The sequence below is a fragment of the Capricornis sumatraensis genome, chromosome 22 (genome assembly GCF_032405125.1).
Source record: "Capricornis sumatraensis isolate serow.1 chromosome 22, serow.2, whole genome shotgun sequence".
NCBI lineage: Eukaryota > Metazoa > Chordata > Mammalia > Artiodactyla > Bovidae > Capricornis > Capricornis sumatraensis.
The window spans coordinates 34,877,262-34,949,350 of record NC_091090.1 but is presented as its reverse complement, the minus strand read 5'-3'; the positions used below and the strand labels follow the sequence as shown (position 1 = coordinate 34,949,350).

Sequence of the window (72,089 nt, the reverse complement as noted above, 5' to 3'; positions counted from 1 at the left end):
CATGCTGCCCACTGCTGCCTCAACCCAAAGTGTTTAAAAGATTGGACGGGTTTCATGCTTTTACTCGCAAACACTGTTGAAGTCAGTTTTCAGTGGTCCTGGTTTAAATGTCTCTGGCTTCTCTAGTTCATCCCCAAAAATTTTTCAGGCAAAGAAGTAACACATTTTTAAACCTCCTCATTCTCATATCTCTTTTGTGTATTTTCATCCTTACCAAGAAGAGGATTTAACTGAAGCTTAAGTCCAACACAAGGACCTAGCAGTTCTTTATTCAACGTTGTGTATCCTTTTTCTCTTAAGGCACTCAGTGTTTTAGATATTTCATATCCAGCCAGAACTGGCCTGCCTTTGCTCTCATCCCTTCATTGGTGAAAGGCCTGTGCAATTCTTTCATTCAGAGACTGCTTTTCTTGTTTATCTCTTTAAGTTGTAAAATATTAAAATTCTATTTCTCTTTCTATTGGATTCATAAGAAATATGAGCATCTACTGTCTCTCATTGTGTTACTTCACCATCATTTCCATAGAAACATTGTCCCTGTTGATAACATTTATTAGAATATATTTTCAAAAGATTGTACTGGTTGTCTATCAATTTAAATACTATAACCCCAGTACAACTTTTGTAATTTTAAGTCTATGTAAATCTTAGGAGCACAAATTACTGTCTTTTTATAGAGATAGGACTGATTTTCTGCAGATCTCTGTGCTGAAGGGGTAGCTGAATTGTGAAAGCTGGTTACTTAAGTGGAGCCTGCAAATGAAAAAATTAGATGTGGACATTGTAAGTGGAGAGTTAACCATTAAGATGGACTTGCTGTATACCTAATTAAGGAGAGCTTTATGTAGGGGTGCCAACACCTGAGGAGAAGCCTTAATCTTCTGAGTCAATTTGATTGTTGTTCTAGAGAGAAGTACCAGTTTCACTTGTTTGGCTTCCAGGTATGCTGTTTGCTGCCAACTGCTCTGCATGATGAGTGAGGGTGAGGGAGAATGGTGGTGGGGTGATTGGAACATCATTCTTTAAACAGATCTTCAGTTAATGTCTTTTCACAGGGGAATCTTTGTGTGTGATTCAGGACTGCCTCAGTTTCTGGTTTATTTTGTTCATCAGATTTCCATGTGTTTTGATCCTTCCATGTATCTCTTGTAATATTTAGCTTGCTGACCATCTCTTCCCTCTTAATTATTGTCCTTGTTTATTGCTACATATACTCCTCAGTATTCTTGAGTTTGAGACCTCCTTCTATTTTCTAAACATACCTTTATACCAGCACTTATCAAATTGTATTGTTATCATTATTATATATGTACTTTTGGATACAAAGGTATATGCAATACATGTTCTCACCTCTATGAGATATAAATACATTATTACCAGCCCTTGCCCATTTCATTATTCTATCTTCTGAAAATATTTATAACCATAGTTTTCCTTAATTCTTTCATTGTCCATCTCAGTAATCATAAAACACAATTCTGGATTCTTCACTCTTTTTCATTCCCAAAGTCTAGTAGCACAGTCATACAACTTTGTCATAAAAACTTACACTGTCATTCATACAAAAGCATCAGATCTTACACCCATAACGCAAAGCCTAATTATCATACGTTGATTGTTACTATACAGGATAATTACCTTTTATTTCTGAAGATTCTTTTATTTCCAGCATATCCTGCACATATATATTACTGGCCATAATTGTATTTCACAAACTCTAGAAACTTCAACTCAAGAGTATTCAAGGATGTACTTGATTTACTAAATAAATTTTAATTTTCCATAGGAAGCTTGTACTTCACTCAAGCCAGCATATTTACTGTTTGTTATATTGAAACAGTATTGAAAACATTGAAATAAGCCAAAAAAGCAGTTGGCATTGCTTTTCATTGTCATACAAAGGCATTATTTAGCTGACTCTCTCAAGAATTACTTAATTCAGGGACTGTACCTGTGTCTGTGTAGATGTTTGTGTACGTATCAGTACATAATGGAAATATGTAGTGTTTCTTCATCTCTTACAAATGTAAGAATTTGTGATCAAAAACTAATCTTTAAAATTTGCTAGGGAGCTTTAAGAAATAACTGATTAAAACATCTCTGCATGGTCACACCTGCAAAACTAATCTTGCAGTAATATTAGTGGCCAAAGAAATTGTGGTTCAATAATTTTCAAGAACATCGTAGGCTGTCTTTAGTTATACGAATAGTAACACATATTAATATATAAAACCTAATACACTCAAAATTTTAAATTGTCTTAGTTCAGTCTTTTGTAAATTATTTTGCTTTCTTCCTCACAAAAGAAAATTCCCATCCACATGCTCACAAAATGCTTTCTTCTCCGTAATCCTGAATTAAGGGCCCACGTGTCAATGATCATCACCAACACTATCATTAAACACTACATGACTATGCATAATTACTTCATTCGAGTACAGAATTGACTGAACTTACCTATATTCCTACTTATAAGAGGAGAATGCTTTCAAAAATAAATTAAATACATATATATATAAAAGGAAGGAACAGAGAAGAGGAACAGAGAAAAACCTCTGTTGAGGAAGATGCCTGGATTAGTTTAAATTCTGAGCAAAAATCAACACTTGTGAGGAAGAAGAACAGAGGCGAGGCCACATGGAGAGCACAGATAAAAATTTAGACACAATTAGGGCATACCAAGTATGAACAGATCAATTCTTCTGTGGATGCCAGACTAACTTGTATTTTCCCTTAGTTATAACCCAGGAACACCATCCTCCAGTAGAATATAGTAATAAGCCTGCCACAGGACAGGTGGATTTTCATGGTGCATAAGCATATTGTAAAGATAGTTAGAAAGTACTCATTTAACACAGTGAATCTCACAGTGTGATCCCCTGACCAAGTACTAGCATCACTATCACCTGGGAACTTGTGGGAAATTCACATTCCCAGGTACCACTCCAGACCTACTGAATCAGAAATATGTCTCAATAAGCCTCCAGGTGATCTGGATGCTGGCTAATGTTTGAGAATCACTGCTGTAGCCTATCTTCCTGCTTCAATGATGATCTTTGTATGGTATTCAGTATACAGAAAAGCTAGTACATGGTTGGAAGACAAACTTCTATGTCTGAAAATTTTCTCTGCTTCTCCCAGAATCATTAAATTTCCAATAAAATAAATCCTTTATTTTCTATCCTGTGGATACAATATCCCTGATTTTTCTAGTACCGTTATGTCACGCTTCTCATCAGAGACTTCCACAGGTTCCAAACTATGAGAAAATCCAGTGATAATTATTTATTTTGGGGTTCAGGATACTGCAAAAGAGGTTTCCTCTCGTTTTTTAATCCCTGAGAATTCTACTCTTTCATCCTCAGACATTTCAAATGTGAGATCTTGGCTAAAGTTACTTCCCTCAAGAAGAATAAGCTTTGTTCTCCAAGGCGTTTCCAACTTTTAAAATTTATTCCTTGATTCCAACTCTAGAACAACCACATCATCCTCATTAAGTCTGCTTCATTTTAATAAATAATCTGCTCCCAACTCGCTGAACTCAGTCGTATGGTCTCTTCTACTGCTTTTAGAGCAGAGAGCTGAACTGGGACTCAGATCAGACAGAATCTTTGCTCTACTGCCAGTAGTGATATTATCAGGAATCTTCTATTTTTTTTAAAACAAAATTCTATAGTAACTAATGTCATTTCTCAGGATTGTTTCAAAGATAATAAAAGATAACATAATGCTTAATTAAAATATATGCACTCAGAAAATATAATATTTTAATCATTCAAATATCTTAATCATTGCCATTGTTATACTTTTGGTATTTAATCTCTGTATTAGTCTGTTAGACTGCCATAACAAGGTGCCAAAAACTAGGAGGACTAAACAATCAAAACTTACTGTCTCACAGTTCTGAAAGCTAGAAGGGTCAGATCAAAGAGTCTGCAAATCTGGTTCTTCTGAAGGTTGCAAGGAAGAATCAGTTCAACGCTTCTCATCCAACTTCTGGTGGTCGATGGCAATCTTCGGTATTCCCTGACTTATAAAAAATAACTCTGATGTGTCCTTCATCCTCACATGGCAATCTCACTGTGTCTGTGTCTGTGTCCAAGTTTCCTCTTTTTATAAGGACATAAATTATTTGAATTAATACTTCCCCTAGTGAACTCCTGTTAACTTGGTTACCTCTGTAAGGACCATATCTTCAAATAAGGTCACATTGTGAAGTACAGAGAGTTCAAAATATAAATTTTGAGGCACATGATTCAACCCCTAAAATATATATTAATTTCCATGTTTCATTTTATCCTATCATTTTGTATAATGATTTATTCTCTAAACTGGAGTATAGGCCACCAAAATGTATTGTCTTACATTTTAAAAATACTATTTTAATAAAACAGAATTGTGCTTTATACAGAGTTGAATATGTGCTTCTTAGAGGGGAAAAAAAGTGCTGCTTTAGTGAAATAGATACATGAAAGGATTATCTGAATGAGTTTTAACCTAGTATACATGATAGAACAGTCAAATTATAATAATGCCTTGTGTTCACCTGCTGCTGCTGCTGCTGCTGTTAAGTCGTGTCAGTTGTGTCCAACTCTGTGCGACCCCATAGATGGCAGCCCACCGAGCTCCTCCGTCCCTGGGATTCTCCAGGCAAGAACACGAGTGGGTTGCCATTTCCTTCTCCAATGCATGAAAATGAAAAGTGAAAGTGAAGTTGCTCAGTCGTGCCCAACCCTTCGCGACCCCATGGGCTGCAACCTACCAGGCTCCTCCGTCCATGTGATTCCCCAGGCAAGAGTACTGGAGTGGGTTGCCATTGCCTTCTCCTGTGTTCACCTGCTGCTGCTGCTAAGTCACTTTAGTCGTGTCTGACTCTGTGCGACCCCATAGACGGCAGCCCACCAGGCTTTCCCGTCCCTGGGATTCTCCAGGCAAGAACACTGGAGTGGGTTGCCATTTCCTTCTCCAATGCAGGAAAGTGAAAGGGAAGTCGCTCAGTCGTGTCCGACCCTTAGCAACAACCCTATGGACTGCAGCCAACCAGGCTCCTCCGTCCATGGGATTCTCCAGGCACACCCTTTAAAAAGAACCCAAGACATAGTCAAAACTAATATTACTCAAGTTTTAATACAGAATGAATTAAGGTAAGATGGAAATATATCTATTGGTTTGGAAGTATCTAACAGTATAGATTTTCATCCATTTCTGCTTCATTGAAGCCCAGAAAGTGCTAGATATTTTGTGATTTAAACTTCTTTTTTCCAACCTACCTTCTGGTTTTTCCCAGGAAAATACAAGAACACTGACTGAGTAAATAAAAAGGCTTAAATCCTAGGTTTTTTTTTTTTTTTCCAAGTTAAATTTCTTTGTCCGCAGGGACTTAGTCCCTTGTCTTTAATTACATTGATGATGTTATCTTCAATTTTTCCCGAGGTTCTCAATGTAAATTTTCTTGTTTCCAAGATAGCTTTGTTTCTTTTTATACCAGGTAGCAGGGGGTGCCCTGTTTCTTTCATCATTTTTAATGTAGATTGCTTGAAATATGCACCTGTCTAATGTCCAGTTTTTTAAATCCTAACAATTTCTCATGCCTCTATCCCAGTGGTTCTCAAATTTAGATACTTATTAGAATCTTTTGAAGAGATTTGAAAATGTTATCTAGGCCAGACTTTTCTAAACTCATTAAATTAGAATCTTTTTGGAAGAAGCCAGGCATTGTTATTTTCTGTATGTCCCCAGTTGATTCTATTGTGCAGGCTCTACCCTTTGCAAAGTTAACAATGCCATCTTGGTCCTTGGATTTCACTGTTCTCTATTCTATGGCAAAACTTGTTCAATAAACTTTTTAGTCCCTCATATTTTTTTGGTCAGTTGACACTTTCAGATTAAACTACTAATAAGCCCAAAACATGCTTGTTCTTCTTTAAACAGTTTCCATATAATGCATAGGCTTGCTGCCAGAGATATTTTACTTTATTATGGCTAAGAAAAGGAGCAGAATTATTTCTTAACTCATCAGCATAGAGCTTGAAATAATTTATGAAATAATGAAGGATTTTCCCTTTTTGTACCACTCTATCATTATTTTTTTGAGGGAATATTTCAAATGATCAAGAATGACCACTATTGTTTTAAAAGAGACATCACTAGTCACTATTGATCTCCTTTTCCTTTTGACAGTAGTTCTTATTTCTCTCTCTTTATGACTCTTCCTAAAATTTCCTGCTTGACACTAGTCTTTGAAAGCTCAAATGCCTGATACTTATCATCAATTGGACAGTTTGGGAAAATGTGTTAGTTCTTCCAGTCACTAGGAAATGTGGAGTTGTCTCATTTCTTTGAGAAGGACCCATAGAGGGAGCAGTCCAATAAACACTCAGAAGCCCAAGTAACACTATGAGTAAGGATAGTTGGAGAGCCTCTCCCTACAAGTGACAAATGAAGGATAGATGGAGGCTTACCAAAATTCCACTGACCTGATTGTATTTCCCTCCCCTCCCCAACCTGATTAAGCTACTTCATAGCTGATTCAGAGTACTGACCAAGTTGCTCTGTAACTGGGCTTTGTTACAGAGCCAATGGTGCATACAGGGTCTGTGTTAAATGGAGATGCTCTATTGAGCTTCTCTCCATTTCCAGGGAAAGAATACTTGAAAAGAAGCTCCTTACTCTTCAGTGGATTTGTAGAGACTTAATGTTGCACAATGGAATACAAAAAACATCCCTGTGACCTGAGCTACCCTTTAAGTACTGGGAATCATCTGTCCCACTATCCATAAAATCATACCTGCTCAGTAGATTCATTTGTCCATGGAACTATCTCCTACTGTTATTTCTAGTTTTCTGAGAATGGACACCAGAGAGTCTTTGAATTCATTGCAATTATTATTTATAATGACATAGAATATATAGCAACCCAAATATCCATCAATAGGAGTATGCATGAATAAATTGATGGTATATTTATTCAGTGGGATATTGTATAAGTATTTAAATATTCATATGAATAGACTCGACATTATCAAAGTAAGTTAATTTTAGAAAACAATGTGTGAAACATGCAAGTTGAAGAATTATGTGTAGAGTATAATATCTATTGTATCACATTATGTACTTTTTATGAAGACATACACATTCCACAAAATATAGTAACATTGCTGGTACATTTCATCAAAAATTCAAGTCTGTGATTATGGCAGGAAATGTAAGAGGTTCATGGTATGATGGTGAGGAATTACACAAAGACCATCAACTCTAGCTGGAATCTCATTTCATTAAAAACAGGAAAAGGAGTAAATTCATCAGGTTAAGATAAACTCTCATATGGGAATGTGCCCATACTTCTTATATCATTCATTTTGTACTATGCATCATTAAAATATTTTAAAATAATAAAGCACTTTTTAAAAATAATAAATTAATGCCCCAAATAACAATATATTTCAGTTTTATTGATATTTTCTAATTTGTTATTTAGAGAGTTAGGAAGCTTGATTAGATGATTCAGCTGGTAACTGAGAACTATATAGTTTTGCTATTATTGGCTTTTAAAAAGAGAAATATTCTAGTCTGACTCAGTGCATCCAAAGAAGTCTAGTGTAAAATAAGTTGATGAAATAAATAATCTCTTATGGTCTAGTTATTAAAATGATTATTAGATTATTTTCTATGTAAAATATTCTAGATTCACACGGAAAAAAAAGCACTTTTAATTAAAAATGTACATAAATTTGTAGTGATACGATTTTAACTTTAAACAGTGACACAGTACAGTTCAGTTCAGTCGCTCAGTCGTGTCCGACTCTGTGCGACCCCGTGAATCACAGCACGCCAGGCCTCCCTGTCCCTCACCATCTCCCGGAGTTCACTCAGACTCGCTTCCATCGAGTCAGTGATGCCATCCAGCCATCTCATCCTCTGTCATCCCCTTCTCCTCCTGCCCCCAATCCCTCCCAGCATCAGAGTCTTTTCCAATGAGTCAACTCTTCTCATGAGGTGGCCAAAGTACTGGAGTTTCAGCTTTAGCATCATTCCTTCCAAAGAAATCCCAGGGTTGATCTTCAGAATGGACTGGTTGGATCTCCTTGCAGTCCAAGGGACTCTCAAGAGTCTTCTCCAACACCACAGTTCAAAAGCATCAGTTCTTCGGCGCTCAGCCTTCTTCACAGTCCAACTCTCACATCCATACATGATCACAGGAAAAACCATAGCCTTGACTAGACGGACCTTAGTCGGCAAAGGAATGTCTCTGCTTTGGAATATGTTATCTGTGTTGGTCACAACTTTTCTTCCAAGGAGTAAGCGTCTTTTAATTTCATGGCTGCAATCACCATCTGCAGTGATTTTGGAGCCCAGAAAAATAAAGTCTGACATTGTTTCCACTGTTTCCCCATCTATTGCCCATGAAATGATGGGACTGGATGCCATGATCTTCGTTTTCTGAATGTTGAGCTTTAAGCCAACTTTTTCACTCTCCTCTTTCACTTTCATCAAGAGACTTTTTAGTTCCTCTTCACTTTCTGCCATAAGGGTGGTGTCATCTGCATATCTGAGGTTACTGATATTTCTCCCAGCAATCTTGATTTCAGCCTGTGTTTCTTCCAGTCCAGCATTTCTCATGATGTACTCTGCATAGAAGTTAAATAAGCAGGGTGACAATATACAGCCTTGACATACTCCTTTTCCTATTTGGAACCAGTCTGTTGTTCCATGTCTAGTGCTAACTGTTGCTTCTTGGCCTGCATACAGGTTTCTCAAGAGGCAGGTAAGGTGGTCTGGTATTCCCATCTCTTTCAGAATTGTCCACAGTTTATTGTGATCCACACAGTCAAAGGCTTTGGCATAGTCAATAAAGCAGAAATAGATGGTTTTCTGGAACTCTCTTGCTTTTTCCATGATCCAGCGGATGTTGGCAGTTTGATCTCTGGTTCCTCTGCCTTTTCTAAAACCTGTTTGAACATCAGGAAGTTCACAGTTCACATATTGCTGAAGTCTGGCTTGGAGAATTTTGAGCATTACTTTACTAGTGTGTGAGATGAGTGCAATTGTGCAGTAGTTTGAGCATTCTTTGGCATTGCCTTTCTTTGGGATTGGAATGAAAACTGACCTTTTCCAGTCCTGTGGCCACTGCTGAGTTTTCCAAATTTGCTGGCATAGTGAGTGCAGCACTTTCACAGCATCATCTTTCAGGATTTGAAATAGCTCTACTGGAATGCCATCAACTCCACTAGCTTTGTTTGTAGTGATGCTTTCTAAGGTGCACTTGACTTCACATTCTAAGATGTCTGGCTCTAGATTAGTGATCACACCATCGTGGTTATCAGGGTTGTGAAGATCTTTTTTGTACAGTTCTTCTGTGTATTCTTGCCACCTTTTCTTAATATCTTCTGCTTCTGTTAGGTCCATACCATTTCTTTCCTTTATCGAGCCCATCTTTTCATGAAATGTTCCCTTGGTATCTCTAATTTTCTTGAAGAGATCTCTAGTCTTTCCCATTCTGTTGTTTCCCTCTATTTCTTTGCATTGATTGCTGAAGAAGGCTTTCTTATCTCTTCTTGCTATTCTTTGGAACTCTGCATTCAGATGCTTATATCTTTCCTTTTCTCCTTTGCTTTTCACTTCTCTTCTTTTCTCAGCAATTTGCAAGGCTTCCCCAGACAGCCATTTTGCTTTTTTGCATTTCTTTTCCATGGGGATGGTCTTGATCCCTGTCTCCTGTACAATGTCACAAACCTCATTCCACTCTATCTATCAGATCTAGGTCCTTAAATCTATTTCTCACTTCCACTGCATAATCATAAGGGATTTGATTTAGGTCATACCTGAATGGTCTAGCGGTTTTCCCTACTTTCTTCAATTTCAGTCTGAATTTGGCAATAAGGAGTTCATGATCTGAGCCACAGTCAGCTCCTGGTCTTGTTTTTCTTGACTGTCTAGAGCTTCTCCATCTTTGGCTGCAGAAAATATAATCAATCTGATTTCGGTGTTGACCATCTAGTGATGTCCATCTGTCGAGGGTTCTCTTGTGTTGTTGGAAGAGGGTGTTTGCTATGACCAGTGCATTTTCTTGGCAAAACTCTATTAGTCTTTGCCCTGCTTCATTCCGCATTCCAAGGCCAAATTTGCCTATTACTCCAGGTGTTTCTCAACTTCCTACTTTTTTTTTTTTTTTACCTGAGAAACAGATAATCTTTAATTTCTGTAAACTAGGTTCATAAAAAATACCTTTTTAAGAACAAACCACCATAGGGAAGATTTATTTTTAAACAAACTATCACGGAATTTGTTCATGGATAGCATATGTATGTACATGAATGGTCTTATGTTTTTAAATTTAAACGTCTTGTGATACATAAATCTATGCAATACTATAGTTTAAAACTGACATCTCCTGGTTGTTTAAGTTTTTAGTTTAAAGATAAGACCAAAATAGAAAACCTGAAAGAATCAAAGAATATACCTATAATTGTAATGTAGCATCAACAAACCAAGTATTATTCTTTTGAGTATTAATGGACTATATTGAAACAAGGTAAAATCTAATAGTCTTGTTCTGTCCTTACTTTGAAATGTTGCCACTGAAATCAATTATAGATGTGTATTCTGAAAGATGCAACTATAAAGGTTGCAAGCTCAAAACTCAAAATTAAATTTATGGAATAACTAGAAAATAGGCTGATTTGGAATCTGTGCATAGTTTTATAATACTAATTAGTAACATTTCTTTAAAGACCTAGAAAGCTGTTGCTTTCATATAAATAAGAAGTTTTAAAACCAACTCTCTTGAGTGCTTTCAATTATCACATAAAGCCATGACCCAAATAATTTCAAATGATCACAGATGTTTAGGCAACACTTCTCATGTGTTAGTACTTTTAATGTTGTGCACATCAAATTATAGGAAAAAGACAAGTATAAACAAGACGCAGCCCCTCCACTTCCATGAACAGCACACGGCATTACAGTAAGCCAAGTTTATATTCAACCATCAAATGCGGTTCTCCCATTACTTTGTGATGGGTCATTAAGAATATCTTCAAATCCAATAGTCTCATCATTACCCCTCAAAATATCCAGTGAAAGGTTTGAGCTTGGAAGAAATGGAAGACGCTGAACCTGCTGCACTGCCTTGAATTCCATCTGCAGTTTTAGTGGTGCAAAAAGACCCTGGATGTTTCTCAATATGGAGAAGTTCATCTTATCTTGGTTGAGCTGGAAATTTTTTTCTGATAATTGAAGAGGATGACTGGGTAGAAGTTCACTTTTCACACAAGAGAAACCTTTTCGAAGAAGATCATGACTTTCAGAAGGACCACTTGCCGACAGCTCAGTAACTGGAATACTGTCCTTTAGCTGAGATCCAAGTCCTCTGGCATTCATCTTCGACTCGCTCGGCGTACAGACGCTCTCCCCTTGATGGTCAACCGGCCCCGCCCTCGACTTCCTACTTTTGCATTCCAGTCCCCTATAATGAAAAGGACATCTCTCTTGGGTGGTAGTTCTAAAAGGTCTTGTAGGTCTTCATAGAACCGTTCAACTTCAGCTTCTTCAGCGTTACTGGTTGGGGCATAGACGTGGATTACCGTGATATTGAATGGTTTGCCTTGGAAATGAGCAGAGATCATTCTGTCGTTTTTGAGACTGCATCCAAGTACTGCATTTCGGACTCTTCTGTTGACCATGATGGTTACTCCATTTCTTCTGAGGGATTCACAAGGTAACATTTATATCACAACTGTAAGGTAAGGGAGTTAGAGAAGGCAAGGTTCAGAAAAAGAAGGAGACCAGCAGTTTACAGGAACAGATCACCTTTAAAAATGAGGCGAGAAGGGGCAGCAGTCAGATTAGCGAGCTGCTGCACTTATGGCAACCCACTCCAGTGTTCTTGCCTGGAGAATCCCAGGGACGGGGGAGCCTGGTGGGCTGCCGTCTATGGGGTCGCACAGAGTCGGACATGACTGAAGCGACTTAGCAGCAGCAGCAGCAGCCCTTATCCAAGAGTAAGTATGTATAGGCATGTATGTGGAAAGTTACTGTTTTAAGGGGGCCTGTTCTCCAAGGTTGTTTGGAGTAGTTATCTCTTAAATGGCTGGGGCAAAGAATTTTGGAGCTCTACCAGAGGTTGGACCGGCTGGGAGCTGGGCGTAATCAACGTTAATGTCCATTTTTTTTTCTTTGGGTGAGAGAGTTCTTTGTTTTACATAGAAAGGTGGGGAAGACCTAGAGGGGAATTTTAATTCCAGGCTATTTTGAGCCCTGTAACTTTCCTTCAACAACAGCCCTAGCACAGGCTCTACTATTATATTAATTAGCATGCAATGTTTATATGCTAACTGGTTTCCCAAGTGTATTTATTACCCTTAGATTTATTTCTCTGTCAAATGTCACCAAAGTAACCAAACAATTCTGTCCTTTTTGAGTTCGCTAATCAGGACAGCTTCTACCTTTCACTAGTTGTCACTTTGCTCTTCAGTCCAAGAAACCATATAAAGCTTTATACTTTTCCAATTAGGTAGCTATTTAATTGGGGTCTTCAACTTTGCATGCTCATTAAAATTTGTCAGCCCCCACAAGACACCTCATTTAGCGAGTCCCTGAATAATTTCTAAGAATAGTACCTCTCTCTTGAACTTGAAGCAGAGAACTGAAGTTGCTAGTGATCACCTGTCTGAAATGGTGTTCCACTCCAAATGATATCGGAGAACATCAGAAAACTCAGAATAAATTTTAGATTATATGGAAACATCTTGAAACCTATAAGATTTGTCATATATGTTGCAAATCTGATTATGAAAGATATAGCTGGAAATGACTCTATACAACCTCATTCAATAGACAGGTAAATTTACAAGTTCAAATACGATTCTTTAAGCAATATTATATTGGATCAGAAAAAAAGTGACCCCTATAGAAACAACCGTGTTTAATTATGTTAGACTGTGTTGACGTCCTCTCTAACTTTGAATACTGGTATGGTAAGTTTCCTAAATTTTCAAGCTATCTTTGATGTTTCCTGAATTTTCAAGCTATCATCATAAATCTGTGACTTTGATAAAAACCACTTCATATCTCTGGATCTCGACAACTACACCTGATTAGCGATGGGATATAGAGGTCTTTTTCAGCTTTACTATGTCATAGTGAGGAAATAGTCACTTTAAAGTTAGCTTAATGGATTCTGAAAATTCTAAAGCTTGCATATTTGTTTAACCTCAGTGAGGAGATGACAGTATTTATGCCTACCCTCAAGATCACAGGTGAACTGTACAGGGCCTACCACCACCCACCCTCAGATCAGAGTATCCTGGAAGAAATTATTTCAGAAGCCACTGTCAAATAAATACACATTTATGACTTCCATAATATGAGCCCCCTCCATTATCTCAATTTAATTGTCATGGAGTTGGATTAAAGTGCATGCTAGGGAAAAAAACTGTCATATAACATAATAGCTGGCCAAGGTGTCTCTCTCCCCTTTCCTGATTATGTTCATGGATAACTTCAGCCCTGTACACTTACCTCTCCTGGTGAGGAACCCCTATAAGCCAGAAGGGGAGGAGAGAGAAAGCATTCCCTGAAAATTTAGAGGCACACTTGGTCTAAACCGTCCATCTAACATCCTCTCTAGAAAGAACTGTTTACTGGCAGAATCTATTGTCCCTCTCGAAAAATACTGAAAAGGAGATATTTAACCCTTTCCCCATTCACACTAGGGTTCTCTGTAGTCTCACCATAGCCCAATACATGTCCTTATTAGTAACCTACTAGTACCAGCACTCCTGCCCAGGGAGTGGAACAGACAGAAGCAGGTAAGTAGGGATTGAGCTACTCTGGGGCAAATATTCTCCCATGTTTATTCCTTTTTCTTGGAAACCTGGATATATTTCCTATCTGGGTCTGTAACTATCCAGATACTTGACTCCACATAGGTTTTCAATGAAACAGTGGTGGCCCTCAGCTTATTCATTATGGGTTCCACTGACTACACCCACCAGGGTATCCATACCTTTTGGTACAAATAAATGTTCGTTTAGAATCTGCCACGTAGGAGACATGGGTTGGATCCCTAGGCCTGGAAGATCCCCTGGAGGGATCACAAAGAGAATGTCCAAGCATGGCAACCTGCTCCAGTATACTTGATGGGAAATTCTCACGGACAGAGGAGCTTGGTGGTTATGGTCCAAGGGGTTGCAAAGAGTCAGATATAACTGAAGTGATTCAGCATGATTCATGATTAGAATCTGTAAGGTCAGCCAGAGTTTCTCTTTGATGACGGTGATGAAGCGGTATGTCCTGAAACTGATTATTGGACCAGAAACACACTTAATGAAGTCCTTCTTGGGGTCTATTGCCTTTTTTCATCGTGAAGGTGGTCAGAGAGTTTGTACAACTCAGCTCATCACTCATCATTTTAATACGTACCAGATAGTTTCACCCAATAATGTTAGCTACCATTATGTGAAATTAGATATGAAATAAATAGTGCCACCACCCTCTTCTCCATTTATTCTTCTTAAGATATGCATTCCAATAACTCTTGCAGAGTACTGAGTGCCTTTAGTATATGCAGCCAAGCCAACTTCCATTTGAATATACATAGCTGATTTAGCATCTCATTGATACATAATTTAAACCTTTGTTTACATGTATACAAGGTCCAAATATTTCTGTGGTTTTCAGAAATTAAGAGTATGATAACACTGTGCTCACATGAACAAAATTTACAGGTTGTAGTAGCCACTTCACATATAAGCAGAAATTAATTATTATGATACTTTTTCTAAGGCAAAACAAACCTCCATGAAGTCAATATAAAAAAATTAAAACTCTAGTATGTTTTTCATTAATAGTATATGATATCTCAGAAAGGTATATATAAAAAAAGAGAAACAGATGAAAGAAAGAAGAAAGTTTAAAAGACTTATTTTGATCATGTGACCTTATAGCTTCAATCAGGAAAGATCTCATGTCAAGAATTCTATTTTTGCATTGTCCTTCTTTGTATCATGGGGAAAAATTCTACAATTCCTTAAATATTAAGGAAAGAACTGTGAAATATTTCTATCTTTCAAAATTAAAAAATATTTAAAGATATTTCATGTAGGTGTCATCATTTCTGTGATACTCAATGATACTCATCACATTCTTGGAAAACTCAACAGTCCCCTTTTCCATTTATTTGTCAGTTTCAGTGTGGCACCCCACTCCAGTACTCTTGCCAGGAAAATCCCATGGACGGAGGAGCCTGGAAGGCTGCAGTCCATGGGGTCGCTGAGGGTCAGACATGACTGAGTGACTTCACTTTCACTTTCAACTTTCATGCGTTGGAGAAGGAAATGGCAACCCACTCCAGTGTTCTTGCCTGGAGAATCCCAGGGACGGGGGAGCCTGGTGGACTGCCGTCTCTGGGGTCACACAGAGTTGGACACGACTGAAGTGACTTAGCAGTTCAGTGTTTTAAAGTGGTCAATTAAGGGCTGTAATAAAAGTACATATCTAATCATAAGACTCATAACTCCACCCTCATGTAAATGAACCCATGACTTTTTCCCCCCTACTTTTTAAGTAAATTAATACCAGTGTCTTATTTTTAGATATATCTTTTTATAGCAACTCCAAATAACAGGTTTAGATTAAAGAAGTATATGCAAGTTCCATGAATGAAACCCCAATCTTTATAAGGTTTATCCAATTTCCCAGGTAGAACCAATGTCATAGAAATCTGGTCTTCTTTGGGTACAAAAGTGTTTTACTTTGAGTGCTGTTACCTGTCCCAAGATGAGATTCTACTGGATTTGAGTATATTCCTTTGGGAAGACCATGTACATTGTGCCAGAATGGGGGATGGGGTTTCCACCAAGGCTATCAGAGACCAGCCAACATTTTCATTCAGTTACCATCCATGTTCATCAGGAAAACAAAGAAAAAAGTAGGCAGCTTCTGTGACAATAATATTATTACACCTTCACTCCAATAACTACTAAATTCGTGGAAACTTTTCTACACACATTCAAAGGGTAATGTTCTGATATGAAGAATAACAATATTCCCATCATGGTTCAGTACAAAAATATGATATAGATCATAATTTCTGGGTAGGACTCACAGCTCTGGGATTTCATTATACCATAGTGGATTTTTAGGATACCAAAAAAACCCTATAAAATATAGGTTGATGATACTACATCATCTGTCAAAACTCTGGAAATAAGTGGTTCCGCGATAAGACATCTTCAGATATACAAATGCTCAGCGTATTAGAGAAGTCAAACAAAAGAAAAAAGTCTTTTTGGCCAAAATAAGTAGTATTTATTATAAAATAAGATTTTGGTAAATGAGCAAATATCCATGACTCTCTGGTTGGGCCATATTTTGAAAGAACTAATGACAAAATGAAATAGACGAGTGTGGTATTTAACTCAGTACATAAATTATTGAATAAGAATTTCAATAAGAATCTGGTTTTTGAAAATAAGGGAAAGCATTTAAAACAGTTTTATTTATTTTTAGTTCTATAAACAGGAGTATATCTGTTTATTGACTTAATTATTCACTTCTCAGGAACTTCACTGAGTATATTTAAAACCAAAATGAATATTCAATGCAAAATATATCAATAAACTAAATGTGTACCGAGTTTATTAACTGTGATGACTATTTTAGAAAAAGTGTACATTTGTACATTTGTTGCTAAATCTTATTTTTAAATAAATGAACTTGCCAGAGACAGACAGGAGTTATGGAAGAAAAAAAATCCCTGCAACCATTATCCAATTTGTTCTCTAAATTTCCCCTTCCCTAGTACCTTACTGAATGCTTTGGCCACATCTTTGTTTCGGAGGCTGTATATAAGGGGATTCAGCATGGGAGTGAGAATGGTGTAGAAGGTTGATACCATTTTATCCTGGGTTGGGGATCGATTAGAATTGGGTCTCATATATATGAACATAGCTGCTCCATAATACATCCCCACAACAATAAGATGTGAAGTACAGGTGGTGAAAGCCTTGTGCCGACCCTCCCCACAACTCATGCGAATGACAGTTATAATTACACGTGTGTAGGAGATGATGATGAGTGACAGAGGGAGGAGGAGCATTACTACACAACAGATGAAAATAAGTGTTTCAAATGTGGAAGTATCCGTGCAGGAGAGATGTAGGAGTGCTGGGACATCACAGAAGAACTGAGCTATTTCTCGGGATCCACAATAGGAGAAAGACAAAGTAGCAGCTAACTCAACAATCCCATCAAAGGCACCAAGAATCCATGTAGAGGCAGCCATGAGTCCACAAAGTTTCCAGTTCATGAGACTGGGGTACTGAAGAGGATAGCAAATGGCAACATAGCGGTCATAGGCCATGACAGCCAACAAGAAGCACTCAGCACCAAGGAGAGACACATAGAGGAATATTTGGGCTTCACATCCTGCTACAGAAATGGACTTCCTGCCAGACAGGTAGCTGTGGACCATCTTGGGTACAGTGGTGCAGATGAGCATGAGGTCCATGAGGGAGAGCTGGCTGAGGAGGAAGTACATGGGGGTGTGGAGCCGCGGGTCCAGGTAGATGAGGAGAACCATGAGAGTGTTTGCCAAGAGCGCCATTGTGAAGATGCCCAGGACCAGAGAGAAGAGAAAGATGTGAGTGGGCGTGTAACTAAAAATTCCCATCAAGATGAACTCAGGGTTGAATGTCTGATTCCCCCACTCCATAAAAAATGTCTTCTTTATCTAGAAGCACAAGAAGTCACAAACGTTAACTATCCAGGTTATTATTTATTCATCATCCACTCTACGTGTGGTACACTGGTAAACCAACTTACATGATATGGTCAGGCCTGAAAAAGAATGAGCAGAGGCTTTGCAGTCAGGTGGCATTAATCACACTCAAGCTCCACCACTGCCAACCTACATGTCCTCTGACGAGTTACTTCTCCGTGCTTTATTTTACTTCCTTTAAAAGGCAGAAATAACTTTTTAATTGAGTTGCTGGAATTATTAAATAAGATATCAGTACAAACCACAGCATCCAGACAGAGTGTATGACTCCTCAAGAAACATATAACCAATTATTAAATAGGACCATATACATAAATTTAACATGTGTCAGGATATATAAATTCTGTAACAGAGGAAAAGAGCATTTTGAATGTCATTGCCTATATAGTAAGATAACTGCTACTAATAATCTGTTACTCCTAAGAGATATGAACATTTGCATTTATGTAAGTTTATTTGTGCACCAGACTTAAAGATCAAACAGGACTAGTAGTTAAACAATTATAAAGAAGATGAACCTCCAGTGTAGAATAATTGATAAATCATTTGAAGTAACTGATGCATCATGATTAGGTGACTTAGTTGTAAATGAAGAAGTAAAAAAATCAAAATTATCATTTAGGAAAAACAATAATATAGGTAGAAAGAGGGGGAAAATTTATCATTTATGTCTCAATTTGAGAAAGGTAGCATGTTGAGATTTCCTTTCACATTTACCAAAATGAGGAAGCTTTAAGAAGGTGTATGAACATACCCAAATTCCATAACTTGCAGTTATGCTAAATTTCATTAATTAGTATCTAAAGACACAAAAGGAAGAAAGAAATGTCTTGATATATGTCTATCAGTGTGAGAGTGAGCCAAGACCAGCTTGTTGTGTTAGAGGAAAATGGAACTATTTTACATAGGATTAAACAAGGGCAAAGCAAACAGAGACAGCTTTTTATGTTGTTGAACCATCAAGGAAGAGGAGTCCAGGCAACCTTGTGACATGATTTATTTCGTCATTAAAGGAAAGGTGTTCTCTCAGGCTGTCCACCATTGACTCAACCCAACCATGTTTAAAGACTGGACGGGTTTTGTGCTTTTACTCCCAAATGTTGTTGAAGCCAAGTTTCACTGGTCCTAGTCTAAATGTCTCTGGCTTCTCTAGTGCATCTCCATCCCAAGAACTGTTTCAAGCAAAGAAGCAGGACATTTTTAAAGCCCTTTATTCTCACTGCATTTTGTTTCTTCATCCCTATCTAGAGGAGGATTTAACTGAAGCTTAGGTCCAGTTCAAGGATCTAGCCACTCTTTATTTCATCACTGTGTATCCTTTTGTTCTTAAAGCAGGCCACTCAACATTTTAGATATTTCAAGTCCAGCCAGAAATATGAGTATCTATTATGTCTCACTGTGTTACTTCACCATCCCTTCCATTGGGCAAGTATTGTCCCTGGTGCAACATTTACTGGAATATCTTTTCAAAAGATTGTACTGATTGTCTATGAATTTAAATATTATAACGCCAATATAATTTTAAGTCTATACACTACTACTCTCTTTTTGTAGAGATAGGACTGATTTCCTACAATCTTTACCCTGAAGCGGTAGCAGAATTGTGAAAGCTGGTTAGTTAAGTGGAGCCTACAAATGAGAAAACTGGATGTGGGCATTGTTAGTGGAGAGTTAACCATTAAGATGGACTTGCTGTAAATGAGGAATGCTTTATGTAGGGGTGCCAACACCCGAGGAGAAGCCTTAATCTTCTGAGTCAATTTGATTGTTGTCTTAGGGAGAAGTACCAGTTTAATTTTTGGCTTCCAGGTATGCCCTTGGCTGCCAATTGCTCTGCATGATGAGTGGGGGTGGAAGAGAATGGTGGTGGGGTTGATTAGAATGGCATTCTTTAAACAGATCTTCAGTTAATGTCATTTCACAGGGGATCTTTGTGTATGATTCAGGACTGCCTCAATTTCTGGTTTATTTTATTCATCAGATATCCATGTGTTTTGATCTTTCCGTGTATCCCTTGTAATATTTAGCTTGCTGACCATTTCTTCCTCCTTAATCATTGTCCTCACTTATTTTTTCTTTTCTTTTTAATTAGTTTTTATTGGAGTATAGTTGCTTTACAATGTGGTGATCATTTCTGCCTAACAAGAAAATGAATCAGCCTTACGTGACATATATGCCCTGCTTTTTGGACTTCCTACCGATTCAGTTCACCATAGTGCAGTTAAGTAGTGTATGTTCTCATTAGTTATCAATTTTATACATAGTACTGATAGTGTATATGTGTCAACCCCAATCTCCCAGTTCCTCTCACCCTACTTTTCCCTTTGTATCCATACATTTGTTCTCTGTAGCTGTCTTTTTATTTTTTTGCTTTGCAAATAGGATCATCTATACCATTTTTCTAGATGTTTATTGCTACATACACTCCTCAGTATTCTGAGCTGGAAAACTCCTAGCACTTTCTAAACACAGTTATACAATATCATTTATCAAATTGCATTGTTATAATTATTATATATGTACCTTTGGATACAAAGGTATGTGCACATGTAAGTTCTCATCTGTGGGAGACATAAATACATTCTTGCCAGGGTCCTTATCCATTTCCTTATTCTATTTTCTGAAAATATTTGTAACCACAGTCTTCTTTCATTCTTTAACTATATACCTAATCATAAAAATGACTTTAGATTTTTCTCTCCTTTTGATTCCCAAAGAATCAGTCACATAGTCATACAAATTTGTTATTAAACTAACTCTCTCAGTGACTTCCCTATTGGGTCAGTGATTAAGACTCCCTGCTCACAACGCAGGGGCTATGAATTCTGTCCCTTGGTCCAGGAACTAAGATCCCATCTGTCTCTGGTTGATCTGGCTACTGAATCTACGCACTCTGGAGTCCAAGGGCCACAACTAGGGAGAAGCCCGGGCATTGCAATGAAAGATCCAGAATACCACAACTAAGACCCAGTGCAGCCAAAACAATAATTAATTAACAACAAGAAAAAAGCAGCTCTCTCATTCATACAAAAGCATCTGTTCTTATATTCATAATCCAAATCCTAATTATCACATGTTAATAGCTATTATACAAGCTAATTAACCTTTAATCCTGAAGATTCTTGAGTTTCCAGCTCATCCTGCACATAGATATTAGTGGCCATTATTGTACTTCACAAACTCCAGAAACTTCAACTTAACATTCAGAATGTTTAAGGATGTACTCTACTAATTAAATAAAATTTAAATTCTCATAGAAAACTTGTACTTAGTTCAAGCCAGCATATTACTGGTAATTATATATTTTAAATAACAGTATTGAAAACATGAAATGTGGCAAAAAGGTAGTTGGCATTATTTTTCAATATTATACCAAGGCATTGTTTAAGAGACTCTCCCAAGAATTTACTTCAGAGAATGAACCTGTGTTTGTGTTAATTCAGAGAATGAACCATACCACTATTCCTAGGAACATACAGTGCTTCTTCATCCTTTACAAATAAAATAATTTGTGATCAAAAACTAATCTTTAAAATTTGTTGGGAGCTTTAAAAAAGCAGATTAAAACATACTCTTTATGGTCACACCTGCAAAACTACATCTTGCAGTGATATTAGTGACCAAAAAAACTGTTGTTCAGTAATTTTCAAGAACATATACTAGACTGTCTTTAGTTATACAAATAGTATTACAAAGTGTTTTCTATGGTGTGTGTTAACCACCATAGAAAACACCCTGTGTTAACCACCTTGTGTTAACCCCCAGGGTCATAGACCCTGTGACCCCAGGGACTGCAGCCTACCAGGCTTCTCTGTCCATGGGATTTCCCAGGCAAGAACACTGGAGGTGGTTGCCATTTCCTTCTCCAGGGATCATCCCAACCCAGGGTAGTGCACTCAATAATCTTAAATTATGTTAGTTCAATATTTTGAAAAGTATTTTTCTTTCTATCTCACAAAATAAAATCCACTTTCAGATGTTCACAAAATGCTTTCTGCTATGTAATTCTGAATTAAGGGCCCAAGTGTCATTGATCATTACAAACACTGTATCATTAAACACTACATCAGTTCAGTTCAGTTCAGTTCAGTCGCTCAGTCGTGTCCGACTCTTTGCGACCCCATGAATCGCAGCATGACAGGCCTCCTTGTCCATCACCAACTCCTGGAGTTCATTCAGACTCATGTCCATTGAGTCAGTGATGCCATCAAACCATCTCATCCTCTGTCATCCCCTTCTCTTCCTGCCCTCAATCCCTCCCAGCATCAGAGTCTTTCCAATGAGTCAACTCTTCTCATGAGGTGGCCAAAGTACTGGAGTTTCAGCTTTAGCATCATTCCTTCCAAAGAAATCCCAGGGCTGATCTCCTTCAGAATGGACTGGTTGGATCTTCTTGGAGTCCAAGGGACTTTCAATAGTCTTCTCCAATACCACAGTTCAAAAGCATCAATTCTTCGGTGCTCAGCCTTCTTCACAGTCCAACTCTCACATCCATACATGACTACTGGAAAAACCATAGCCTTGACTAGACAGACCTTAGTCGGCAAAGTAATGTCTCTGCTTTTGAATATGCTGTCTAGGTTGGTCATAACTTTTCTTCCAAGGAGTAAGAGTCTTTTAATTTCATGGCTGCAGTCACCATCTGCAGTGATTTTGGAGCCCAAAAAAATAAAGTCTGACACTGTTTCCCCATCTATTTCCCACTACATGGCTATACCTAATTACTTCATTAGAGTACAGAATTAGACTGAGCTTACCTATATTCTTACTTAAAAGAGGCGGATGCTTCCAAATATAAATTAAACACATATATATGTAAAAGGAAAACTGGAGGAGGAAGAGTGAAAAACCTCTGCTGAGGAAGATGACTAAAGTAGTTTAAATTTTGAGCAAATATGGATACTTGTGAAGAATAAGAAACAGAGGAGAGACCACATGGATAGCACAGATAAAAACTGGACATGATCAGGGCATACATAGCAAGTAAGAAGTGGTTGATTCCCCTTGGGTGCCAAGAGTAAGTTGTATTTTCCCTTAGTTATAACCCAGCAACACTATCTGGCAGAACACATAAAAAAGCCTGTCCCAGGACAGGTGGATTTTCACGGCATGTAAGCATGACTTAAGATGGTTAAAAAGTACTCACTGAGTGCAGTGATTCTCACAACTTGATCCCCCAACGAACTACTAATATCAACATCACCTAGGAACTTGCAGGAAATTTACATTTCAAGGCATCACCCCAGACCTACTGAACCAGAAATATGTTTCAATAAGCCTCCAGGTGATTTGGATGCTGGTTAATCCCTAGTGGCTCAGTCGGTAAAGAATCCGGCTGCAATGCAGGAGACCTGGGTTCGATTACCTGGGTTGGGAAGATCCCCTGGAGAAGGACATGGCAACCCACTCCAGTATTCTTGCCTGGAGAATCCCCATGGACAAAGGAGCCTGGCAGGCTATCTACAGTCCATAGGGTTGCAAAGAGTCAGACATGACTGAGCACATAATGTTTGAGAATCACTGCTGTAGTCCATTTTCCTGCCTTCAAAGATGACCTTCTCATGGTATTTCACATAGAGAAAAGATAGTACGTGTTGGAAGACAGACTGCTATATCTGAAAATTTCCTCTCCCAGTAGCAACATTAAATTTCCAAGAAAGTAAATCCTTTCATTCCCATGCTCAGTAGTGTCCAACTCTCAGTGACCTCATGGATGGTAGCCTGCCAGGGTCCTCTGTCCATGGGATTCTCCAGGCAAGAATACTGGGAGTGGGTTGCTGTGCCCTCCTCTAGGAGATCTTCCTGACCCAGGGGTCAAACCCAAGTCTCCTGGGTCTCCTGCATTGCAGGCAGATTCTTTACCCACTGAGCCATCTAGGAAGCCCACCTTTTTCAGTACCATTGAGTTATATCACTGTCCTCATCAGAGACCTCCACAGGTTCCAAACTGACAGAAAATCTAATGACAACTATTTGTTTTGGGGTTCAGGATACTGTGGAAGAGATTACTTTCACCATCTCAAGAAGTTTTTTCTCATTTTTTTTTTTTTTTAAAAACAATCCCTGAGAATTCTACTCTTTCATCCCCAAATATTTCCAATGTGAGATTTGGGCTCAGGTTACTATGCTCATGAAGAATAAGCTTTGTTCTCCAAGTTGCCCCTAAGTTTTCAGTTCATTCCTTCATTCCAGACTCTAAAACAACTACATCATCCTCATGAAATCTATTTCATTAATAGACAATATGCTCCCCACTCACTAAACTCAGTCATATGGTCTCTTCAACTGCTCTTAGAGCAGAGTGCTGAACTGGGACTTTAAGATTCGACAGACCTGTGGTTGAATCACTGCTCTACTGCCGACAGCACCGTTATCAGGAATCGTCTCTAAAAACAATTCTATCGTGAGACTAATATCATCTCTCAGGATGGTTGCAAAAACAATAAAAGATTATAACTCAACATAAAGCTTAATCTAAAATATATGAACTCAGAAAATACAAGATTCGACCATCTGAATCATTACCATTATTACACTTATGCTATTTAATCATATTGTATTTGCTTGCTACACATCCATAACAAAGTACCAAAAACCAGGAGGATTAAACAATCAAAACTTACTGTCTCACAGCTCTGAAGGCTAGAAATGTCAGATCCAGATGTCAGCGAAACTGATTTTTCTGAAGGCTGCAAGAGTCAGTTTCATGGCATTCACCTTGCTCCTGGTGGTTGCTGACAATCTCTGCTCTTCCCTGGCTTGTAGCAAATAACCCTGATGTATTCCTTCATCTTCACATGGCAGTCTCACTGTGTTTGTGTCTTTTTCCTGATTTCCTCTTTTTATAAGGATCCTAGTCATTTCCATTAACACTCATTCTAGTGAACTTATTTTAATTAACTACATTACCTTTGTTAGGACCATATTTCCAAATAAGGTCACATTCTGAGGGACTGGGACTTCAATATATAAATTTTGAGGAACACAATTCAATCATTGTGTTAATTATTTGATGTTAACACAAATTAATTTGTGTTAATCATAATGAAATTAAAATATATGAATTTCCATCTTTATTTTTATCCTATTATTTTGTATAATGACATTTTCTAAACTAGTTATAGGCCACCAAAATGTCTTAAGTTTTTAAAATACTATTTTAAAATTATTTTAAAATAATATTTTAATCAAACAGAACTGTGCTTTACACAGGGTTTAATATGTCCTTTCCTAGGGGAAAATGTCTTGAATTAATTAAATAGTTCCATGAAGAGATTCTCTGAATATTTTAAAATAGTGCTCATTCGATAGCAAATAACAAGAATGCCTATATACATCTATCCTTTAAAAAGAACCCAAGACCTAGCCAAGATTAATATTATTTAAAACTTAAATGTGGGATGAATTAAGGTAGGCCAAGTTAAGAAGAAAATATGTCTATTGATTTGAAAGCATCTAACATAGTATAGGTTTCAATCCATTTTGTAATCTAAACTTTTTCCAATCTTACCTTCTGGTGATCCCCAAAAAGATAGAATAGCTTTGACTGAATAAATAAAAAAGCTTAAACTCCTTCCCCCCCGCCCCCCCCCCCCCAGTTAAATTTCTTAGTCCACGGGGATTTTGTCCCTTGCCTTTAATTACATTGATGAAGTTATCTACATTTTTTTCCAAGGTCATCAAGGTAATTATTCCTGTTTCCAGCATAAGCATTGTTTTTTACACCAGGTAGTGGAGAATGATCTCTTTCTTGCATCAGTAACAATATAAACTGTTTGAAATATTCACCTAATGTCTGACTTTAAAAATCTTAACAATTTCTCATGCCTGTATGTCAGTGGTTCTCAACCTTAGATACTTATTACAATCTTTTGAGGAGATTCAAAAAAATGTTTTCTAGGATCAGACCCTTCTGGATTCATTGAATAAGCATATCTTTGGAAGAAGTCAGGCCTTGTTATTTACAGAATCTTCCCTGTTGATTCTACTGTGAATGCTCCATTCTTCCCATTTAATAATGCCATCTTGGTCTTCGGATTCTGTTGTTCTCTATTCCACAACAAAACCTGTTTAATAAGCTTTTTTCAAGTATCATATTTCCTTTGTCAGTTGAAACTTCTAGATTAAGCTACTAAAAACTCCCAAACATGCTCGTTTTTCATTAAACAGCTTTCATATAATGCATAGGCTTGCTGCCAGAGATAATTTACTTTACTATGGCTAAGAAAAAGAGCAGAATTATTTGCTAACTCATCAGCATAGAGCTTGAAATGATTGCTGAGATGATGAGGGATTTTCCTTTTTGTACCTCTTTTTAAATTATTATTTCTTGGGGAATATTTTGAATGTTCAAGAAGGCCACACACTGTCTTAAAATAGACATCATCAATCACTGTTTGTCTCTTTTCCCTTAATAGCAGTGATTCAGATATTAGGCCCTCACTCAACAGTCATTACATTCTTAGTTCTTTCTTTGTATGTCTCCCCCTAAAATTTCCTATCTGACCCTAATAGAAATCTTTAAAAGTTCTGATTCAAATGCCTAATATTCATCCTCAATTGTGCAGTTTGGGGAGATGTGTTAGTTCCTCTGATCACCAGGAAACATGGAGTCATATCATTTCCCTGAGAAGGACCCCAGGACCTCAGTAAGCACTCAGAACCCCAGAAACACAATGTGTAAGAATAGTTGAAGATCTCTTCCCTGCCAGTGACGAATGAGGGATACATGGAGGCTTACTAAGATTCTACCTACTTCATTTCATCTAAGTCCATGAAGTTACTTTGTAGCTGATTTAGATTATTGAGCAAGTTGCTCTGAAACTGGGCTTTGTGATACCAGATTCAATGGCACATAAAGTATCCATGTTCAGATAAAGATGCTCTATTGAGACTCTATCGATTCTCAGGGAAAGAATATTGAGAAAAACCTCCTCACTCTTAACTGGTCTGTATAAAAACTTAATGCTGCACAATGGAACACAAAGAATGGCCATTTGAAAACCGCACTTCCCTTTAAATATTGGTTATTATTTGGCCCACATTCCATAAAATTGTGCCTGCCCAGTAGAGTGCTTCATCCATGGATATTGTTCAGTCACTTCTGATCATCAGAGAATAGATACTAGGGAGGCTAGTGATAGCAAATGAATACTTAGAAACAGAGGCAGTATAGATTTTAAGCTGGTGAATTCTGGAATGGGGAAAAAAGAAGAGAAAAACTAGCAACCTAAACTTAAATAAAAGACAGGGAATGAAAGGACATCTATAGTTTTTCAAAGATGTGAGGGGAAAAATCTTACTGAAAGAAATAAGTGAAAAATCCATAGAGAGATAAACAAGAAAGGTTCCAGAGGTTGTTGGAATGAGCTTGATGTTAAATGAGCCAGGATATTTATTGCTTCAGGAGAAGAAAGGCAGGATAGAGAGATTTGAAGTGGTCAGGAGGGCTCTGACAACTGGAGGTTTTTCTCAGTGTAGTTGATGATCTTATGTGGATGATGGTGGTGGCTGAATAGGGATGGAGAATGAGGCCTGAGAGCGTGGGCTTATGACATTGACAGAGGAGCCAGGTCACAGCAGCAGTGACAGTTCCATACAACTCCCTTATCAGTCCCCTGCCCAGTCAACAACTGATCTGGTTTAAACAGCCTGTTGGCAAACCACGATATGGCCCTACTGCCCCAAACAAACTGTCCTCAAGTGTTCCAAAGCAGCACCAACTTCTCCACCTGGGAGACAGACTCCTTATTTAGAAGAGGTGTGGGAATCGATAGTGAGGAGATCCACTTGGAATTCTGTATAAAAGACTTCTCTTTCTCAGATGTATTAATGCAACTTTTTGAGCCAGGAAATTAAGACCAAGATTCCTGGGTACAAGAGTGTTGCAGAGAGTTTGAAAGTGAGTATAAAAGATAAACACCAGGAGCTACTCCACGAGTCTTCTCTTTTCTTCACTGCTGCTGCTGCTAAGTCGCTTCAGTCGTGTCCCACTCTGTGCGACCCCATAGACGGCAGCCCACCAGGCTCCCCCATCCCTGGGATTCTCCAGGCAAGAACACTGGAGTAGGTTGCCATTTCCTTCTCCAATGCATGAAAGTGAAAAGTGAAAGTGAAGTCGCTCAGTCGTGTCCGACTGTTGGTGACCCCATGGACTGCAGCCTACCAGGCTCCTCCGCCCATGGGATTTTCCAGCCAAGAGTACTGGAGTGGGGTGCCATTGCTGACTTTTCTTCACTAATTACCAGTTATTTGATGTTATCAGTCACTACTGATAGTAGGATCCCTGTATCTCTATTTTTAAAGTGTCCTCTGCCGGGTGGAAAAAGGGATTCTTTCTGCAAGTGTTAACAGCCTTCAGGTTTGCTCACTTTCAAGTTTAAGTCTCCACTTGGGTAGAGTAATGACACAAGCTAACGTTTGGGGCGTGAAACAAGAAAGCTTCAGTTACATTACAAATCCGCCCCACGCCCGTCATCCCAGAAGCAATGTGAACTATTTCAACTCCGGTGGCATGTGTGTGTCCTGGGAAGCACCTTTCCCTTCTTCTACCCTGGAAACAGTGGGCACCATCCCTCCTCTACTTACTTGTGAGGGTGAGTTTTTTCCAGAAATATTTTTCACCACAGCCCAGCATCACTTTAAGGGGGGCTGGGCGGGGGGCGGCAGATAAGCATGAAAGCCACAGGCCTTGAAATTGTACCATTGCCCCTTCCCCTTTTCACCAATCCAAATTTCAGACAACACAAACTGTCTTAACTCTTATTCTTTTCCCACAGTGGGAGCCCCTTAAAACGCTGGGACCTATTCTGTGACAGAGCAAATAGATGTAAACTGGAGCAAACTTTATAATGGGAGGTACACCAATGCCATCATTTTTACCATCTCCAACGAATGGTAAGACAAGGTGAGAGAAAGGTAGAACTGGAGTCCTATGTGGATTCTTCTTACTGGGAATTGAAAGTTCAAAAATTGTCCTTTGAGGGTGTAGCTTACTCAGTTTTTGCTGTCTTCTGAGTTTTAGCCCCACATATGGTTAGTTTAAGCTATTACTCCTCCCCACACTTGGTATGTAATGCAGTGGGGAGGCTCCAATAGGATCCAGTCTACAGCAAAGACAGTAATCCCTTCCAGGTTTCCATTCACCCTCTTTAACATCAAAAATTCCCAGGATCCTATTTTTTAAAAATTCCTGGAATTCGAGCGATGGTCCAATGGCTAGTGTTAGCAGCAGGCCTAAGGGTCACATGAATATCTACTTTATTCTTTTCCCCTAGCTTTACTGAGGTGTAACTGACAAATAAAATGTAAGGTATTTAAAGTATACATAATGATGGCTTAATATATGTACACACTGTAAGGACTCCTGAACATCTGCCTTATTGTAACACAAATGTAAGGGAAATGCTTTTTCTTAGTACAATGGAGGCAAAGATGGAGTTTTCAGAACAATGTTTTTATTTAAGAATTAAGGGAAAACAAAAACATTAAAGCATAGGAATACACTGACTGAATACAAGTGTCTTGTTTGGTCTGAAATCTTGATAAAGTTCCTCTAACTACTTACCTGAGGTAGATTTAGGTTGGCACTCTCTCAAGAGAACCTCCCTCCATTCCAGAAGTTACCTTCTAGTTTTGGTTACAGGCTCCCAAGTGGTCCTCTCCAACCTCAGGTTATTCTATATGAGTAATACCAACACCCTTTTTCCCCCATGGTTAAAAACCCTCAGACCTATTTCATACCCTCAAAGTTTTGGTTGAGGGATGGTCCATCCTTAATTTACTTAAAGACTAGAGACAATTACCAGTAAGATTAGTTGAAAGGGGCAGGTCAGTGCCCCACCAAAGTTACAACGGTGTCTTTCTCCAAGTTCTAGTGACCAACAAGTAGCCATAAGGACTAATTTTCATCACCACCAAGCCATACATCCAATACTATTTTAAGAATTACAACTGTCAAACATGTACTAGTGACAGGCATGATTTTCACCAAAAAGAAACAAATACATCTTGTGTGTTTTATCACACTGAGCAAGTCTTCATGGTGTAAGAGCTAATGAAAATTACTAAAACACATCAGATCAAATAAACTTCCAGGATGTTTTCTCAAAGAAAGAAAAAACAGCCTAGAATCCAATTCCTTATCACTATGAGTTATATCCTCTGACCCTAAGATTATCAAGGTCACCAACCTGTCATTAGGATCAAAGCTTGGAGCCATACACAAGGTGGCAGTGTAGCAGCTGGCCACCCCCATGAGTCCAAACACCAATGCTGCCTAGAGTTCAGGATCTGCTAAGATAAATCAGAGGACTGCAAATATTTATTCACCAGTCTACAGTCCCAAATACTGTAGGACTCTTAAGTATTTCTATTAAAGGTCTTTTAATCTGAGGGAAGGGGGAAAAAACCTCACAAGCATGCATTTATAGATCCCTGGATTAATTAGTGTTTCTGGAGAATGTTAAAGGTAATCATAATTTTACTAAATTGGAGATAAGTGCTTATCCTGAAACCTCTGATGAATGCCAACTTCTTTTCCCTTCTAGCATTTAGAATCCTACTTTACAAGCCAAATGTACACCTTATATTGTGGTGACTTTTCCCCAGAAAGAGTATTCTCTTTCCTTGGCAGATCAAAATAAATGAAAGGTATATCATCATGAGGCTTGGATTTGCTATAAACAGGATGATGGAGTGGGGGAAAAAAAACACTACCAGCTTTTCAGTCAGGATTCTTAAAAATCAGTCATTTCTCCATTAATAACGCATCAGTATGCGTTTTACTCTGTGCTGACTCTGACTTGAGTCTTTATGTCAGCCTTCCCTTAAACACTTTGCAGGGAGTTGACTGAGTATATCTTACCATTGAAAGAAACATGATAAATGAAGTTACAAAAATATGGCAACTAGCAAAATCATAATGATCATCCTGGAATTTGCACTTCTGGGTTGATAACAAACAAATCTCTAAAGCTGAAATTGGGAATACCAGTAATAATCCAAAAGACATTTTAGGGCGAGGACTGAAGGTATGCCGCAATTCACATCAAGTAAAATGCTGAGCATTCTGCCTTCTTAGGAGGTTGGTCCTCCAAAGGGGAAATTCTGGGGAGTGTTTTGATCTAGGATAACTATTCCCTAGTTGTTTAATTCTTTTCACAACCAGCAGAAGGTTCCCATGCTGGTTATCAACACACTAGTCCCCATTCTACCCGAGAATTAGAAAATCAACAGAGGCAAAGTCAATGTACTTCTTTCCCCAACAGTAACACATGCCACATTTTCTATCTCAATTACAGTTCTTTCTTTTATTAAAGTTCCAAATTTTAAAAACTGAAAGTAAAGCAATCATTCAGTGGTTCAGATAAAAGAAAAGCATCTTTACCTGAGTTACCCATCAGGCCTACTCTGACCTGCCCTAGCTCATCCCAGAACAAGTTTCTGGGTATCTAAACAAAATGGTTTGCATGTCGACTCCATTAAAATTCACCTCTACTACAGGGGTCAACTAACTATGAGAACAGTTCTCATACCTATTAAATGTACACAGTCCACAGTGAGACCTCTATAGAGGTCTACAAAATGCTCTCCAGAGTAGTTTCTTTGGGGCCCAATAAGGTAGAGATTTCCTGCAAGGATTTTTTTCCCCCAGACTTAGGGTTATTTATAGGGTCTTTCACTTATACAAGTTCCCTGGTGTACAAGAACTGATCATTGACAGAAGTTTTTCTCATTCAGAGAATTCATAAGGTCCTTCATCAGATTTTTTTTGGGGGGAGGGGTTTGCAAACCCAAGAAGGCTCTCCACTTAATGCTTTTGCCACATTCAAGGCAAATACACAAATTTTCACCTGTATGGCTTCTCTTATGATAGGTAATAGTCACAGTTACGTTAAGAGGCTTTTTTCACTACTGTTGGGGTTTCTTTCCAGTGGGGCTTTCTGACATCCAATGAGGCGTGCATACTGTCTGAAGCACTGTTTCACAGGGCATTAAAAAAATATCATCCTCTGATCTGAATTATCTTGGAATGAGGAGAGGTGAGCACTGCTAGAGAGCTTTCTCACATTCACCGAACTTATAAGTTTCCCACCTATATAAATCCTCTTGTGGATGATCAGACATGAGCTTGGACTGAGGTTTTCCAAAAACTCAGGGCATCTGTAAGTTTTCTCACTGGAGTGATTGATACGGTTCTGTAAAGACAGCTCTCTGGTCAAACCAATTCTCAAGTTCCTACAACTACAGATTTTCTGGTCCCCAATAAAGTCTGAGCTCTGAGGAAAGTCTGAGATTTGCTTTGAGTTCTCCATCTTAAGTGAGTTCTCTTACATTGTAAATATATCCTTTTTTTTTTATGGTATAACAACTTCTTGTCTGGTCAAGACATCTGTGAGGCTTCTGATACATGGGGAGGGCTGAGCTCAAGACCTTTCTCAGCCACATTACAGATATATGGTTTTTCACCGATGTGGATTGTCTGATGTTGAAGAAGGGCTGAGCTCTGATGAAAGCTTTTATCACAGACACTGTATTTATAATGCAGCTCCTCTGTCTGAGTTCTCATTTTCTGTTGGGCAACGAAGTCCATGCCTAAGAGGAAGCCACTCTCACACCCAGACCACTGATGTGGTTTCTCTTCCATGTGAATTCTTTGATGCACAATAAGGTCTGAGCTACAGCTGAAGCTCTTCTCATATTCAAGGCATTTAAAAGTGTGAGTGTGAGTTGCCTGGTGCCTGATGAGGTTGGCACTCCGGGTAAAACTTCTCATACATTCCAAGCATTTATACGGCTTCTCACCTGTGTGGACTCTCTGGTGTACAATAAGGTCGGATTTCTGGCCAAAGCATTTCTCACAGGCACCACACTTATAGGGCTTCTCCCCAGTATGTACTCTTTTATGAACAATGAAGGCTGACCGGTGTCGGTAACTTTTCTCACACTTATTACATTTGTAGGGTCTTTCACCAGTGTGAGTTCTCTGGTGGCTAATAAGATCGGATTTCCCACTAAAAGCTTTTTCACACTCCAGACACTTAAACGGTTTCTCACCTGTGTGAGTTCTTCTGTGCCTTATGAGGTTTGTACTTCGGCTGAAGCATTTATCACACTCACTACACAGATACGGTTTCTCGCCTGTATGGCTTCGCTGGTGGACAAGCAGATCAGAGCTCTGACCAAAATTCTTGCCACAGATATCACATGTATAGAATTTTTTACCTGCATGCGTTCTCTGGTGTCCTGAAAGGGCTAAGTGGTGCCAAAAGCTCTTCTCACATTTGCTACATTTATAAGGTTTCTCGTAACTGTGGATCCTCTGATGTGAAATAAGATCTGAGCTTTGGATGAAGGTTTTCTCACACATATCACATCTATAAGGTTTCTCCCCAGTATGGGTTCTCTCACACATAATAAGAGCTAAGTTTTCACAAAAGGTTTGTTCACATTCAAGGCACTGGTATATCTGATCATCTATTTGAGTAATCTCATGCACATGAATAAAAATCTTTTTACCCTTCTGAGGGCATACATGATATATTTTCCTTTTTTGAGTTCTCTGATTATATCTCTCTTCTGAAGTGTACATTTTCTATGGCTCTCTCCTAGGGAGTTTTCCACTGGTCTTCTTGACCCATCATTTTCTTCATAGTCATTTTCTCGATAAGAACTTGAAAGATACATCTGTCTTAGGCCTTTCAGTCATGAGCAGTTTCTCTTTACAAGTTTCCAGCATCACATGCACTCGTTCTTTATGTGGTATTTACAACCCTGTGAGACAAAGAAGAAATATTATTTATATTTCCATAACTAAAATGTTCAAAATTAAAATTGCTGTAGAAAAGACAGAATTTCTGCATCAAATTCCACAAGTGCGCTACATTTTACAGGGGTTGACAGCAGTAAGGTTTTCTCTTAACTAAAACAAATCAGCAACACATATATGGAAAGTACCAGGTGGAACTGTTTCTTTAATCAACTCAAGTGATCTCAAAACCAGGATTCCTCCTCTCCCCTTGGTTCATCTAAGTAATCAAGACACCTAATAATTAATATGCCTGCTCTTGAGGAAAACAACCCAAAAGGGACTATGACTACCTATGCAGTCCTTTCTGTAGAACGTTTGGAAGAAAATGATTAATGATTATTAGAATTCTCAGTGTAAAGAGAGAGAAAAGTTTTTCTTACTATCATCCTAGCTATGTGATGTTTGGCAAGTTTCTTAATCACTCTGTAGCTAGTTTTTTCATTTATAAAATGGATGAATGATGGGAGTTACCTCACATCATTGAGTTGAATAATAAGTTAATCAGTATTTCATGGCAAGCATTCTGTGTTAGCTCTTATAATAACTATTATGATAAAGAGATCTAAGATTCTGCTTTGATATGATCATAAGAGCACAAACCTTGCTCAAAAATAAAAATGACTGTAGCTAAAGGCCTGGGCTTCAAACCTGTCTTTAATGCCAGGCTTTTCTTTGTACAGTGAAGGGATATGGAACAGGTTTTCTTGTTTTTAGAGGGATGCACATGTATTGAAATACCCAAAGATTGAGCATCTTAAAGAAGTCCTTATACACAGAAAGATCACAATTATATAATTCTCCTTTATAACATTATTGAAAAGGGCCCTGTGCTCAGAGTCTAACCACTCTGCTCTTCCTCCCCAGTAAGACAGACAATCACATCTTCAAATGACTGGGAGATTAAAAAGGAGAGACAGACACAAGAGAGACATTGAGGTCTTTCTGTTGTTGTCATTTAGTCACTAAGTTGTGTCCAACTCTTTTGCAACCCCATGGACTGCAGCCTACCAGGCTCCTCTGTCCATGCAATTGCTCAGGCAAGAATACTGGAGTGGGTTGCTATTTACTTCTCCAGGGGAATCTTCCTGACCCAGGGATTGAACCCTTGTTTCCTGCATTGGCAGGCGGATTCTTTATCACTGAGCTGCCTGAGGTCTTTCTACTCAGGCCCTATCTTCTGTAGCGCTACACCAATAGATAAGCTAAAGATTCAAGCCCAATAGGAAATACAGGAATATAGACTAACAATAAGGAAAACAACGGGCTGATTCAAGGGAGAAAAAGATAAATGTAATAAGCTATTGTATTTATCAACTACCAATGATATACTAAAGAAGAAACAAGAGAAACAGAGGGGGAAGAAACAGGATTTTCCATATCCTTCACACTTAACTCTTTTCAATGATCATTTCATGTTTGACCTCATATATTCAAACCCCCTCCTCTGTCACCTAAGGAATAAAAACTGATGAGTGTGCTTTCTATTTTACTGAGAATATCTAAGGATGGAAAAAAACAAAAACATAAAAAATACTTGCACATGCTCCCACCACAACAACCAACCTCTTGCAAGTGTGGTCATGCACTCCATCTTTCCTTCTGTTACCATGGATGACAAACTGCCCTTGCTCAACCTAAGGACAATCTGTCGGTCGGGGTACTGGATTCCACCCCCTTTTCACCACAAGGACATCACTCCTGCAATTCTATCCTCTCTCTTCTGCAATACCAATTTGTTCTTTTCTATTAAATCATACTAATCAGCAAACTAGCTGTTACCTCTCCTAAAACAAAAGCACCAACAGGAAACTTCTCTCAACCACTTCATCCTCGAGCTACTTTCACTTCTTTGTTTCTCTTTACAGCACAACTCCTCAAAAGAAATCAATCTGTTCATTGTCTTTAATTCTTATCTTAAATCTTATCAAGGTTTCTGGAACATACTGCAAATACTCGCTTTCACTGCTCCAACAAAACTGCTCCTATTAGAACCTACAAGCTCTTAAGAAATCTGACTCCCAGCTACCCCTGACACACTTCCCTGCACTTCTCATTTGTATTGCATGCCAGTCATCCTGCTCTCCTTGCTTTTGTTCAAACAATCCAAGTTCACTTCCATTTCAAGGTCTTTATGCTTATAAGTCTCTCCCTGCTAAAGTGCTCATCCTCAAGATCTTCAAGGCTTCCTTTCTCATCTCACTCTAATCTTTGATAAATTGTCATATTCTCAATAAGGCCATAACTGACCATCCTATTTTAAATTATCACACATCTCCATCCCAGATGACCCACACATGCAACACCCTTCCTCTCGTTTCATGTCTTATTTTTCTCCATAGAACATAAGCCCCTTAAAAGACAAGGATTTTAGTTCATTTCATTTGTTGCTGTTTCTCTAGCACCTGTGACATTGTCTGGCACAGAGCAAGTATGTTCACATATAATGAGGTACTCTGTAGCTGTGAAACAGGATGAAGGTAACTTTTCTGAACTGATGTGGAGCAGTTTTCAGGATAAATTGTAAATTTTAGAAAGCCCTGGTGTAAAAAAGTATGCTATATTTTCTGTAAGAATGAAGTAGAACTTAAAAAAACTACACATGGATCTATTCATTTGGTCAAAAAGAAATTTAGAAAAGACAGAACTAATAAGTTTGGTTATTACAAGGCAGAAGAAAAGGGGTCAAAAGGACAGGAAAGTGAAACTGGTACCAAACGGTGAAGGAAAGAGAGTCATACTCTTCTTTAGTATATATTTTTGTAAAAACACACATTTTAACTTTTTAAACTGTTATATTTCACATATTCAATAAATAAACAGAAAAGCTAGGGGAGAAAATAATTAAAATAGAATTCAAATAAAAACGAAGTCTGTATTTCAAATTAATAGTAAAATCACCCAGGAGGAAAATAACTCAAAAAATTCTGTAATACAGTATTAGAATTATATAAACTCAAACTAAAGATAAAAAGAACTATAAACAATTACGGAACTGTAATTAGCAGGAGTTTTCCCCCATGTTGGTAAAGGTTCACTACTTAATGCACAGACTAGGAATGACAAAATAAGTAAATATAAAGGCAACCAGATGTCTCACTGTCAGATAAGGGAGTCAGAAACATAGAAAAGAGAAAGGCTAGAATGAACTCTGTATCTACAGTGTTTAACTGGAATTAGAAGTATCAGTAGGAAGTCAAGGTTTGAAGTATACACAGAAAAAATAGAAATGTTATTATTTTTTTTAAGACTCCTAATGTCTGCTGAGAGATCACAGAAACAATGAAATCCCAGTAGTAAACGAGCATACCAAGCACTCAGATTTTGGTTTCTAAACACCATTTCCCACGGAAAGGAACCAGGGCTCACTGGAGAAATGGCTAATTTCAGGGTTTAGAAAGTACACAATCAACCCGGAACATCTTGTTGTTCCAGAAAACAAGGAAGTGCTCAAAAAGTGGTGATAATATGCTAAGAGGACCAGAAGCCTCACTGAAGGGGCGGCCACTACACAAATCTGGAACAAACAACATCAAAATAAATACAGACAGTAATAAATTAGTAATACAGTAAGAATCGATGAATCCATATTCATTTAAAAAGTGAATAAATAGTAAAGGAGAAAAGAAAGTTTTCTCCTTTATTAAAAAAGAAGCCAACAATTAAATGTAGATGAAATGATGGAATTAAAAACATCACGTCTCATCAAAAGAAGAGCAATAATTGTTTCAGGCAAAAATACAGTGGATGAAAAGTTTTATGAGAATCAGGATATTTACACAATCAGAATATATCTCCCCACTGCTGCTGCTGCGAAGTTGCTTTAGTCATGTCCGACTCTGTGCGACCCCATAGACGGCAGACCACCAGGCTCTGCTGTCCCTGGGATTCTCCAGGCAAGAATACTGGAGTGGGTTGCCATTTCCTTCTCCAATGCATGAAAGTGAAAAGTGAAAGAGAAGTCGCTCAGTCGTGTCCGACTAGACATTTAATAATTACAAAGACAAAAAAATGTAATTTCACAGAAACCTGGAAGATGCTGTCTTAACTAATGATCAGTTAACATCAGCAATAACAAGATATAAAATTGTCTCCTAATATGACACAAAGAGAGGAACAGAACATTAAACATTGTAACCTGAATCTCATCAGGAGGAAACTCTAGACAAAGCCAAATTGAAGGAAATTCTGCCAAAGAAATGGCTTAAACTTTAAAAAAAAAAAAAAGTCAAAGTTATGGAAGGCAAAATCTGAGGATATGTTCCACAATAAAGACATGACAAATGAAATGGGTGATGGTGGATTGGATCTTGGACAACAAAAATAACTTGTTTTTCTTTTCCTAAAATGACATTAGTGGAACAACTGGCTAAACTCTAATAAGGTCTCAAGATCAGATAATAGTATTATATGAAAGTTAATTTCCTTACTTTGATAACTGTCATGATAATAAAAGAGAATAGACTTGTTTTAAGGAAATAAAAAATTAAGTATTTAGGACAGGCTTTTTCAACTAGCATTCTGGGAAAGAATGAAGATCTATGGAAAATGATTTGAGTAACTATTTTTTTAAATTCTCCCAAAGATGCATATAGCTAGTAGCACTACATGGGAGAGAAGTTAATTCATTAAATACCTATGACTTTAGGACTTAATTCTCTCATCATTTGAGATGAGGCATTATGTCTGTAACTTACTCTCAAAATGTTCAGGAAAAAAAAGGTACACAAAGGTACATGTATGTACAGAGAAGTAAGTAGACAGACTCATAAAACAAATACAGTAAATGTTAACATTTAGGGACTGTGGGTGAAGGGTGTATGAGCATTCTTATATTATTTTACAACTTTTTGTAAATATGAAATTATTTCAAAATTTAAATGTATCTTATCTTGTGTTTTAAAAACATGGGAGCTGAGAGTTGGTATACTACGCCAGCTGAATTTGAATGTTCAAACCCTGGAATCAGATTTTGCTTCGAATTCCCACTATGTTCTTTTGTAGCTATGAGAACTTGGGTAAGTTACTTCCTTTACCTTTTATTTCCCTTTTGATAAAATGAGGAGGATACTATTACATGTCTTAAGGAGTTGCCATGAGAACTAGGATACTGTCAATAAAGGACCTGGCTCAGGATCTGGGTACTCAATTAACAGATGCTCAGTAAATGGCAGGTTCTATTATTTTCTTAATTCCATCTTCAGGGTCACAAAAACCCTAACATTTCTTGAGGTCATCCCCTGTGCCTGTCTCTTATGCACAGTCTTGTTCAAAATGCATTAAGATAATTAACTAAATAATAAAAAATGAAATAATCTGCTGCTGCTGCTAAGTCGCTTCAGTTGTGTCTGACTGTGCGACCCCACAGACAGCAGCCCACCAGGCTCCGCCATCCCTGGGATTCTCCAGGCAGGAACACTGGAGTGGGTTGCCATTTCCTTCTCCACGCATGAAAGTGAAAAGTGAAAGTGAAGTCACTGAGTCGTGTCCAACTCAGCGACCCCATGGACTACAGCACACCAGGCTCCTCTGTCCATGGGGTTTTCCAGGCAAGAGTACTGGAGTGGGGTGCCATTGCCTTCTCCTATAACTCAACCAGTTAATGATTAATATGAGGATTATGCAAAAACTAGAAAAAAAACGTTTACGGAGAAATGTTAGAAGGAAAAGGAAGACTTCAGAATCACAGCTAAGTAAAACTCTGGAGTCATACAAACAGCTACTATAAGACACTGGTTTTCCAGGAGTTTTCCAAAATGTGTACTACTGTTAAGGTCAATAGGAGAGTTAAAAAGCATAAACATACAATTCTGAGCATGGTCACAGCCTGGTAAATGAATTATAATATTCCCTAATTTTATTAGTTCAGGGTGTCATATTTGCCCTAAATAGCCAATAATTTGTGGGGCACTAAGGAAAAAAATTAAAAATAAGGAAACCATTTTCTTATTCATATTTGAGTCTTTCAGATGGATGTCAGCATCTAGAAAATAATATACAGTCTGGCTGTCAAAATTTAAAGTAAATCATGATACTTCCCTAGTGAAAAATATGTAACTGTTTCTACCACACTAACAATAAAACCTAAGGTTCTCACCGCACCACCTAATGTAGTTTTTCTGCCTCCCATAACACCTTAGCATCTTTACACTTGCTCCATCTACCTAGAATGCTTTTCACCCAAGGAAAAGCTCCTTTAGTTGACTCAAGTCTCTGACTGAAAATCATTTCCTCAAAAAGAGGCACATCTTGGCAACTTTAACTAAAACAGCTATGTCCCCTTAGCATGTATTATTTCTCTCCATAGCACTTATCATCCAACTTTGTGGTATTTTATATCTGTTCATTTATTTCTCTCTGTTAGAATATAACTTTCATTATGGTTAGGACTTAAGTCTTTTGTTTACTGCAATATTCCTAGTGTGTAGAATATGTCTGTTGAATGAATGAAAAATATGAATGAATATCAGAACCAAAAGAGTCATCCATCCTCCTCTAAGCCTCAGCAGCAATCTAGGCTAGGCTAACAGCCCTACCCATTTCAAATGGCAAACCAGAATATATCCTTCAAGTCTTAGCTTCAGAGTACCTTATGCTAAGAGGTTTCTCTTATCTCATTCTAGGAAAAGACTGGTTCTCACTTCATGGCTATGGCTAGGATTGGAGTACACAGAACAGCCAGGCTGGCAATAAAAGTCCAAGCAGAAAGGCTGAGTGTAGAAGACCAAGGCCATCCTTACAGTTAAAGGATGTATGCAACAAGCAGATTAAAGTCAATAAAGCACTAACTGTCCGAGGCCAGGGGTGGCGGCCAAGAGGAGCTACCCTGCGTCCCAGGATAGAGGTGGCCAGGAGGAGCCACCCCACGCCCGAGGCCAGGGGTAGTGGCCGGGAGGAGCAACCCCACGTCCAAGGAGCGGAGCTATCCCACGTTGAAGGTCAGGAAGGGCGGCAGTGAGGAGATACCCCTCATCCAAGGTAAGGAGCAGCGGCTGCGCTTTGCTGGAGCAGCTGTAAAGAGATACCCCATGCCCAAGGTAAGAGAAACCCAAATAAGATGGTAGGTGTTGCAAGAGGGCATCAGAGGGCAGACACACTGAAACCATACTCACAGAAAACTAGTCAATCTAATCACACTAGGACCACAGCCTTGTCTAACTCAATGAAACTAAGCCATGCCCGTGGGGTTACCCAAGATGGGCGGGTCATGGTGGAGAGGTCTGATAGAATGTGGTCCACTGGAGAAGGAAATGGCAAACCACTTCAGTATTCTTGCCTTGAGAACCCCATGAACAGTATGAAAAGGCAAAATGATAAGAGTAACTCCCCAGGTCAGTAGGTGCCCAATATGCTACTGGAGATCAGTGGAGAAATAACTCCAGAAAGAATGAAGGGATGGAGCCAAAGCAAAAACAATACCCAGCTGTGGATGTGACTGGTGATAGAAGCAATATCCGATGCTGTAAAGAGCAATCTTGCATAGGAACCTGGAATGTCAGGTCCATGAATCAAGGCAAATTGGAAGTGGTCAAACAAGAGATGGCAAGAGTGAACGTCGACATTCTAGGAATCAGAGAACTAAAATGGACTGGAATGGGTGAATTTAACTCAGATGACCATTATATCTACTACTGCGGGCAGGAATCCCTCCAAAGAAATGGAGTAGCCATCATGGTCAACAAAAGAGTCCGAAATGCAGCACTTGGATGCAATCTCAAAAACGACAGAATGATCTCTGTTCATTTCCAAGGCAAACCATTCAATATCGCAGTAATCCAAGTCTATGCCCCAACCAGTAACACTGAAGAAGCTGAAGTTGAACAGTTCTATGAAGACCTACAAGACCTTTTAGAACTAACACCCAAAAAAGATGTCCTTTTCATTAGAGGGGACTGGAATGCAAAAGTAGGAAGTCGAGAAACACCTGGAGTAACAGGCAAAATTGGCCTTGGAATGCGGAATGAAGCAGGGCAAAGACTAAGAGTTTTGCCAGGAAAATGCACTGGTCATAGCAAACACCCTTTTCCAACACAAGAGAAGACTCTACTCATGGACATCACCAGATGGTTAACACCGAAATCAGATTGATTATATTCTTTGCAGCCAAAGATGGAGAGGTCTATATAGTCAACAGATCAGATGACTGCGGCTCAGATCATAAACTGCTTATTACCAAATTCAGACTGAAATTGAAGAAAGTAGGGAAAACTGCTAGACCATTCAGGTATGACCTAAATCAAATCCCTTATGATTATACAGTGGAAGTGAAAATAGATTTAAGGGCCTAGATCTGATAGATAGAGTGCCTGATGAACTATGGAATGAGGTTCGTGACATTGTACAGGAGACAGGGAGCAAGACCATCCCCCATGGAAAAAAAATGCAAAAAAGCAAAATGGCTGTCTGGGGAGGCCTTACAAATAGCTGTGAAAAGAAGCGAAGCGAAAAGCAAAGGAGAAAAGGAAAGATATAAGCATCTGAATGCAGAGTTCCAAAGAACAGCAAGAAGAGATAAGAAAGCCTTCTTCAGCGATCAATGCAAAGAAATAGAGGAAAACAAGAGAATGGGAAAGACTAGAGATCTCTTCAAGAAAATTAGAGATACCAAGGGAGCATTTCATGCAAAGATGGGCTCGATAAAGGACAGAAATGCTATGGACCTAACAGAAGTAGAAGATATTAAGAAGAGGTGGCAAGAATGCACAGAAGAACTGTACAAAAAAGACCTTCACAACCGATAATCACGATGGTGTGATCACTAATCTAGAGCCAGACATCTTGGAATGTGAAGTCAAGTGGGCCTTAGGAAGCATTATGACGAACAAAGCTAGTAGAGGTGATGGAATTCCAGTTGAGCTATTTCAAATGCTGAAAGATGATGTGAAAGTGCTGCACTCAATATGCCAGCAAATTTGGAAAACTCAGCAGTGGCCACAGGACTGGAAAAGGTCAGTTTTCATTCCAATCCCAAAGAAAGCCAATGCCAAAGAATGCTCAAACTACCGCACAATTGCACTCATCTCACATGCTAGTAAAGTAATGCTCAAAATTCTCCAAGCCAGGCTTCAGCAATACATGAACTGTGAACTTCCTGACGTTCAAGCTGGTTTTAGAAAAGGCAGAGGAACCAGAGATCAAATTGCCAACATCACATGGAAAAAGCAAGAGAGTTCCAGAAAAACATCTATTTCTGCTTTATTGACTATGCCAAAGCCTTTGACTGTGTGGATCACAATAAACTGTGGAAAATTCTGAAAGAGATGGTAAGACCAGATCACCGGACCTGCCTCTTGAGAAATCTGTATGCAGGTCAGGAAGCAACAGTTAGAACTGGACATGGAACAACAGCCTGGTTCCAAATAGGAAAAGGAGTACGTCAAGGCTGTATATTGTCACCCTGCTTCTTTAACTTCTATGCCGAGTACATCATGAGAAACGCTGGACTGGAAGAAACTCAAGCTGGAATCAAGATTGCTGGGAGAAATATCAATCACCTCAGATATGCAGATGACACCACCCTTATGGCAGAAAGTGAAGAGGACCTAAAAAGCCTCTTGATGAAAGTGAAAGAGGAGAGTGAAAAAGTTGGCTTAAAGCTCAACATTCAGAAAACGAAGATCATGGCATGTGGTCCCATCACTTCATGGGCAATAGATGGGGAAACAGTGGAAACCGTGCCAGACTTTATTTTTGGGGGTTCCAAAATCACTGCAGATGGTGACTGCAGCCATGAAATTAAAAGACACTTACTCCTTGGAAGAAAAGTTATGACCAACCTAGACAGCATATTCAAAAGCAGAGACAGTACTTTGCTGACTAAGGTCCATCTAGTCAAAGCTATGGTTTTTCCTGTGGTCATGTATGGATGTGAGAGTTGAACTATGAAGAAGGCTGAGCGCCAAAGAACTGATGCTTTTGAACTGTGGTATTGGAGAAGACTCTTGAGAGTCCCTTGGACTGCAGAGATCCAAGGAGATTAGCCCTGGGATTTTTTTGGAAGGAATGATGCTAAAGCTGAAACTCCAGTACTTTGGCCACCTCATGCGAAGAGTTGACTCATTGGAAAAAACTGATGCTGGGAGGGATTGGGGGCAGGAGGAGAAGGGGACGACAGAGGATGAGATGGCTGGATGGCATTACTGACTGGATGGACGTGAGTCTGAGTGAACTCCAGGAGTTGGTGATGGACAGGGAGGCCTGGCGTGCTGCAATTCATGGGGTCGCAAAGAGTTGGACATGACTGAGCGACTGAACTAAAGCACTATCTATTAATGCTTACTCTATCAGGTCCCAGGCTAGGGATTATCTCATTTATTTTTCAGTGATTACATGGATTATCTCATTTCATCTTTCCAAGATTGTAAAATAGGTATTATGAGGATGTTTGTACCTTACAGATAGAAAAATGATGCTCAGGGCAGTTAAATAACTGAAAACTCACAGCTAGTAAATAGCAGAGCCAGGATGTAAATATCCATCTTCTGACTCCAGGGCTTGCATTGAGTATACTGTCTTTTGTGGGCTGCAAATCAATCATGAAAGAATAATTAAAAGCCTATGGTGAATAAGCATCTTGGAAAGAAGTAGAAAATACACTAACATTGGTAGGCAGGGTTACCTCAGGAGTTAAGAAAGGGTCATGTATCTTCTTTCCAAGTGTCTTCTCCCATTCCTTCTTGTTCTCCTCCAGTTCCCCTCACATGTCCCCTAAAACTCCACCATGTATATAGAAACACAGTTTGCTATGCTACTTACCATAACAAGAAAGACTCAAGACTGTCTTCCTTTTGGCTCCAAAAGGTCTCCAGTCCATAGTTACTAACGATACTCAATTCTTCCCTCTCCTGGAGGAAAAGTCAAAAATGTAGAAATTTAAAATTTTTGTGAAATTTAAAATTTTTCTGGCGCTGGACATCTAAAAATTGGTTCCCTTTACTTCCCAGTCTGGTCAATATCTTTCAATCATAACTTACCTCTTCCCACCTCTCCTCACATTGTTTTCTCCCAGAGAGCTCTAGACAAAATATTGAGAGTCCTGGGTAATGACTAACTTCATAATAAAGCCCTGAATCCTGTTCTACTTGTTTCAATTTTTCGCCTCTGCTAAGTGTATTATCTCAAATTCTGAGGTCAATAACCCATTCTTCTACCACTATAAACCTCCAGATACAGTTGATAAGTGCAAATGACAAACTTGTATATAATGCCGGTTTCCAATAATAATTATGGGATGATTAAACCCGATTCCTCTGCATACAGACTGGATGAAACATGACCGATCTCTGCCTTAAAGATGGGGATGGGCGGTGGGTGGAAAACTCCATTCAACGTCCTTGTTTTTTTTCCCCAGAGTGAAAGATACAGATCGCTTAGAAAAGTGCCCAGCAGTGTTTACTATTATTATCTCCAGGAACCATAGTACTATGCTTATCATCTTTCAACTTTTCATTGACTGCCTTTCAGTCCGCCCTCAGGGGGGTTTCCAGACCCTGCACCGTCACGAGGAACAGAGGCCGCTCCTATCAGGCAGAGGCCGAAGGGTCTCCAGTCCCGCCGAACCCCTCCACACATCCTTGGGCCTCGCAGGCCATGCCCCTCCCAAGCCCCGCGGCCCGCGCTTACCCCGGCTGCAGCCGGCGCCGCCCCTCTGCCTGGGAGGGCACTTCCGGTTACTCTCCGGACACTCGGGGTTTGGCTTTCCCTGCGGCCGCAGGCTTCGGACGGTGAACCTAAGGGCCCACCTTCGGGAAAAGAAGGAAAGCAAACCTGGGAGGCCGACGAGAGCCAGGAGCATCCTTCTTTGCGCGGCTGGGCGAGGGTAGCTGGGGCCAGGGCATCCAGTGTGCGATTAAAGGGCCAACAAGGCCAGCTAGCTTCCCGAGCCCTTTCAGCCTGGCTGGGAAGCGGCCGGCGCAGCCCCGCCCCCGAGAATCACATGATCTCCCTGGTTCCGAGACCAGGGCGCTCCATCCCCGGCCTCTGGGCCAATAGGGACCGAGCCTTTGAAATGGGGGGCGGGGCCGTGGGGCGCCTGCGCTCCAGGGACTGTGGTGTTTCCGGGCGGAGCTGAAGAGGACTCTGCTTAAGGATACCTTCTGACTCTTTGGAGGTATGCTGGGTGACTAGAGGAGCCCACTGCCAGCTTGTCTAAGAAGAAGCAACCCTGTTTATATTACAGTTTCCGACTTCTGTTCTTTCTTCAAGGCTGTTGAAAGAGAACTGTAAGCCAGAGTAGCGTCACAAGAGATGGATGCCTGCGACCCTGGGGAAAACACCCGGGAAGGATCTGAAAGAAATTGAGGCTCCCAAAGCACAGTGGAAGCGTTCCGTCATCTAAGATGTGGCCAGAGAGATGGATGAAATGCTTTACAGAGCGGGTAGTGTTGGCTTTGTGTGGGTACAGGAAACTGCAGAGGAGGATAGAACTGCTGTGATTGTAGGAGGTTTCCCAGTCCTTTATGATTGTGCTCCAGGACTGGAATCAACTTCAGTAATCACATGTTTGGGTTGGAGCAGAAATGAGTTTTCTTTCAGATTGAAGTAAATGTATCTATATCTACATCTCCCCCTGCTCAGTTGTTCAATGAAAAAAAGTTTCCTGAAAGCCCTCAGACATCAAAGGGGAAGGATGAGTACTGGGAATATAGAGAACAAAAGCCTGGATAATGTGACCAAAGACTTGAATTAGGAGCACAATACTGAGATTAGGGAGTGGTGAGAGCATCATCAGGGTCTTAACACTCTTCAGTTCAGTTCAGTCGCTCAGTTGTGTCCCACTCTTTGCAACCCCATGGACTGCAGCACGCCAGGCTTCTCTGTCCAGCACCAACTCCCGGAGTTTACTCAAACTCATATCCACTGAGTCGGTGATGCTATCCAACCATCTCATCCTCTGTCGTCCCCTTCTCCTCCCGTCTTCAATCTTTCCCAGAATCAGGATCTTTTCCAGTGAGTCAGTTCTTCACATCAAGTGGCCAAAGTATGGAGCTTCAGCTTCACTATCAGTTCTTCCAAGGAATATTCAGGACTGATTTCCTCTAGGATGGACTGGTTGGACCTCCTTGCAGTCCAAGGGACGCTCAAGAGTCTTATCCAACACCACAGTTCAAAAGCATCAATTCTTTGGTGCTCAGCTTTCCTGATAGTCCAGCTTTCACATCCATATATAACTACTGGAAAAACCATAGTTTTGACTAGACGGACCTTTGTCAGCAAAGTAATGTCTCTGCTTTTTAATATGCTGTCTCGGTCTAAGAAGCAAGCATCTTTTAATTTCATGGCTGCAGTCACCATCTGCAGTGATTTTGGAGACCCCCAAAGTAAATCCCCCCCCCCCCCCGACATGAACACTGTTTTCACTGATTTCCCATCTATTTGCCATGAAATGATGGGACCAGGTGGCATGATCTTAGTTTTCTGAATGTTGACTTTTAAGCCAACTTTTTCACTCTCCTCTCTCACTTTCATCAAGAGGCTTTTTAGTTCTTCACTTTCTGCCTTAAGGGTGGTGTCATCTGCATATCTGAGGTTATTGATATTTCTCCTGGAAATCTTGATTCCAGCTTGTGCTTCATCCAGTCCAGCATTTCTCAGGATGTACTCTGCATATAAGTTAAATAAGCAGGGTGACAATATACAGCCTTGAGGTATTCCTTTTCTTATTTGGAACCAGTCTGTTGTTCCATGTCCAGTTCTCACTGTTGCTTGACCTGCATACAGATTTCTCCGGAGGCAGGTCAGGTGGTCTGGCATTTCCATCTCTTTAAGGATTTTCCACAGTTTGTTGTGATCCACACAGTCAAAGGCTTTGGCATAGTCAATAAAGCAGAAGTAGATGTTTTTCTGGAACTCGCTTTTTCGATGATCCAATGGATGTTGGCCATTTGTTGCTAGAGCGACTTTGAGGAGGCCAAGGGCAAATGAGAAGCCACAGCAAGACATTAGGAGGGGTGAAATCGTCTTTAGAATCAAACCCCATACCCTCCAGAGACACTGAAAGGGCTCAAACATACCTTAACACTCTTACATTTAAGATAAACTATGTTCCTAATTCTGGAATTCTTCCCCAGAGGAGCTGCAGCTTAGTTTTATGTTTGTTTTTAATGAAAATATCTAAGTAAGGCCCAAATATTGTATATAGAGCCTTTTTAATAGTTGAAATCACTTTTAATAACTTCAGAGTATGTGATATATTCCAGACGTTGTTCTCATTTTACAGGTAATTATCTCATTATTGTGTTTAGTCACTAAATCACATCTAACTCTTTTGCTATCTGCATGGACTTTAGCCTGCCAGGCTCCTCTGTCCATGGAATTTCCCAGGCAAGAATAGTGGAGTGGGTTGCCATTTATTTCTCCAGGGGATCTTGCTGCACCCAGGGATGGAACCCATGTTTCTTGCATTGTAGGCAGATTCTTTACCACTGAGCCACCAGTACCTCCTATTATCTCTTTAACTTGTAACACAAATTCTATAAGATGTTTGTTATTATTTTTATCCTAGAAGGAAACTGGTGCAGGAAGAGATTGAGTAACTTGTCCAGGATCACACACTTAGTAACTAGTGAAGCTGAAATATGAATAGTCATGCCAGAGCCTGTGCTTGCCAGGATTGTATTATATGGCTACATCAATAGTAGTGATTGTGTTGTAGTAAAATATTGAATTCTGATCTCTGCATTGTGTATGGGAAGGTCTCAGTAAGTGTTTAATTGAACCCTGTAGCTTTTTCTTTAAAGATACATTGACCCAAGCAAAGTGCTTATTTTACTCATTGTTTCATTTACTCAACGGATGTTGATTGAACATTTCCAATTCACCAGACAGCAGGCTGAAGGTTAGGAATTTAAAGGTAGGAAAGACTCAGTTCCATTCCTCTGAGGCTTCACAGCACCAGGTGTCACGTGGTGTGACAAAGGTAGAAGTTACATAAAGTAGTCTGGGGACAGGGAGAAGGTGCACTTATTTGAGAAAGGGCCAGGAATGACTCTGTGCAACGTGGGACTTGAGGTGAAGCTTGAAGATTAGAAGGAAGGAGTTGAAGATGGGGCTGGAATGGAGGATGGGAAATAGGTTAGAGATTTTCTAATGTGATTTCAATTCATGAATTTTATCTTGTAGGAAATGGGAACCCGTTCATAGAATAGTTCAGTTATCCCCAAACTTAAAAATTTTTAAACTATGATTTTGTTTTAGTTTTAAATACAGAGAGTGGCAAAACAGGAAGCCTGGAAACCAAGATAAAGAATAAGAAGGAGCAGGCAGCAAATTGAACAAAAATAGGTCATGACAATCAAGGGAGAATTTCAATTAAAAGTTTGTTGAGAACAATGTCAAATATTCTGAAAGATCCTGGATAACACCAAAGATTATTGGATAAGGTTTACATGATAATTACTATCTTCTAGGTGCTGTTTTAAGCACTTTTATAGTATTAGCTCACTTAATCATCCAACAACCCTATGTGTTTTAGTCCTTACAATAAGCCCCTGTTATAAACGAGGGAGATGAGGTACAAAACTTGGGCAAAATCATGCAGTTGATAAGAAGCAGAATGGGGATTTAAAGTCTGAGGGATCTGGCTTCTAAGTCTGTGCTTGTTACCACTACTCTATTCTATCCCTCTAAAGCGGCTCTGTGGAGTTTAGGAAAAAAGGTTTTCGTCTTTAGCAAGGGCAGCTTCTGTGGAGTGTGGTGGAAAGGGAAATAGAGAATACAGGCAGAATCATCATATTCTGAAACATCTTTTAGAAGCTTCGCTATGAAGATGAACAAAGACCATCTCTAGCATAGAATACAGGACTTAAATATTAGGCAGGGCCTGAGGCTTCAGGGTGCAGGAGATTTTAATATGTTGTTAAAGGAAAACAGTCAGTAGAGAGGTTGAGGATTCAGGAAAATGGTATTTGATGTAGAGAGGCCACTTACGAGACAGGAAAGGCTGGCGACTGCAGTACAAAGAGGAATTAGCCTTGAACAGAAGGTATCAGAGATCAAAGCAGAGAAATGTATCTGTATTGCTTTGGTCTTGTTCAGAAATGATTAAATCCACATTAAAAACCAGTAACCTGACCTGCCTCCTAAGAAATCTGTATGCACGTCAAGAAGCAACAGTGAGAACTGGACATGGAACAACAGACTGGCTCCAAATAAGAAAAGGAGTACCTCAAGGCTGTATATTGTCACCCTGCTTATTTAACTTATATGCAGAGTACATCCTGAGAAATGCTGGACTGAATGAAGCACAAACTGGAATCAAGATTGCCAGGAGAAATATCAATAACCTCAGATATGCAGATGACACCACCCTTATGGCAGAAAGTGAAGAGGAACTAAAAAGCCTCTTGATGAAAGTGAAAGATGAGAGTGAAAAAGGTGGCTTAAAACTCAACATTCAGAAAACTAAGATCATGCCATCTGATCCCATCACTTCATGGCAAATAGATGGGGAAACAATGGAAATAGTGTCAGACTTTATTTTTTGGGCTCCAAATATCACTGCAGATGGTGACTGCAGCCATGAAATTAAAAGATGCTTGCTCCCTGGAAGAAAAGTTATGACAAACCTAGACAGCATATTAAAAAGCAGAGACATTACTTTGCCAACAAAGGTCTGTCTAGTGAAAAATATGGTTTTTCCAGTAGTCATGTATGGATGTGAGAGTTGGACTATAAAGAAAGCTGAGTGCTGAAGAATTGATGCTTTTGAACTGTGGTGTTGGAGAAGACTCTTGAGAGTCCCTTGGACAGCAAGGAGGTCCAACCCACCCATCCTAAAGGAAATCAGTCCTGAATATTCCTTGGAAGGACTAATGCTGAAGCTGAAGCTCCATACTTTGACTACCTGATGTGAAGAACAGACTCACTGGAAAAGACCCTGATTCTGGGAAAGAATGAAGGCGGGAGGAGAAGGGGACAACAAAGAATGAGATGGTTGGATGGCATCACTGTGATGCACATGAGTTTGAGCAAGCTCCAGGAGTTGGTGATGGACAGGGAAGCCCGATGTGCTGCAGTCCATGGGGTCGCAAAGAGCTGGACACGACCAAGCAACTGCACTGACTGACTGACTGACTGACTGAACTAATGTATTTTTAGAAAATAAATCACCATGTTTATGCTTCAACAATGTCAATAGGATAGCATTGCTGTTTTTCACCTCCTCATTTCCTAGGGTTTCTCAGATTTTGCCACTGAAGTATAACCAGACAAGAGGAGAATGAACAAATGCCTCAAAGTGGCTTCTCACAGTTGTAAAATTCATTCGGGTTCTCATTTATCATTAAAATTTATGCAGTTTGCAGCCTACCCTACGATCTATATGGGCACTGGAAATAGGAAATTTTTTAAAAAATTGGTTCCTATCATTAATAAATCATAGTCGAAAATGAAATAGATATTTGCTTAGTTCATGAAAAATCTGTGAGATTTTTACTAATCTCCTCCCCCACATTCTGGTACTAACACCAATCAGTGGTGACTTTTCTTTTCCACTTTACAAAACTTAAGCTCAGGTATCTTATAATACCCGCTGTCTGTCAATCAGTCAAGATGGATTTTGCTTTGCTGTCCCTGTGCATGAGACAGTCAGTTCAGTCACTCAGTCATGTCTGACTCTTTGCAACGTAATGGACTGCAGCACACCAGGCTTCCCTATCCATTACCAATTCCTGGAGCTTGCTCAAACTCATGTCCATTGAATCAGTGATGCCATCCAACCATCTCAGCCTCTGTCATCCCCTTCTCCTCCCACCTTCAATCTTTCCCAGAATCAGGGTCTTTTCCAACGAGTCAGTTCCTCACATTAGGTGGCCAAAGTATTGGAGTTTCAGCTTCACCATCAGTCCTTCCAGTGAATATTCAGGACTGATTTCCTTTAGGACTGACTGGTTTGATCTCTTTAAGGATCTTGAAAATTTCTGAAGTTTAGGCTGCTCAGAAGAGTAAATAAAGTGGGGATGGTACTCTGAAAAGCTAGAGGAAAAAACACAAGCATGAAGGTGGGGAATTAGCTCAAGTGGTAGAGCGCTCGCTTAGCATGTGAGAGGTAGTGGGATCGATGCCCACATTCTCCAGTTTTGGCTCCTTCAACTAAGGAGCTCCAGCTGACAACCGCAAATCTTGCAACCTATGCAAAGAAATGAGAAAAGCAGACACACACTGCACTCTCCTCGGGGCAAGGATAAGACTGGTGCAGTCAGCCAGTTGTATCCAACTCTTTGTTACCCCATAGAATGCGGCACACCAGGCTTCCCCGTCCATCACCAACTCCCGGAGCTTGCTCAAACTCATGTCCATTGAGTCAGTGATGCCATCCAACCATCTCAGCCTCTGTCATCCCCTTCTCCTCCCACCTTCAATCTTTCCCAGAATCAGGGTCTTTTCCAACGAGTCAGTTCCTCACATTAGGTGGCCAAAGTATTGGAGTTTCAGCTTCACCATCAGTCCTTCCAGTGAATATTCAGGACTGATTTCCTTTAGGACTGACTGGTTTGGTCTCTTTAAGGATCTTGAAATTTTCTGAAGTTTAGACTGCTCAGAAGAGTAAATAAAGTGGGGATGGTACTCTGAAAAGCCAGAGGAAAAAACACAAGCGTGAAGGTGGGGAATTAGCTCAAGTGGTAGAGCGCTCGCTTAGCATGTGAGAGGTAGTGGGATCGATGCCCACATTCTCCAGTTTTGGCTCCTTCAACTAGGGAGCTCCAGCTGACAACCGCAAATCTTGCAACCTATGCAAAGAAATGAGAAAAGCAGACACACACTGCACTCTCCTCTGGGCAAGGACAAGACTGGTTCTACTGCCCCTTTGGTATGTGTATCTACTCAATTTAGTTGCTTAGTTGTGTCTGACTCTTTGTGATCCTGTGGACTGCAGCACGTCAGGCTTCCCTGTCCATCCCCAACTCCTGGAGCTTGCTCAAACTCATGTCCATTGAGTCGGTGATGCTGCCTAACCTACTCATCCTCTGTCATCCCCTTCTCCTGCCTTCAATCTTTCCCAGCATCAGGGTCTTTTCTAATGCATCAGCTCTCCACATCAGATGTCCAAAGTATTGGAGCTTCAGCTTCACCATCAGTCCTTCCAATGAATATTCAGGACTGATTTCCTTTAGGACTGATGACAAATTTAACTCAATAGGATATGAACTAGAAAAAATATCTGTACAAAGTTCCATCAGAATGTTGAAGGAAGTGGGTTATTCTGTCTAAGGGGATCAGAAGAGACTTAACAAAAAGAGATAGCAGTCTATGGCTATCGCTTTGTTCCACAAAATATTCAGAAAGCCAAGTTTCTTCCAGTTCACTGTCCACTATTCTTTCTGCAGGCTGAGGAATAACATCTTTAGGTTGATAAAAAGCTTTTGTGCTCTTGTTGATGTTTGTTGATGTGTTTAAGACAAGAGAAGCCTTCAAAATAAATATAGAAGAAACTTTGGAAGTGGGGATAAGAGAAAAAAAAAGAAAAATCAAGTAAAACATAGTCCAGAAGTATTAATAACTTGTGGCTCAATAGAGTGTTTTGTAAATTAATACATGACTCTTCTTTTGGAGGACAATTACATATTAGTTCAACATTAGCCTACTCAATAATCTAGGTACACAAATGAGATACAGTCTCAATTTACTCATTCAGTTAGTCATAAATATGAGCGTACATGTGGGCTAAGTCACTTCAGTTGTGTTTAACTCTTTGCGACGCTATGGACTGTGTCCCGCCAGGTTCCTCTCTCCATGGGATTCTCCAGGCAAGAATACTGGCATGGGTAATCATTCCCTTCTCCAGGGAATCTTCCACACCCAGGGATCAAAACCACGTCTCCTGCATTGTTAGGTGGATTATTTACCATGGAGCCACCTGGGAAGCCCCTCAGTTAATATATATCAGACACTAACTGAGAGGCTATATGTGTAAGGGACATCATACCCCGAAGTTGCTTTGAATGAAAGAAATGGCACTTCTCAAGACAGATATGACTGCAGACTCCTTTGTATTCCCTGAAAGAGGTGTGAATCAGTTCTTTATGGTCCCTGTAACAAAGCCACTGGGCTTCTCTGGTGGCTCAGTGGTGAATTCACCTGCCAATGCAGGAGACAGGGGTTTGATCCCTGGGTGTGGAAGATCCCCTGGAGAAGGAAATGGCAACCCACTCCAGTATTCTTGCCTGGAAAATCTCATAGACAGAGGAGCCTGGTGGGCTACAGTCCACGGGGTCACAACAGAACTAGACATGACTTAGTGTCTAAATGACAACAATAAACAAATTACTACATACTTTGCCAACAAAGGTCCATCTAGTCAAGGCTATGGTTTTTCCAGTGGTCATGTATGGATGTGAGAGTTGGACTATAAAGAAAGCCAAGGGCCGAAGAATTGATGCTTTTGAACTGTGGTGTTGGAGAAGACTCTTGAGAGTCCCTTGGAGTGCAAGGAGGTCCAGTCTATCCTAAAGGAAATCAGTCTTGAATATTCATTGGAAGGACTGATGCTGAAGTTGAAACTTCGATACTTTGGCCACCTAATTGTGGAACTGACTCATTCCCGATTCTGGGAAAGATTGAAAGCAAGAGGAGAAGGGGATGACTGAAGATGAGATGGTTGGATGGCATTACTGACGCAATGGACATGAGTTTGAGTAAGCTCCAGGAGTTGGTGATGGACAGGGAAGCCTGGCATGCTGCAATCGATGGGGTCGCAGAGTCGGACACAAGTGAGCGACTGAACTGAACTGAACTAGTGAATTAAACAATACAAATTTATCGTTTTTCAGTTCTGTAGTTCAGAAGTCTAAATCAGGGCACACTCGGTTAAAATCAAGATGTTGGCACTGCTGTGTTCCTTTCTAAAGAATTTGCTTCCTCACTCTTTTCAGCTTCTAGGCTTCCTGCAGCTTTTGGCTCATAGACTTCTTCCTCCATCTCCAAAGCCTGCAATGAAGGACCATTTTCTTCTCATGTCACATCTCTCCAAGCTTTATGTCATTGCATAACTAAGACTATAGCTGGAAACTTTCTCTACTCTTAAGGACTCATGGGATAATATTGGGCTCACCAGTGTATTTCCTCATCTCAAGGTTGTAACCTTGATCACATCCACAAAGTCCTTTTTGCCATCAAGGTAATAAATTCACAGGCTCTCCCTGTACTGATTGCTGATGTCAGGGGAGGACTCTGACTGCTTGGAGGGAAACAAAGATCATCATTATTGCCAATCACCAGAAATAGAAGTCCAGTCTGGGACTGCACCTTGGTATCAGAGTCACCAAGGAAAACACAACACAGTCAAGCACAGGATAGGACAAAACTTTACTTCCATGGGGAAGAGACAGAGCAAGGTCAGCTTTAGTATGTCTGTTAGCTCCCCATGTCTAGCAGGTCCCCACAGCAGCTATGCACACCCCTCTCATGCCACAGTAGGACCACAACCCCTGCCCTGTGGAGTCTGAAATGCTGGAAGCTGTGAGCAGGCCTGAGGGTCACTGATGAACGTGTAAGCTTAACAAAAGAATACACTTTAACTATGAAACAGGGAAATAGATTCTCACATGGGGCTATAAGCCTGACATAGGCTATGTGGGCTCTTTATCTCAGGGCAGGATGTGTTTCAGGCAGAAGGCCCATTCTTATCTGACCAAGTAGGGATTAAAACACTGTGTACAGGAGACTGCCTTTCTCATCACCACCACCCCCCCGCCCCATTCTACTGAAACAATAGATAAAGCATGTCCAATCTGGTACGACCCTTGTTGCTGTTGTTTAGACGCGAAGTGCTGTCCAACTCCTTTGTGATCCCATGGACTATAGCCCACCAGGCTCCTATGTCCATGGGATTTCCCAGGCAAGAATACCGCAGTGAGTAGCCATTTCCTTATACAGAAGATCTTCTCGACTCAGAGACTGAATCTGCATCTCCTGCATTGGCAGGCAGGTTCTTTGCTTGAGCCACTAGGGAAGCCAGGTAGGAACCTAGTCTACCTCAAGTTTGGAAGGTAGTCTACCTCATAAGTTATGACCAACCTAGATAGCATATTCAAAAGCAGAGACATTACTTTGCCGACTAAGGTCTGTCTAGTCAACGCTATGGTTTTTCCTGGCCATGTACGGATGTGAGAGTTGGACTGTGAAGAAGGCTGAGCGCCGAAAAATTGTTGCTTTTGAACTGTGGTGTTGGAGAAGTCCCTTGGACTGCAAGGAGATCCAACCAGTCCATTCTGAAGGAGATCAGCCCTGGGATTTATTTGGAAGGAATGATGCTAAAGCTGAAACTCCAGTACTTTGGCCACCTCATGAGAAGAGTTGACTCATTGGAAAAGACTCTGATGCTGGGAGGGATTGGGGGCAGGAGGAGAAGGGGACGACAGAGGATGAGATGGCTGGATGGCATCACTGACTGGGTGGACGTGAGTCTGAGTGAACTCCAGGAGTTGGTGATGGACAGGGAGGCCTGGCGTGCTGCAATTCATGGGGTTGCAAAGAGTCGGACATGACTGAGTGACTGAACTGAACTACCCCGTAAGTTGGGTCTAGTGGGTTCCCTGAACAATCTGGCAGTTCACTGGCAGAGACTTTCTGTCGTTTTGAGAGAGCACATTACCAGGATCACCAAGAGAAATAGACCCAGGATTATGGCCAATCCTTGCTGGAGCCTGTTTCTCAACTATGAACCCCAACTGCCAGGGCTGAGGCAGCTAAAGAGGCCAAAGAATGCCATGGCCTTTAGGTATGACATCTAAAGCTCAAGACAAAACAGCAAAAGTAAACTGTACAGAATTCGAACTTGCCACTTCACACAACCATAATAATATTCCATGACATAAATGTCTACATGTGGGGAAAAAAGCTAGGACAAGGTTGAAGATAAGGTTCATTTCCTATGTGAGGCCACTCCTTGAAGATTGGGAAAGCTCTGTTTTATCTAGTACATAGGAAAAACACAGAGGAATAAAATGGGGAAACGGGGAATATGTTCTAAAGGAGAAAACAAGATAAAACCTCTGGGGGTGGAGGATTGTAATAGTAAAATGGAGATAAGTAATTTACTTGACAGAGAGTCGTAAAAATGGTCACCAAACTTGGGAGAATGGATGAGCACAGTGAAAACCTCAACAAAGAGGTAGAAAATATAAGAAAGTACCAAACAGAAGTCACAGAGCTGAAGAAAACAAATTTGAAGTGAAAAACGCAGTAGAGGCTTCCATAGCGATTTCTTTTCCCGGAGCGGATAGTCTCTTGCTCCCTCTTGTGTTTATCGATGGTATTGCAGGTTCTGTGGTGCGGCCTCAAGCTGTCAAACTCTCCTCTGTTCTCAGGGGCCCCCAGGCATCCAAAGTATGAGAATTTGGTATGAGCGCTTCTAGTCAAGTGAGAAAGAAACCAGTCCCCTGGGCAGACTCCCCCCAACCCTTGGAAACTCAGAATCTTTGGCATATGTTCCATTCTTCCCTTGCTGTCCGAAGAGAAAGGCAATAATTTGGTCATTTTCTCCTGATCTCGCTGAGTTTTGTCAACTTGGAGGAAAATCTGTAGTGGGTGGAATGCCATAGTTTTATTTATCCATTTCAATGCTTCTGTTTCTGGCTCTGCACAATTTGGTGGTACTGCGACGTCCTAACTGGTTTCTGGAGAGCTCATAAAAGCTTTTTGGACCATATACTCATGTTAAATTGGTGTCTCTGTCAGGTAACAAGGTCCGTGGCTTTCTATTTTGCTCTCTTGCTGATGGTCATCCCTTCAAAGCAGTATAATTTAAAGCTCTAGAATTTATACATATTCATTTTAGGAGGCTGCCTCTGATGGTAATAAAATATAGTGAGGTTTTGTTACTATCTTCTATATGGATTTAATTTTAAGCAATAAGTTAATGCTGTATTTAATATTCAAACATTTCCAACATTTGGCTATGCCTCCATCAGTTTCTTTCTACTGATTATCAGGGATGATCATCTGACTGAACACTGGCTTGTTTAGTGACAATTGTGATAATTTCTATCTACAGGAGAGGAGGTTGGGTAGGGGACCCATGATTTAAAAAATGAATGCATAAATACATGAGAATTTTTTACCTATAAATTCAAGATTTATAGAAAAGATTCAGGAAGTCCAATTCACCAAAAGCTGAAAAGAAATCCATAGCCAGTTACATCACAGTGAAACTGTAAAAGAAGAGGAGAAAAAGGAGAGGAAGAAGAGGGGCAAGAGTACCAAAATGACATTAAAGACTAACAACAATTCTCAAAAATAGAAGAGAGATTGCCTGCAAAGGTGACACTGTAAGCTAGAAAATAGCTCAGGGTAATTTTCAAATTGAAGAAATAAAATAACTCAACTAAAATTACACTCAGTGACTCTATTTTTGAAGAATGACAGTGATATAAAGATAGCATGAGATAAAAGAACATTTGAGAGTTTATCCCACAGAGACCCTCAGTAAAGGAAATCTCAAGAATATACTATAAAAGGAAGGAAATTTTCATAGATATATTCCTCGGTAAATATTTTCAAAGACACTGCTCTAGACTTTTTGGACAAACTAGTAGACAAAAAAGATGAAGAATTTGCATGCTATTAGACTTACAGTGCAAATCATGATGAGAAAAATCTATAGACAAAAACATGGGTAAATCTAAACACACATTAACTTTTTGAAAAATAATCCCAAATCGTACTTTGGAAAATATGGTAGAACTAAAATATTGGGCAAAAAAAAAAATTACATACATGTTTCAAGGTATGAAAATTTTCTATACATTCATCCAACTACTATTCGGTGAGAGTACTATTTCAGAGAGAAGACTCTGGATGGTGAAAATGTGACTGTTAACTCTGAGGGACCGATGATCCAGATGAACAGAAAACAAGAACATCACCAGCCAGAGGACAAGCACTGGCTTAGATAATTTCTTTATAGCCCAGCCAACAGCTCAATCCCAGCGCCTTCTTAGCGCAGTGGGCAGCGCGTCAGTCTCATAATCTGAAGGTCCTGAGTTCGAGCCTCAGAGAGGGCATGGTTTTTTTTCCTTTTGTTTGCTTTTCCTTAGGCGCGTTTATTTTCCTTGAGTTTGGTTTTGCATTCATTTACCTCTGGAACGCAGTTTGCTCTGCTGTGAAGTATCAAGACGTGATATTGTGTCAGAGTTTTCTCACGATAACCGTTCCGGGTCTCCATTTAGACGAGCACTCCGGCAATGGCTGTTTCTCCGGAAGTTCTAGAGATGCTCCGCCTTGACAGCAGTGACACTTGAGTCTTCAGATTAGTCCCGAAAAACCAAGAAGGGCATAAAACTTCTAATGCTGAAATAACCACGAGTTCAAAACATTCTGTCGCGGCGAATTGTACTTCGCTGACTGGTGCCTGCAGGGTCTATGCCCGTATTCTCCGCCTGCGCATCTCCTTGAGCTCTTGGTCGGGAACCGCAACTTTCCAGTTGACTACAGCTCAATACAGATGTAGAAAACATTGACTTTTGGGGGAGGGGGCAGGGAGAGTCTTTAATTTTTTTTTTTTTATGAGCCAGAAGAAGACAGAGGAATATTGGACATTGAAATATTGGACATGTGATACATCGGATCTTTCTGATTCCCGCCCCCGCACCCCGTCCTTGTATGGTTTCACACATGTCAGAGCTGGAGATGTCTTTCTTAACTGACAAACCAACTTTGTAGCCAGTGGAGGAAAACAGTGGAAGGGAGATGAGGCGTCTCGAGCAGGCCAAGATGCTCAAAGAGGAAGAAAATCTGCGAGGCTGAGCTCGTCATTTTCCATCTTAGCAATTCGATGTTGGTTGTTCTTCACGATCAGAGCCACTTATTCACAGCTCGCGGGTGCATCCAGTAGCTAACTAATAACTTCACGTATTTGCTTCCCATAGGGTCTTTCTCCATATTTTTTGGTTACTTGGGGCACTCGGTTTCAGCCCCTGACAAGAAAGTTGGGGCTTTATTGACCCTGCCCTGCCCTGCACTTCTCAGGATTGGGGCGCCTTGCGGCCACATGCATGAAGAAACGGAGGGGGAAAAAGGAATTGGGCATATCCCTTGAGATGACCCAGCTATTCTGCAGCAGAACCCAAGTCATACGTTGGTAGTAGATGTACTAACCACTAGCCCTCGCTATCCTGTTTTGTCCTTTCCCTAAGAAGAGTCTAAAGTGTCTAATTTCTTTCTAGAGATTGGAAGATTGAAGCGCCTCAGGTGAGTAAAACTGGAGGATGTGGGCATCGATCCCACTACCTCTCGCATGCTAAGCGAGCGCTCTACCATTTGAGCTAATCCCCCACCGGGAATTATTACGTTTCGCTTCTCCCCCCACCCTCCAGTTTATCAACATACCGTCTCCATTATTCCTTCTTTTGGGTGGTCCAAACTTCAGAAAATGTCAAGCCCGTTAATGGGAATCAGAATTTGGACTAAGGGCACATCATCTCAGAGATGCCCCGAGGGAAGAGCGCAATTGGTACCTACTTCTCTGCCAGGAAAGGAGAAAGTAGCTATAGGAAAAGTTTGACACTCCAAAGGTTCTCGATTCAGATTTTCTGGGACAGAAGAGAACACGTCCCAGTTGGGAGGAGTCATCCAGAACAGTCAGCTAATGCGACGAGACTATCTCAGGGTGATTATATGTTTCTTAAAAAGAGGATCCCCCCAAAAAAGTGGGTTGATGACTCGTTCCTTTTAGGGCAGGCGGTGAGCTGATTTTTCCCCGGATGACAAGGTAAAAAAAACAGCCATTGTTCCCGCTCGGTTTCGAACCGAGGACCTCTCGCGTGTTAGGCGAGCGTGATGACCACTACACTACGGAAACTCACATCGCACTCCAGTTTTGAGATACTCAATTCTTGCTGAGGTGGATCTAGAAAGGTTTCACATCTACATCATATAAGAGAATAACCAAAACAAACAAACAAAAAACCCTGTTACAAATAAGACCTATCAAAAATAGGTAGTGAGATCCTATGAAATAGAGAAAAAAAAAAATACGGACATTGAGGTGTGAGAATAAAGAATCAATAGGATGGAAGGAACAGTCAAGATGGTAGGAACTCCTGTGTTCAGAAATACCTGTGTAGTAGGAGTGGAGTGTGCGAGTGTGCGAGTGTGCGAGTGTGTGTGTGTGTAAAATAGACATGGAGAGAAACAGTGATTGAAAAAAGCCAGGACACATGAAGATACATTGGGGGAAAATGTGGGGAGACTTAAAAACCCTTGAAAAAACATGCAGACACATGGCTTTAAAAAGAAAATATTTTATGAAACTTTTTTATTTTGAATGCCAAATAAGTAGGAAATGGAGAAAATAGAATTAGAGAGAAAGAAAAAGAAGTTGTAAGACCTTAAAGGATTGAGGCTTATTCTTTAAGCCCTGAGATTAATAATAGCATGAGTCTTTCTGTATCTGCGGCCCAGTACACTAGCTGGCTTGGAATACATTCTTCATAAACACAGAATGGACAAAGGCATAGGTGCATGAGAAGAAAGAGAAAGATTCTGGAGAGCTGTGTGGAAAGGAGCTGCAGTATTTAAGCACATTTCAAGATACTGGGTGTAGAGATTTGAAGGCGATGAAAGAGTCAAAGGCATGTAGAATACTTGAATCTGGGTGGTAAACACAAGTGATTGTGAATTAATACCTGATGCATGGAAGATTAAATCCTCTCATTTATAATAATAGTGAATTAATGAATGAATTGGGTTGGAGGTAAAGACTAAGTGCAGGGTTAAAGGAAAAGTCTACATTTTAATACAGGAAAAGAAAAAAATCAGCTTTGCGCTTCTGGTTTTGCTCCGTAGAGCCACAAGAACTGAAAAAAGAGATGGTTCAACTATTCTAAGCTTCAAATTTTCTCTGTAAAATGGGAATTATATTTTAATGAACTGCAAAGCTAAATCAAACAATCTGCATAAGATTAATAAACATGTAGTATCATTTTTAGCACCCAGTGCTGAAAAAGGATTTTTTTCATTTCTTTTCATTCTTTTGTATTCTGCTTTCTGCAGGCTGAAGGTGCCTCCCTTCCTTGAACCCTTAAGGGGAAGCAACAGCAAGGTCAAATCTGCAGGAAGAAAGCTATGGACAAGCTAACCTTCAGAAATCCATCTCTGAGTATCCTTTTGGTAACGTGTATAAGAAGTAAAACAGAGTATCATTTCTCTTTCACATTTTAAAGGAAAATCAACTGGGCAAAGTTGGAATCCCACAATCCATAATCACATATGTCATAATGCTGCACCCGGCGGATTCTACGCTCTGAAATGATGGAGTCCACACCTTTCCAGTATACCTTGTCTGCCTTCTTAGCGCAGTAGGCAGCGCGTCAGTCTCATAATCTGAAGGTCCTGAGTTCGAGCCTCAGAGAGGGCAGCTTGTTTTTTTTCCTCCACAGTCAAACTCGCCTAACGTTACTCTGCTAAAAAGAAAACGTATACAGGCTACACCAAAACCAAATCGAAAGGAACAAACAAAAAGTCAACATAAAATAACTCTGGGAGTTAGTGAAGGACAGGGAAGCCTGGGGTGCTGCAGTCCACGGCGTGGCAAAGAGTCAGACATGATTGAGGGACTGAACAACGAAGTAAAATGACCAAATGCTGCCAGAGAAGCATTTGATAAAGGATCCATTATTTGCTCAGGAGTGTAATACTAGATTACAAGTCTGTTGCACTTCCCAGTAACTTCAGTAAAATCATAGATGAAGTAATGTAGACCACATCACAAAAATACCATATTTTTGTGTCTTTTCCATCTGATAGAAGACTTCTCTTTCACATTGGTGCTCTAAAGGACTCCCAATGGCAATTAAGGAATGGAAGATGTAAAATCATTTATTCTTTTTATCATGAAACAAATAATTGTTGTTTACACAACTATTTGGGTGCAGCGAATTAAGAGTGAATAAGATCTCCACATTTCCTTTCTTGTGGAGCTACATTCCTCCATCTTTCGCTTCTTTTAGAGTGGCAGGATGCAGGGAGCTTAAGATTTGACTAATGTGGTTTGTGAGGGTTCTTACACTTTATCTCTGACATTCTGTGAGCTTGGAGGCTGGAGGGAGAAAGCGGAGACAGAGGTCACTTCTGGCATGCTGACAGTGTAGACAGTGTAGTAGCCTTTTCAGGATAATCGAATATCTTGAAACCAATTTATTCTTTGGGGGCCGGATATATGTCCTTCCCTGTCCTTCACTAACTCCCAGAGTTATTTTATGTTGACTTTTTGTTTGTTCTTTTCGGTTTGGTTTTGGTGTAGCCTGTATACGTTTTCTTTTTAGCAGAGTAACATTAATATTTGACTTTCTTTTTAGCAGAGTAACATTAGGCTAGTTCGACTGTGGAGGAAAAAAAACAAGCTGCCCTCTCTGAGGCTCGAACTCAGGACCTTCAGATTATGAGACTGATGCGCTGCCTACTGCGCTAAGAAGGCAGACAAGGTAAGACTTTCACATTCTAATTAAAATATGAAATAATATTTTTCAGGCACATCTATCAGTTTCCAGGTTTTAAAAAAATGTAACCAATGCTCCTTGAAAACCTTCCATATAAGACAATGCTGCACCCGGCGGATTCTACACTCTGAAATGATGGTGTCCACATCTTTTAAGGTATACATCCACCAGTTGGACACTCTGGCCAGCAAGACCAGAACAATCCTGTCTTTTGCTGCTCTTTTCCTCTCTGATGTTCCAATGATTGGCCTCTTTTCTCTCTCAGAGATCTGTCTTGCTGCTTCTGCTGCTGCTAAGTTGCTTCAGTCGTGTCCGACTCTGTGTGACCCCAGAGACGGCAGCCCACCAGGTTCCCCAGTCTCTGGGATTCTCCAGGCAAGAACACTGGAGCGGGTCTCACTCTTGCACTTTCTTTATATTCAAAAGAAACTTAGGAGATACCCAGTTAATATTAACTCACAAACTGAGTGAATGAATACCCCTCAAATTCTCACTTTACATCTCCACTTGAATGAACGCGACAGGAGGTATTCTCTCTACAAAAAACACAGACTGGAAAACAACAACAACAACAACAACAAAAAATACAGAGAGAACTTAACAGAAAAACCTCTCTGTTTTTCTTCAGTCTATTGGGCTATTAATTAGACTAAGAGATTTATGAAGATTATTTCATATATTCCAATTGAATTTTGACAACTAGGTGTCATAATTTGCAATTTCCACATATGTTGGCAACTCAGAGAAGTGATATGTCTGCTAAGCTGTAAAGTCTGAATTGAGAAGCAGAGTATCTAATTCCAAATTATGTTATTTTTTTCTGCTGCAGCTGATAGTCTCACGGTATAGTCTTCTCTACAATAGCTCATTCATATACACTCTAATTCCCAGTCTCCTCTCTGCTGGCCTTTCGGGCTTAGACTTTCAAGTCAAACTTTGGCTCATTCTCTTCCTTCAAAATCCACTTTCACTGAATAATATTGGCAAATCTGAACACTATTTTGTGAAGCTCTCTTGAATCTATCACTTCCTTTCCATTCAGTCAGCTCATATTCATTGGGGAGCTGCTCTGTGTCTGGCACTGTGGTAGCTTCAGGTGATTCAGAAGGAATAGGGTCACCCAGACTTCTGTTAGAAGGATATATATGCACAAGGGACAATCCTCTTAGTCTTCCTGGCATTTACAGCTAAATAATGGCTAAAAATATGTGTTCATGATGTCCCTCTGCTTCACTCTGACCATTCTTGATTTTTTAGTTTTGATGTGATCTTGCTTTTCTCTCAACTCTTTGGCTCTTCTTTCCACCTTTCTATATTGCGATTTTGCTCTGTTCGGTCAATTAGATCCATTGGTGAATGGTGTTGTTTAGTTAACTACTAGATCTGTCATCAATGAAAGAGAAGTTTTGACACCTATAATGATAACTGTGGGTTTCTCTATTTTTCCTTTCAAGTTTATCAGCTTCAGTTCATGAGTTTTGAAGATCAGTGGTCAGGGACGTAGAGCCAGTCTTATCTTTCCCCCGAGGAGAGTGCAGTGTGTGTCTGCTTTTCTCATTTCTTTGTATAGGTTGCAAGATTTGCGGTTGTCAGCTGGAGCTCCTTAGTTGAAGGAGCCAAAACTGGAGAATGTGGGCATCGATCCCACTACCTCTCACATGCTAAGCGAGCGCTCTACCACTTGAGCTAATTCCCCACCTTCACACTTGTGTTTTTTCCTTTAGCTTTTCAGAGTACTATCTCCACTTTATTTACTCTTCTGAGCAGCCTGAACTTCAGAAAATTTCAAGGTCCTTAAAATGAAACCAGGACTGGACTAAAGGCACATCTTCTCAAAGATGCCTAAGGCAATAGTGTGATTGGTATCTATTCCTTTGCTGAAGAAAGGAGGGGAAAGGCACCATGGGAAAAAGAAGAGACAAAGGGAACACTTGGGGGTTTCACTGTTGACTGAAGAGAAACCAGATATTAAGAACCCATGTAGAAAAAAATGGTTGAAAGAAAATACATGCAAAAGAGAATAGGTTTTTAATTTGTTCTGGCTTTCACTCAACTTTAAACTATTATCATGGAAAAGGGAATGGCCACCCATTCCGATATTTTGCGTAGTGAATCCCATGGACAGAGGAGCCTGGTAGGCTACAGTTCATGGGGTCACAAAGAGTCGGACATGACTGAGTGACTAACACTAAATTGCTATCTGTTGTGAGTTTTGTAACAGGAGTCCTAAACATCTGTGTTCCCTTACATCTTTTTTTGTTATTCACTAATTAGAAAGCAGAAAATTCTGTCTGGGAAATTTTAAGTCATACAAACTGCCATTCATCAATAAAATTTAAAACATCAAGTAAGGCATAAAGAAAGAGCAAAATAAATCAGCAGACCTGGAGAGTAACATTTTGGAAGTCAATAAAATAATTTATTAAATTATTCACTTATATTTGATCTACTTGTTCCCTATCCTTAACTAATACTTCCGTTTCAAGGCAGAAGCCATATTTATGCCTTAACTCCAGGCACTGAGGACACAATGATTTGAGCCTCAACATCCTTATATTCTAGAGGAGAGAGAGGAACTTTAAAAGAAAATTCATAAGACAATTTCTAAAACACAGTGCTTGTGAGGAAGGTGGCATAAGTTGATGGACAGATTAAAATCACGGTAAGAGGCATTAGCTAGGGAGGGGGGTCTCAGTAGCAAAGTAACATTTGACTTAGGGACTGAGTGCCAAGAAGTAGGCATATTACTAAGTCTGATTCAAAATGAGAAGTTATATTAGTCAGAATCTGAGAGGTGAAGAAAAGTCCTCTGTGTGCATTTGGGAAACCCAGACAGAGCCCAGTTACGAAAGACCCACAGAAAAGTCAAAATGTAAGAAAATTTCCAGCTCATTTCAAGACTGTGGTGCCAAAGGCCTAACCAAATGGTGGGCTTGCTGAAGGAGCCTCCAAGAGCATCATCCATAGGATTCTTTGTGTCTGAAGAAGCTTAAGATCCAGTTAAAGGAGAGGGAAGTCTTTTAGTGAAAAGCAAAGTGCAAGGGCTGTTCATAGTTCTGCATGGTAGAATTATGACCTTCTTTAATGTTCCTTCCTGTTTTTGGACTTCATCAGGATCTGATCACTAATGCTGTTAAATATATTTCCTGTATTACCTGCTGGAATCCCTCTGGCCTCTTTTGAAATATTTTAGCTGCCTGTGCAAAGAGGAAAAATTCTATTTGGGATTCTATATGTGGAAGTCAAATATCACCAGATTGTTTCAATTCTTGGAGATATTTCTGAAGGTGTTAATTTAGACTGTCATTACAGGTACTGTGATGGTTGGGCTGGAATGGATGGGTAAGAAACTTCCATAAGGAAGAACCACCCAAAGATCCTACTCCTATTCTTGTTTATGAGTTTACTCTAAGAATTCCCCTGATTTCACATCTTCTTTTTTATTTTGTTTTTGACAATCTGGGTCTTTCTGGTTCCCTCTCAGACCCAGGCAACTCAGTCCTCAGACTCACAAGTTCTGTCATCCATCTTGTCTCTTTAAATGTCCCTCAACAGACTTCTCTCTTTCCCCAGGTCAATGGGTCCCATAAATGTCCATTACAAAATAGCCTTCTTTTCACCAGATTCTCTCCATTTACAAGGATGGGAGGTCCACTCTCCCACAAGCCAAAAGTCATGAGTGTTGAGAAGGAAAGGCCATCATACTCCAGTACAGATCATGCTCACTCCGTTCACCGCATGTTTTTTGTCCTTATTGTAGTATAATGACAAAGTGGGTGCATGCGTGCTCAATCACTCAGCTGAGTCCAACTGTTTGTGACAGAGAGCATTGGTCAAAGACCAGTCTGTGCTCTCTTCTGGGTGAAATAAGAAAAGAACCAGAAATTTATAAATCTTCATTTTAAAAAGAAATCCAATATTTCCCGAAGTTCAGGAAAGGTCCTCTGAGGACTCAGGTCTTGTGGAGAAGAAATGATAGAGAAAAATTGGTGGAAACAAGTATCTTTCCCACTAGCTTTCAGTGCAAAGAAGGGTTTGTAACATTGAACCTAATTCCCATGTCCTAACTCTCTTTTTGATCTGAAATCTTTCTGGTGAATCTAAACTTCTTCACCAATGATTTTACTGAAGTTACTGGGAGTTGCAACAAACTTGAAATCTAATTTCAACCTTCTAAGCAAATATTCGGTCATTTTTCAAATGTTTTGCTGGTGCCCACCTTAATTTTACTTGCTGTTGGTTTTTCCTGCAACATAACTTTAGCCAGGCCAAAAAAGTGTCATCTGCCCTCTCTGAGGCTCGAACTCAGGACCTTCAGATTATGAGACTGACGCGCTGCCTACTGCGCTAAGAGGGCAGACAGTGAAAGTAATATGTATTGAAAGTAGAGAGGAAATAGTATTTTCCGACCGCCCACACTTTTATCAGTTCCTAGTTTTTAATAACTACTTGAAAATCATTCCAATAAACCAATGACAAACCCAGTGGATTCCACATTAGGAATGATGCAGTCCATGCCTTTCCAGTATTCACCCCAAAATAAGATCATCTTGGCTGCATGGCTAGGGACAATAAATGTGCTGTCTTCTTAGTCTTGTATTCCAAAGATGTGCTTTTTCCTGCCCTCGGAAATCTCAGCTGATCTTACATTTTCCATGATCTCCTTGTTGAAAGAAACATAGGAGCTGCCTAGTTAATATTAGTTCACTGAGTGAATCAATAGTCCTCAAGTCTGGACTTCTCTGTCCTACTCATCTCCATTCGTACCTACATGGCTGGAGACATTCTTCCTACAAAAACCGCAAACTGACAAAAAGCCACCTTGTTTTTTCAGCCTTACATACTAATTCATACTAGGAGATTTATGGAGATTATTTCATATAGTCCACTTGAATTTAGGTAATAAACCTATGTACCATATTTTGTACTTTCCAGACAAAAGGCTGAGAGAAGTTAAGTAATATTTCTGTTAAACAGCAAAGTATGAATTGAGAGAAATTATTAGATTCCAAATTGTGAGTTCTCTCTCTACGCCAGTTCACACCCACTATCTAATTCCCAGCTTCTGTGCTGGACTTTAGGGTTTCGACTTCCAAGTCCTTCAAAACCCATATCAAATGATCTGCCAAATACTAAACACTATTCTTGTGCAGCTTTTTTGAATCTGTCACTTCCTTTCCATTCATTCAGCGCATTATTGTTGTGGAGCTGCTCTGTGCTAGGCACTGTTACAGGCTCAGGGGACTGTGAGGGAATCTGATTACCCCCAGGCCTCAGGAGTAGGAAGGATAAATATGAACAATGAATGATCCACTTCCAGTTTCACCACTTTCAGTCTCCCTGGCATTTACAGCTAAATAACTCTTTCTAAAATACCACTTTTCTGCTTCACACTGACACTTTTTGGCTTCCTTGTTTTGATATAATTTTGCTTTTCTCTCAACTCTTTGATCTTTCTTTCTACTGACACTGCGATTTTACTTAATAAGGTCATTTAGATTCAGCGGTGGATAGTGTTTAGTCCCACACTGTATTTTCCAATTTGTTATCTACTAGACCTATCAATTAAAGAGAGAGGATTGTTGACATCTTCAACAATAATTGAGGACTTTTCTATGTTTCTTTTCAGTTTCATTAGCTATTGCTTTTGGGTTTTGAAGCTCTGTGGTCAGAGGCATGCAAATTTAGGATAGTTATTTTATTAGTGAGTTGGCATCTTATAAATGTATAGCTTCTCAAATTAATACCTGGAATTTTTCTCTGCTTTGAAATCCACTTAGTCTTATAGTAATGTATCTACTTTATTTTTTTTTTTTATTAATGCTTGCATGAGGTCTGTTTTCCTATTCTTTGCTTTCAATCTCCTATATAACTTTTAATCTTGAGTACAGCTTTTCATCTCACAACTAACTGTATTTGAAGTGGATTTATTCTAATCAGTATATATATTTTTAATATATTGTGACAAACTGATTTTATTTGATATATCTGGATTGTTAGAATGCATTAAAAATAAATTGCTGACTATAATGACTCAAATAATATTATTATTAATAATTTTGCTTTTAGATTTACTAAATAATTTATTAAAAGCTTGTTTCATTTGTTTCTTATTTTCCTCTGCTCCTCTTCCTCCCTACCCTTACTTGACTTATTTAAACATTGTTAGTATGTGATGTATTGATTACCATATACATTCTTAATATTTCACAGTGTACTTAGAATCAATGAATTACCATTCAAGTTGTGTATAGACCTCACTACCATTTAGTCCCTTTACCACAACCACTTCATATAGTGCATATAGATACAATGAAAATTCCATCAGACAATGTAATGATTTTCAGTTTCAAGCATCAAACATACTTTAAAGACTTGAAGAGGAACATAAAAGTCTATTATGCTTTCCCAGTGATTTCCTGCTCTTCTATGGTTCCAATGACAAATTGAAGTCATAAGGGAGTAATCACAGTTCAGGCATACAAAAATGGGGAGGATGGCTATTAAGGATCTGGCCTTAGACCAGTCCCTATATCACTGTACCAAACCCAGGGCCACCAACAGCCGTAGTCAAACAACATCCACCAGCTGCAAACTTGTAGTCTCAAGGTTTCCCCTTGTAACTAAGTAACCATTGCAGACCCTAACCAATTCTTGCTTCATAAGCTGTCTTTCTTCTTGCTAGCATCAATTACAATGCTAGACAAACAACTTTTGTCACTGTGTGGCCTTGCAGTTTTTCCCTTTAATAAGCTTCCTTCATTTTGTAGTCCAATGGAACACAACTCTTGTGCTTCTTAAATCTGTGTTTCCCAGGCTGCAGTCCTAGTAAACCTCCGATATAGGCTATTTAATTTCAAACGAGTTTCTGTTTCTGAAATTTTGGTCAACTTTCTCCATTTATACTATCCTATATATTTCCCTCTAGTATCATTTTTCTTGTCTCACAGCATTACTCTTTTCTAGAACTTCCATTAGCAATGGAGTCATTCAGTTTACCTTCAAATGAGCAGGTAAACTTTATGTCTGTCTGAAGGGTATTTTTGCTATATTTAGCTATTAGATTGACAGGTCTTTTCTTTCAAAATAACATAAAAATCATGTTATTTTGTTATGGTTCTTACAGTTTCTGATGAGAAATTAACAATCATGCAGATTGCTGTTTCCCTTTCATTTTCTTCTGGTACTTTAGAGCATCCCCGCCCCCCGCTCCCCTTTCTAGTTTCAAGCAGTATAATTGTCATCTGTCTGCTTGTGGGTTTATTTGATTTTATCCTGCTTTAGGGTTGCTGAATGTTTATATCTTTTGCCAAATTTGGGTAACCAATTCCCCCCACCAATGTTTCCCTTCTTCCTCTATTGAGTCTCCAATGATGTGAATGTAAGAATATTGCTATTTTCCTGTTTGTCCCTGGGGTTCTGTCCATTTTTTAAAATACACTTGCCTCTTTGTCATTTGGATTGAGTGTTTACTATTGTTCTATCTACACATTCTTTTTTCAGGTCTGAAGTTGCAATTTGGATGTATATTTTTTTGCCAGTGCTTCTTAAAAGCTGGAGAATGTGGGTATCAATCCCACTACCTCTCTCATGCTAAGCAAGCGCTCTTCCACTTGAGTTAATTTCCCACCTTTATCGAGCTCTTTCCCCCAGTGTGTCAGAGTACCATCTCCATTATTCGCTTGAAACCAGGACTACTAAGGGCACGTCTTCCCAAAGGTGACCTGAAGCAAAAGTGAGATTTGTACCTATTTCTCCTCTAAGGAAAAGGGGTGAGAAGTAGCCATGGGAAACACTTGGTGCTCCAAATTTCACGTTTCAGACTTTCTGAGATAGAAGTGAAAATGTTCCAGTTGGGAGGATTCACCCAGAACAGCCAGCTAATACAACAGGACCTTAGGATGATTATCTGTTTCTTAAAAATGAGATGAAAATGACAAACCAACAGGAGTGCGATGATCACTGATTCCTTTTAGGGGAGAAGGCAAACTGATTTTCCCTGGATGGTGGAAGGCAAAAACAGCTGTTTCTGCTCGGTTTCCATCCAAGGACCTCTCGAGTGTTAGGCTAGCGAGGGAAACTATACCATACTAGGGAAACTACACTACACTAGGGAAACTCAAGCTTTGTTCTATTTTAAGATATTTTTCCATTGTTACCGAGGCAGGTCATGAGAAATTATATATCTACACCATATGATACAACAATTAAAAAGTACAAAATATTACTGATAAGAGCCATCAGAAATAAGACACAAGAGCATGTTACAGTGAAGGAAAAAATATGGACATTGAGCGGTACAGATGAAGAGTGATGATGATGCTGTTAAAAGATGATGGTGTTAAAGTGCTGCACTCTGTATGCCAGCAGATTTGGAAAACGCAGCAGTGGCCACAGGACTGGAAAAAGTCAATTTTCATTCCAATCCCAAAGAAAGGCAATGAGTGTTCAAATTACCACAGACTGTATTCATTTCACATACTAGCAAGGTATACTCAAAATCCTCCAAGCTAACCTTCAGCAGTACCTGAACCAAGAACTTCCAGATGTACAAGCTGAATTTAGAAAAGGCAAAGGAACCAAAGATCAAGTTACCAACATCCTTGGATCATAGAAAAAGCAAGAGAATTCCAGAAAAACATTTACTTCTGCTTCATTGACTACGCCTTTAACTGTGTGGATCACAACAAACTGGAAAATTCTTAAAGAGATGGGAATACTACCTTACCTACCTACCGAGAAACCTGTATGCAGGTGAAGAAGCAATGGTTAGAACTGGACATGGAACAACAGACTGGTTCCAAATTGGGAAAGGAATACATCAAGGCTCTATATTGTCACCTTGCTTATTTAACTTATATGCAGAGTACATCATGCGAAATGCCAGGCTGGATGAAGCTTGAGCTTGAGTCAAGATTGTTGGGAGAAATATCAATAATCTCAGATATGCAGATGAAACCACCCTTATGGCAGAAAGCGAAGAGGAACTAAAGAGTCTCTTGATGAGGGTGAAATAGGAGAGTGAAAAAGCTGGTTTAAAACTCAAGATTAAAAAAATGAAGATCAT

At 39.7% G+C, this 72,089-nt stretch overlaps 2 protein-coding genes and 9 non-coding genes across 11 annotated transcripts; 4 read left to right on the top strand and 7 right to left on the bottom strand.

Moving 5' to 3' along the window:
- Positions 1-16,765: 16,765 nt before the first annotated feature.
- Positions 16,766-17,713, bottom strand: LOC138069398 (olfactory receptor 2M3-like). Its single transcript, XM_068960679.1, has one exon. The coding sequence runs from the start codon at positions 17,711-17,713 to the stop codon at positions 16,766-16,768; it is 948 nt and encodes a 315-aa protein (XP_068816780.1).
- Positions 17,714-29,287: 11,574 nt separating this feature from the next.
- Positions 29,288-45,247, bottom strand: ZNF322 (zinc finger protein 322). Its single transcript, XM_068960470.1, has 3 exons — positions 45,210-45,247; positions 44,343-44,431; positions 29,288-33,553 (listed from the first exon to the last, which is right to left on the bottom strand). The coding sequence occupies exon 3, from the start codon at positions 33,369-33,371 to the stop codon at positions 32,163-32,165; it is 1,209 nt and encodes a 402-aa protein (XP_068816571.1). The 5' UTR covers positions 33,372-33,553; positions 44,343-44,431; positions 45,210-45,247; the 3' UTR covers positions 29,288-32,162.
- Positions 45,248-51,588: 6,341 nt separating this feature from the next.
- TRNAA-AGC (transfer RNA alanine (anticodon AGC)) lies at positions 51,589-51,661 on the top strand. The gene has a single exon. It is a non-coding gene; the product is annotated as a tRNA-Ala (tRNA).
- A 528-nt stretch (positions 51,662-52,189) lies between these two features.
- TRNAA-AGC (transfer RNA alanine (anticodon AGC)) lies at positions 52,190-52,262 on the top strand. The gene has a single exon. It is a non-coding gene; the product is annotated as a tRNA-Ala (tRNA).
- Positions 52,263-58,515: 6,253 nt separating this feature from the next.
- On the top strand, positions 58,516-58,588 carry TRNAM-CAU (transfer RNA methionine (anticodon CAU)). The gene has a single exon. It is a non-coding gene; the product is annotated as a tRNA-Met (tRNA).
- A 1,197-nt stretch (positions 58,589-59,785) lies between these two features.
- TRNAA-AGC (transfer RNA alanine (anticodon AGC)) lies at positions 59,786-59,858 on the bottom strand. Its single transcript has one exon. It is a non-coding gene; the product is annotated as a tRNA-Ala (tRNA).
- A 453-nt stretch (positions 59,859-60,311) lies between these two features.
- Positions 60,312-60,384, bottom strand: TRNAV-AAC (transfer RNA valine (anticodon AAC)). Its single transcript has one exon. It is a non-coding gene; the product is annotated as a tRNA-Val (tRNA).
- Positions 60,385-61,868: 1,484 nt separating this feature from the next.
- TRNAM-CAU (transfer RNA methionine (anticodon CAU)) lies at positions 61,869-61,941 on the top strand. The gene has a single exon. It is a non-coding gene; the product is annotated as a tRNA-Met (tRNA).
- Positions 61,942-62,927: 986 nt separating this feature from the next.
- On the bottom strand, positions 62,928-63,000 carry TRNAM-CAU (transfer RNA methionine (anticodon CAU)). The gene has a single exon. It is a non-coding gene; the product is annotated as a tRNA-Met (tRNA).
- A 1,645-nt stretch (positions 63,001-64,645) lies between these two features.
- TRNAA-AGC (transfer RNA alanine (anticodon AGC)) lies at positions 64,646-64,718 on the bottom strand. Its single transcript has one exon. It is a non-coding gene; the product is annotated as a tRNA-Ala (tRNA).
- Positions 64,719-67,306: 2,588 nt separating this feature from the next.
- TRNAM-CAU (transfer RNA methionine (anticodon CAU)) lies at positions 67,307-67,379 on the bottom strand. Its single transcript has one exon. It is a non-coding gene; the product is annotated as a tRNA-Met (tRNA).
- Between the last annotated feature and the right edge of the window lie 4,710 nt (positions 67,380-72,089).

What these genes read in the sequence shown, in the direction of transcription:
- LOC138069398 (XM_068960679.1), bottom strand. Translation starts at nt 17,713, where the DNA reads ATGGAGTGGGGGAATCAGACATTCAACCCTGAGTTCATCTTGATGGGA.
- ZNF322 (XM_068960470.1), bottom strand. Translation starts at nt 33,371, where the DNA reads ATGTACACTTCAGAAGAGAGATATAATCAGAGAACTCAAAAAAGGAAA.